We start from the raw sequence: 72,089 nt of genomic DNA, 5'->3' as shown, positions 1-72,089 counted from the left end.
CTGGACTGACTTTGTGCTGTTGGAAGTTGAGGAGGAGTGTGTTAGAGTTCCACAATTATCTTACGTGATAAAAGGCTGGATCCTGTGTCATCATAGTAAAGCCTCACCAATCTCCGTCTGTTGTAAACACTGTATTCATGTATCTGTGTCTCCCTCCTCTGTGCCAGCAGCAGTAGTGAGTGCCCAAGATTTGGCAGTCTCTGACTCAAAACAGCTCCCCACAGCATAAGAGCAGCTCACCACAGCAGAAACAACAGGTCCTGACACCATGAAGACTCCCTGAACTCTCACAAGTTTAGACTAGACAAAAAGAATTGCATAAAAAACTTCTGTCTCAGAAGATATATACTTCTCCTCTTGCTGTGATCCTTCCACATCAGCTCAAGAACTGAAGGCACAGATGCCTGCATGCTTCCAAGAGGAAAATGAGAGTGTTGCAGACACTAGGGAATTATGCTCCTGCCCAGCCAACCCCCAGGTACAAGGGAAACTCAAGTATGATATTCGCTGAGAGACAGCAAAGACAGCAACCCTTTGTGCCTATTGCAGGTGGAAGAGGAAAAAGCCAAGTACCTCAAGGTGGAACTTCTATGCCATCTGCTTTGCCAGAGGCCCTTCCTTCCCAGATGCAGATACAGGTGATCAATGGGCCTGATTGTAAGCAGGAAACATTTGTTTACCCATATCCAAAACTGTCCCTCGAAAAACTGTCCTCCTAATGAAGATCTTGCATGAATCACAACACCAAAACCCCTTTGCTGGCGGCCTCAAATGACATCAGATCACTTCTAGACCAAGGAAAAATGATGGCCCTGATCCTACTTGATCTGCTAGCAGCATTCAACACAGTGGGCCTCATTATGACCCTGGCGGTAGAGAACCGCCAGGGCCAACGGGGGCGGGAGCACCGCCGACAGGCCAGTGGTGCTCCCTTGGGCATTCTGACCGCGGCGCTTTGGCCGCGGTCAGAAAGGGAAAACCGGCGGTCTCCCGCCGGTTTTCCACTGCCCCTAAGAATCCTCCAAGGCGGCGCAGCTCGCTGCGCCGCCGAGGGGATTCTGACAATCCTTACCGCCATCCTGTTCCTGGCGGCTCGCCCGCCAGGAACAGGATGGCGGTAAGGATTGTCGTGGGGCCCCTGGGGGCCCCTGCAGTGCCCATGCCAATGGCATGGGCACTGCAGGGGCCCCCGTAAGAGGGCCCCGCTAGTATTTCACTGTCTGCATAGCAGACAGTGAAATACGCGACGGGTGCAGTAGCACCCGTCGAACCTTCCCACTCCGCCGGCTCGATTACGAGCCGGCATCCTCGTGGGAAGGGAGTTTTTCCCTGGGCTGGCGGGCGGTCTTTTGGAGACCGCCCGCCAGCCCAGGGAAAAACTCATAATACCCTCCGCGGTCTTCTGACCGCGGAGCGGTATTATGGAGGGCGGCATCCTGGCGGGCAGCCTCCGCCGCCCGCCAGGGTCATAATGAGGCCCAGTATCACACAACATCGTGATCAAAAGACTACACAACATCGGAATCAAAGGAAACGCCCTCAAGTGGATCACCTCCTTCCTCCCAGGGAGAGCCCAGAGAATATGCCTCCTGCCCTTCACCTCGGAACCTAAAAACGTGATCTGTGGCATCCCTCAAGGTTTATCCCTTAGCTCCACATTGTTCGACACCTACATGACTCCCTTGGCCAATGTCATAAGATCACCCAGCTCATCCTCTCACTATCCGAAGATCCTGACACCACGCTAACAAACTTCCACAACTGCATGATGAACATCGCCGTGGATGAGAATCAACTGCATCTGACTCAACACCGACAAGACGGAATTACTAATCTTTGGGAACACCTCCTGATGGAGTGACGCATGGTGGCACCCCGAACTAGGACACCCACGAACCACAACCTGCCATGCCTGCAACCTTGGCATCATCTTGGTCATCAAGCTAACCATGATAATAACAGATAAATACAGTACCTTCCTTCTGCTTCCTCACCCGGTGCATGCTCAAAAAGATCTTCAAGTGTCTCATCCTTGACAACAATGCAGAGCCTTCTGAACTCTGACCTCCAGAGCAGGCATTGCATCTCAGCAGCAAGAGCTAAAATGGCTTCCATCTTCTTCAGATGTCTCATTTTATCGGGTGGCCCAGCACACATAGAAGAGCTGGACTGCCCACACTTAAATATAGTGAACATAACTTACTGTGGGGCTACCTAAACATTGCCACTATAGTACTGCATCTTCTATTGTCATCATTTTGCAGTTGCAACACTGCCTGGGCTTTATGTATTAATGAATGCATTTGAGTGCTGAATTTTGATGGCTAGTCTTTGCTACAACTGACAGCCAAACACTGAAAATGATGCTCCTGTGAGCTTGTATAAGTACCTACTGTCTGCGGTCCTAGGCACATACCAGGTCATTCTTGCAACCATGAGGGCCTAATTGCTGCTGATTCCCCCACGCCCTGGACAGCGCTGTCAACTTTCCCAGGTCTATGTGTGATGTGCTTCTCAAGGCCAGGTTTTTCTTTGAATTCTGGGACTTGTAGTCTTGTTTATTCCACTATAAAACAGGATAGCATGTCCCAGAATTCAAAGGAAAAAAAATCGGGCCTGGAGCAGCACATCATGCATGGATCTGGGAAACTTGGGAACTATGCCTGGAGAACTATCTTAATAACATTTTGAATGTGACAACTTGTGCAAGTCCTGGCTTTTTAACCAACAGTACTTTGTCTTCTGCAAATTACTGTTTTGCTTCTAAAGTTTTAATTACGGGCTCAAAAATATCAAAAATATCGGCATTCAAAGTGTTTGTGGTTAAAAACTCAGGATTGTCATAAACGGTCACACGCCTCACATGGATGGCACTACTGGGCAGCTATGGTCTCATAAGGACTGGAATGAGGATGTCATGCTGCTTCCAATGCCCTTTGAGATGTGGACCTGCAGTATAAATTGAAAACACGTACCTATGCTGTGTGTTTACAGGACTCTCAAATATCCGAGGCCCAAGCATGAGCAGCTAACCAGCATTCAAGTTGGCATTCTGGGACTTGTAGTCCTGTTTGTTCCATTGCAGGATTATGACTACGCACACGGCAAAATCTTGGACTGTACGTGCTAATCACAGGTGGACCTGAGAAACTTGAGAGTTTTGTTATTCATTTCATTCTATTTCAGCCTCACTTCTGGAACCAGATTCTCACGGCACAGTGATTCTTTACGACATCTTTCAATGATCCTCACTGGGTGGCATGTGCCAATCTGTTTCAACTCTCCCACGTGCACCCATCGGCAATTATGGACATTACTAAACGCTAGCTAGGTGCAGCAGCTGGTACCCCTGGTTTATACTTTAGTACCTACACCCTGGAGCGCCCTTACTGCCACTAGCCACATGGCTGTGAAGACATTGGCAGGCAGACGGAGTAAGTAACAGATCTACAACTGTATTTACATGCAGACGCATCCACTCTGTTCCTTCGCCTACACTTTCTGCAATAGGAAAGAGTAGCTGAGTTAAGGGGACCAGATGAGTCCATGTAACCATGGACACCCTTCTCCAGGACAAGGGATTATTGTTAACATCCTAGTTCATTCTGGGATTTGTAGTCCTGGTTAATTTCAACTGAACTGATTCGACTAACACAAGCGAAAAAAGGATTTCTAAAAGGTAAGCCAAAAACTGGAACATCGTGTCCCTGGTGCCATGGAGTCATCCGGTAACTTTATGCTGATGGGCTAAGGGTAGAAAAGGGATAGCCCTGTGATGTCACTGCCGTCCAATGCTGTGTGATGTCACATCTGCTAGGGTGACATTTCTATTAAGTCATTGTCTATGTCAAGAATTGATGTTATCGCGTGCCACGCCAGATGATAACAGCATTATCTGCATTGTAAGGGGATATTAATGTCCCGGCATTGTTTCAGCTACCATCAGCATACTCCCAGGGCTCATTTATAATTTAGCTACTCATGAGCACAGAGAAGGGTGCCACTCCACACTCATTCCGTGCTTGTCCGTGCTCTGTCAATTGACTTGTTTTGCAAACATCTCCAACTGGGCACTTGCAGACTCTCCCTTACTCAACAACATAGGCCCAGCAACAGCAGCACGGGGCCGTCACTTGAGATTCAGCTGGGTATACCCTTATATCTGCAAGCATGACAGCCATCTTTCGAAGTTTTTTTAAAATTATACTTTGTAAAAAAAAAAACACTCCTACATGGCCACCATGCTTCCATACACGGGAACAGAGGCGGTGGCCTACTTGGAGTAGTTTTCGTGATGACGTGTACCAAAAATCCTTTAAATATGGCCACGGTACATGCACACAAATGGCCATATATGGGCAGCCATCTTTATGTTACTGTTTCATGATGGCAGGTGCCCATTATGAACAGCAAATAAACAATAAACTATGGATAGGGTGCATTCCAGTTACTCATTTTCAACAGCCGGGTAGTACTGTAAAGTTACCTCACCCTCAGTAACATTTTTGTACAACAAAAAAAAGCTACGCAGTGAGGGCAGGAGCGGAGGGCGAGGGGCAGGCACAGCGCTGCGAAGAGGGGGTTTTGAAACCCATAGCTCTCAAGTTTTACCGTTTCATGTGTAAGCACCACATACAGTCCAGATTTTGTCAATGCCTTCTGGGACATGTAGTAAAGTAGTGTTTATCCAAATCAGGCCTTAACCTAGGGAACCTGAGAGCTCCGGAGAATGCATATTGTGATGTTGTCATTCCAGTGCAGTGCTGGCTTGTCTTGGAAATGGGGAATAACTAGGCAGGGAAATGCACTTGCTTACAAGCCACACTGCCGTTTTTGCCTCGCACCACAAAACAAGGCACACAAAAGTGGTACCCCAAGGTCGCACAAATTAACATTATTTTCACAAGGGCAGCAGCTGCCCAGGGCCCAGCATGGACAGCATTTATGGGTCACCAGGGGTTGCAGCTGCAACCCCTGGCTTGCCCTTTGCGACCCCTGGTACCGCCCTGGCTACCCCTGGCGTGAGAGGTGGCAAATTAAGTGCCAGGAATATAAAAGCAGCTCTCTTGATGGACGTCAGCTGGGGCTCCATGCTCTTTGTTTTCCGTCAATTTTTATTACACTAATAAAAAATAAATATGTATTGATTATTAGTGTAATAGAGTGGTCTTCAAACTTTTTAATGCTGCGCCCCCCAGTGGGAAAAAACATCTTCAGGCCCCCTCCGAATTTTTCACCCAAAAACTATTAAATGGTCAATTTTTAAATATGTCTACACTTATTTAAACATTGCAGTTACGTTATGCTACTGTTTTAAACATTTAATGAAATACATGATGGCAACCATGCTATTGGGGTCAGACAGGTCTTGCTAAGGTGTAAAAGTATCCACAGTCTGATTATTAGAAGTTAGGGTGACACATACCCCCAGCTTGGATATAAATAACAAAACATGTTAGTGTTGGCCCATTACTGAACGGTTCGCTGCTGCTCATTTTTTCAGATTAACACCAAGCCTTCATATCAGAAAATGCTTTTTTGGCCAGAGCTTGGCACTCCCCTCTGGGATCTCTTCAGGCCCCCCTAGGGGGGCCCGCCCCCCAGTTTGAAGACCCCTGGTGTAATACAATGGAATATAATTAGAGTGAATATGCCAGTCTATGGCAGCTGAGGTACATCGAAAATGCTTTTAAATCTACGTTGTGTGCATGCTTGCGGGTGAGAGTTTATATGACAGAGAGTGGATGTAAGTGTGAATTTGTGTGTATGTGAGTGAAAGTGGAGGTCAAAGTGCATGTGATGTCACTTCCGCTACCCCAGGCATTTCCGTGAATTTATTTCCACGGGCCCCACACTTGAAAAAGGACATGTATTCTGCCATCACCAGTGCAGAGAAGCAGTCCCTGCTACTTGAACTTGAAGGAAGGGGTCTAGGAAGCTGTCCTACTCGTGGTTGATTCTTCTTCTGCTTTTTGTGTCACAGTTTGTTACTAACCTAACACTGAAATAATCGGTTGAGGCTGTGGCACAGGGGTCACTACTGACACCAAGACCCTTGCTGCTATAGTGTAAGTGGGTGTACTAGAGAGCACTCACTTGTGGTACACCTGCGTAGGTTCATCGATTGTGCATTTTACACACACACAAAATACATGTATGCATGCAAAACTGACGCAAAGTTTAGTTGTGTCACAGCTGTGCTGCCCTGATGTGATGAAAATCCTGGCCTCTAATCCTGTTCATTGTCTCATGAATTAGAACACAGCTATAGTACACAAGCAGGCTTATACAATAAATCCCTGGACTCCATAACATCCTCAGGCATGCAACAGGGAAACAGAGAAGCCCAGGAAGATTGGTCAGAAAAGTTCAGGACTGGGGTTGAGTTGTACAAAGCGGCATTCACAATCCCTGTGATTCACAAAGTCATATGGTTTGGGACCAAGGGATTTTTGTCGGCCTCCTCAGATGCATATTTATATTTTTTAAAGTAGCGTTTCCCATTTGGGAATGCAAATACAGAGACTCTGTCTCTTGTCCCTTGCAGGCCACCATCCCAGTGTTTGTAGCCAATCACAAAGGATTACAAAAACCTGTGCCCCTAGTTAATATTGATAAGGCTGGTCCTTTTGTGACACCTTGTGGTTCGACATTTTGCATCTCAACCTATTAGTACATCGGTTGTCTCACAAATTAAAAGGCAGGATGCAAAATGTCAGTGCACCATCTGCACCCATTTTTTGTGACCTGCCTTTTCGAAAATCATCCTCCAGATGAGGCAATTGAGCATGGACTCAAGCAAATTTAGAGTTCTATCATGTGTGCAGTTATGTGCTCTAATTGGAAGAAGAAAAATGGTGCCTCCTAGATGTGTAGCGTCAGATCACTTTAAGTAGACTGAGGCACCCAAAAAGAATAATCTGGCAAAAAACATAGGAATGAGCTCACTGTGACATGGAGCTAAGTGGTCACCCTGGATCATAGCTGCCAAGTGAACCTATGTTATGTGTGTCAGCTGTAGCCGGTGTAGGCTTTTGCTGCCACAGTACTTTGCATCCTGGGGTTATGGCTTTAACTAGACCATTTATTAGGTCAAACATAGCAGCGCGCACGCACTGCTTTTTGGACTTGTTGGTATGTATGTGGAATTTTAACCACACCCACCTCACGCCCATCACTCTGTGGGCTTGCCTGTCAAAAATCCTGTGATGACATTGGTAAATGCTTTACGTTTCTCCCTCCTTGGGGCGGTTTTGTTACCACCCTGGGGACCGACCCTGTTACGTTTGCCGATTTTCTTTTTCCTTTTGTGTCTCTCCTTCACACTCATGTTCATGGCGGCCACGGCGCTTTGAATTGTCTCACTTATGTCAACTGTTTTACTTTACATTTTCAATTTATGTGGCAAGTAAAGTCCAGTTAGGAATTTGCAACGCTAATAGCTGTAACTCAAGCAACTCGAGACCCATTGCATTGCAAATGCTTGTTTATTTATGGAATGCACGATCACCGAGGGTATATCAAAGCACTAGAACAGTCCTAAAACTGATAGCAAAACAAGACTCAACAAGTACAAGCTTGGAATTGTAAACCCCAGCAGGCGCTTTGATTTTGGAAAGACTTTTCACATTTCAGCCAAGCCTCCGCCTCATTAATAGTGATAAATGAGTAAAACCATATTTAAATAGAATTGTATTTATCCTTCTGAATGTGCCAGGGCTTCATACCAGTGCACACGCTGCTCTTAACTGGACACTTATAATGTCATTTTTTATTACTCCAAAATGTTTTCATTTTCACTAGAAAGGGGAGCTCGGAGCAGTAAAGGAATCCAGAGACCACACCCTCGCGTGGATTTAATGATTTAATGAGCATTTTGTGGCGAGCTCCCTGCCGAGGTGGCTTCAGCCCTCCCCACCCTCTCCCTTCACTCAACGGCCTGGGGTAATGTGTGGTGCGTGCCGTCCTAAAGGGTCTCCCGCCCTGCGCCCTCACCTGAAATAGCATCTTAAATCAAGCCCCCGGCCGTGTCCTCCCCACCTGATGCACTCGCCACCCGTTTAACTTATTTCGCCTTAAAATAGCCCTTTCTTGTCCGCGGCGGCCCAGGAGCCGCCGGAGCGCAGACTAATTCGGTGGCTGGTCCCGGACAATGGCCACATTCAGCCGAGAGCCGGAAACGGCCTCTCCCAGGCAGGCTCCTTGACAGGGCTCCCAAACCGGAGACACGGAAGAGCCGCGACCACGAGACCGCGAACTGAAGCCCTTTTTCATGTGCCACCCTGACAACTTGTTTTCATTTGGTTATTTATGTGAATGAAAACAACTGTTCGGGGCAGACACAAGAGGGTGGAGGGTCTGCCCTCTTCTGCTCGCAGGAGGGAGCTTTACCATACGAGTAGCCATCCCTCCGAATGAAAAGACGCCCGGGTTTACTCTGTGTCAGGGACGGCTTAAGGATTTTGGGGACCTTGGGCCAAACTTATTTTGGAAGCACCTGCTTGGAACAGACTTGAATTTATGATCCAATTTGAGCTCGTTCAGCACTCTTTGATCAGATCACTGACAGTGCACAGGCGCATTCATTCTAAATGTGTTTGCATCTAATATTCTTGGATAATAAGGTGTATTTTTAATATTGTAACACAGCAGCGGCTCACTAATTTATCTGTGACACCCTCCAATTTCTTATAGGTAAGGTCCTGTTTTCATCTAAAATAAACTTTTTTATTGCTGTTGCATGAAACAAAAACAACGTTTCTCTGCAAAATGTCTGTAATAGACACACATCATTCAAATAAAAATACAAATAAAGAAAAACAGTATTTAAAACAATCTATCCTAGAATTATTCACGTTAATAAGGATAGGACTCTGCAGAACAGAGCTGGCTCTGTCAGGGAGGGCCCTGAAAGGCTAGGGTCCTGGCCCCAGCCACTTCACCCATGTCTTAAATCGTCTCTGGTCTCTGTCTCCAGATACAGACACATATGCATTGTCTTTGTGCAAGATACCAAGTTCTAGGTATTCTGGGGGTCTCCAGGCGAACAGTGCATAAAACACTCAGGATACCGCCTGGAGAGCAAAATTATGTCTTGGCAATGCAGTCTATCTTCAAAGATTTTATTCACTGATTCAGGGTTCATATTGTCAGAAGGTCCTCACAATGAGTGCAGTCAACTCAAATGTCTACTACTCTTTATGTTGCATGTTTTCTATTCTGCAATTGACGGTATTAATAGAAAACAAGAATTAATTCAAGTTGTAGCGCAACTTGGATTGATGACTGCTATTGCCAGCAGTCGACAGGAGCTCTGCAGACACAGGTGCTCTCAGCTCGAATGGTGTCTACTGTCCTGCCACTGGATACTTCTGCCTGCCTCCTTCCACCTTCGCGCCTCTGCCTGAGCACAGGGGATTTATTAAGCCACAACCTGGAAACAATGCGCAGGCTGGGCGGGTCTTGGACACTGCCTCCTCCAGACCTTGGATTCAGTCCTAACAGTGGTAAGTTTCTCAGCTGATCTCACCTGTTGGCATGGATGTGTAGATGGAATGGCAGGTAAAGAATGATAAAGGAACTGGTAAAGAAAAATAGGGAGTTGAGAAAGATGGGGACAAGATACCAAAGGAACAGAATCGGGATGAAGGGCGCTCTGAGAATTTAGCTTATTATTTGTCAACAAGTCACCTATACTGATGTCAGCCTGACATGCATGTCCCGGGAATGTCATCGGACTCTGTAATTTTCTCTAAATCTCACTTTTTTCCAGATGAACGCACTTTATAAGGCTCGCCTTGAAACACTTAAAAGTAAGAGGTGGTTCTCTTGATGACATGACCCTGTTTCAAGGACATGACCATTGTCCTTCCTATGTTGGTTAAGACATATGGCTGTTCATCTTTGTAATTGCGATGGCCACTCACCAAGACCATGTCACCCTGATGCAGATGGGAAGATTCTGTTGGTCGAAGCCCATCAGCTTAGACTCTCATTGTGTTCTCATCATACCATCACGTGACTAAGGGGGTCATTATGTCAGGGATAATGTGGCGGTATGACTGCCAACAGGCTGGCGCTACATACCGCCACATTATGAGATTGGCAGGGTGGCTGCAGCCAACCTGCCACTTCTCCACTCATACCGCTATGGTGGTATAAGCCACCGGGCCGGAGATGTCTATCTCCAGCCCGGCAGCCGACATAGTACCCTCCTTGGCATTATAAACCGGTCTACCACAATGGTTTTTGTGACGTTAGCAACGCCATGAAAACCATGGCAGTAGTCCCTACTAGTGACAGGGAATTCATTCCTGTCACCGTTGGCGGCTCCCCCAGCCCCCTCAACACTCACCTGACGCCCCCCTCCTTCCAAACGTACCCTCCACCCACCTGATACACATACTAACCCCTCCACCCCCTTCTATCCACTCACTTACCCCCAAACACGCGCACACCATACAACTGACCCCACCCCCATAGCCACACATGCAACCACCACCCCCACCCCCACTACAGTCACAGCGCCCCTCACCCCACCCCCCCCACTCCCCCCATACACGCACACAGACACCCACATGCAGAAGGCATGCACCCATTCACTTACACTGACATACATGCATACTTCTAGATATGCTCACACATATTCTTACACACAATCATACTGACATGCAGACACGCACTCACTTCACCATTCTTACATGCATTCACTCACACGCATACACCCACGCAAACAACACACACAGATGCATTCACACACACACTCAGACATTCATGCACACACCCAGACACACACACCACACCACCCACCCCCTCCCCTGTCGGAAACTCGACTTACCTTGGGCGAGGAGGTCTTCCGTCAGGGAACGGGAAGGGGCACTGCTACCGCCAGCAGTGCCCGCCAGAAGACCACCGTCAGGCCGTACTACTGGTCATAATTCGGCTGGCAGCATTCTACTGGCATGGCGGTGCTGGTGGTAGCAGCACCAGCTTACCACCGTCCACCACCATGAGCACTGCCGGATTTCCGTCCTTATTGTGGCGGAAGTCAGGCTGTGCTCATAATATGGCAGACGGATGGTAGCCACGGTGGCGGCATGTTGGCGGCCATCATCACAGCGGTAGCCGGTGTGTACCGCCGATGTTATACTGAGGGCCCAAGTCTCTTGAGTCACCTTGTTATCAGTCTCCTAATGATGATGAGATCTCCTTATCTTTATCTTTCTACCAACCATCAGTTCAGCAAGTGAGACACCGTTAGCGCTTTGAGGCATGTCCCTGTCATCATTCAGGATTTGACATACCAACTCAGAAGTAGACACTTTTGTAAACGTTGCAATCTGTCAGGCTATATTCAAGGTAGCCGTATAACACTCCACATTGCCATTTGCTTGTGTCCATAAAGAGTTTATTATCTGATGCTCAAAATCAAGGAAGGTTGCAAAATCTTTGAATTCTCCCCCATTAAACAACGAGCCATTGTTAGACTTGCCAACATCAGCAATGCTAAATGTACAGAACACTTTGTTTAGTGCAGCTATAACAACTTCAGTTGCAATGCTAGTCACCACCATCACCATAGGGAATTCTGACCACTCATCCATCACAGCAGGTGCTGGCCTGTAAAAATATACTTGAAGAAATATTTAGCCACATTGTTCCATGCATATGTTGGTAACATCAGCTTTTGGATAGGCACTGGAATTTTACATAGTGCCTGAGTGGCTTGCAACTAACATAGGGTTTTCTCCATAAGATCATTTAGCACACAAAACCACTCTATTGTCATTATGGGCACTTGGTTCCCACCATCCCTGATGGCTTTCATGGGCTGAATGAATAGAATGTTGAATAAGAAGTAGGGGTGGGTGGAATAATTCACTTCGCTTGCAGAGTTTGCGGAATTCGGGAACCCTGCACTACATGAGTAATGTGCAATTCCATATTAATTTCACCATTGCACATAGTGGATTCTTTTTCATTCGCATCTGCAAAACTTGTTTTTTGCGCACCATAGTGAGTGGCATAATACTTGTAGTCAGTTTGTAAGCGCGCACAAGATTTCATGCCCATTAGCGTAGCTTCTGGCTGCCAAGGCACGTTTTTTGTACTGCTGGCGAGGACGAGCAACCACAACTGCACCTCAAGCAGATTCTCTACTCGAGAAGTAGCTAAACCTACTTGAAAATACATTTTCAAATGGATATTCTACACCAGCCGACCATTCAAGTTGTTTTTAAGTGCTACAATCTTTTTTTTTACCTTTCTTCTTCAACAAGAAGAAAGTACCCCAGAAACTCCAACTTCCTGTTCCTGTCCAGCAGGCAGCTCCCAGTTCTTTGACCATCTCCTGGTCACTTTTCACTTGGATTTCGAGATGGATCACTCTCTTTGTCTGCTGCATATATACCATTGCATTTAAGGACCTTGGGACATATTTACAAGCCCCTTGCACCTCTTAGCGCCACCATAGCTCCATTTTCTTTTGACACACAATGGCACTGACCAGTCCCCCACTCTGCGCCATATTTACAAAGTGGTGCAATGCTAGCATAGCTCCACTTTGTAAATCCTTGCACCACATTACACCTGTGCTAGGTATAATGTATGCAAGGGGGGTGTTCCCCTGCAGGGAGGCCCAAAAAAATAGCAGAGTAAAATTGACAATATTTCACTGTGCTATTCTAGCATAATTTTGTAACACCTGCCCACGGCAGGCGTTAAAGTGACACTAGGCTATTTTATATGGGCCGCCCTGAGATTCTGAATAGCGTGTTGAATATGAAGTAAGGGTGGGTGGAATAATTCACTTTGCTTGCGTAGTTTGTGGAATTTGGGAACTCAACGCTACATGAGTAACGTGGAGTATGATCCATTTGCCACACATGTTTGTCGAGGTAAGCCTCGTTCACACCATAGTACTGGAGGCTAAACAACCCATATGAAAAAACATCACACAATTCGGCTGGAGGAGCACTTTAAAAAAATGATTGCAAGTGCTGGTGTTGATGGTGAGGAGTGCGGGGAATCATCAGCTCCAATCACAGGGCGAGGTGATCAGGAAAAAGAGAGTGACATCTTTACACAAATCAGCCTCGTCCCCAGCAGTGCTCCAGTATCACCCGCCTCAGCGACCTTAAAATGGCAAAGGAGTCAGATGGAGACACCACAGCATTCAGTGACTGCCTCACGACGCACATTGAGTCTATCACCTCATACGTCTTGGAAATCGCCTGTGTCAGTGGCCCCAAAAGAGAAGAAAATACAGTCTACTATTACGTGATTGTTTAGGCAAGAGGAGCCCTACTACCACGACCCCACAATGGCACATTTGTACAATGGGAAGCTGGCTAAAATGGGAACCTCCTCTCTTCTTCTTTTGTGGAAGGGATGTGATTTTTAGAATTAATGGTAGCCATTTGCCCAAAATGAAAGGTTCCAATTCAGACCTATTTTGCCAGAGTTGCTATTCCAGCACTCCATCATGTTGTGTTGTAATGGGCTGGATAAGTTTTGCAGCAAAGTGCTGTTCCCACTATCCACCTGACGACAGACATCTGGACTAGTTGTCAAGCAACTGATTACATGTGTATCACTGCACACTGGATCTCTTTTGCAGTGGTTAGGCAACATCTAGCTACAGGTCTCAGCACTGAGATACTGTAAGGGCATTTTTGTGACATGCCACATTAGCCATGTTTGCCATGGAGAAATGCCATACAGCTGCAAACATCTTGGAAGACTTTAACAGCAAGATGTGTGAATGGCTGTGACTCAAAGGTCTCAGAATTGAATTTTTTGCCACAGGCAATGTCAGCAGTAAAGTCAAGGTCATTGCAGATGGTGGGTATTTCAGGGTCCTGTGTTTGGCAATTTGCATCAACCTGGTTGTGCAGGACCTTCTAAAAAAAGAAGGCATATTTAACAATATACTGACCACCTACAGAAAAATCTGTACTCATTACAGCCATTCTTTTGAAGCCCAAAATAATTTGAGGGATATTCAGCATGCTAACAGAGTACCAGTTAGTGCCCTCTTACAGGAGGTATTAACACGTTGAAACTCAACCTATTACATGTTGCAACATCTGTTTGAGCAGTACAGACAGATCGATGACTGTGTCATTCAAAGAGGAAGGGATGCAGTTGGGGAAAGCATGACCATGGATGAGGACAAATGTGGCCTAGTCAAATGCCTGATACGGATGCTACTTCCTTATGAGGTTTTCAAAGGGAAAGTCAGCAAGGAGGACAGTACGATGGGCCAAGCTATTCTATTGTTGCATCTGCACCAGGACCAAAAGGTGTCTGAAAGGTTCACACTCACAGGTGTTAATGAAACTACAGACACACATGCCTTATGTGAGAGTTTAATCCTTTGCTTGGGTGTTAATGCAAGGCTTCAAAAAGACATAATTTGTCCAAAGAGTACATCTGTACCACACTATTCGATCCATGGTACAAAACATGATGGCTACTTTCATACCTTTTTCTAAAGGGGATGTTTCAAAATACAAGAGGTGGATCGCTGAGCAAGCCAGGGACCTGTAAGAAGAACAACTTGAAATTACTAGAATCCCACTCCCAGGCAGATGTTCTGGGGTGCTGCCTTGAACTTCCAAAGAGAGCAGTCCTGTCTTTCAGCAGCCAACAACACCAGCAACAAGAACACCAGCAACAATCACAACTACGGGGGACGTGGCCTGGCCATCCCGCAAGATGGCTGCCACATTGTGAGGCTCTGCCCGGCATGATTCTCCTCCAGAACAAGCCTTATTGGAAGCTGCGAGGGAAGGCTCGAGGAGGCTGCTGGACACGGGGGGAGGCCGAGTTGGTGAGTGCCGCGGGGGGCGGCTCCTTCTTATTTTTCACATCTCACCCCAGCAGTCGGGGCCGGAGACCTGAGGGCGGCCTCCCCGGCCTATTCGGCCGATGTCTTGTCATCCTGCTCTTGCAGGGCCTGGTCGGTGGCTGGATCCGGCTGCGGGCTCCCACGGGAGCACTGGTGCGTGTTGGATTTGAGAGCCAGCTGTCTCCCTCCCCCGTGTTTTGGAGGCCTGTGGGGGGCTGCTGGCACCCTGTGACGGTGGGGGCATCCCCTGTTGCATCTGGGGTGTGGCTTTACCCACCCCTTTTTTTATCATTTCCTTGTGGTGGCCGGCCGGCGAACCTGGCCTGGCCCTTCTGGTTCAGCTGGGGCTCCACTATTAGCGACCTGCAGGCCTGTTCGGCGGTGGGACTCAAGCCGTGCTGCCAGTGGATGGGAGTGCTCCTGCTTTGGGCTGATGTAATTGGCTTCTGTGACTGCGGCCAGTCGTGCGGTGACGGACATGGGCCTGGCTCTGGTACCTGGCACCCCCCTCCTCCCTCCTGCTTTGCTGTGACGAGCGGGAGTGAGGGCCCGCGTGGAGCTTCTGTCTTTGGGTGGCCCTACTTATCAGGTGATTTCTGCTGGTGTGGTGCGGTGGTGTCTCGCTGGACACTGGCCTGGTCGGCTGTGTAGAGGATGGGGAAGGCGGACCAGAAGCAGCCTAAGCTCACCTTTGGTGTTGGGAAAAAGAAAAGTGGCCCTGCTGGCCGGTCGGCGAATGACCTGCCACTAGAGGAGGAGACTTCTGCGTCCTCTGTGAAGGCTATGGGGGTCATTACAACCCTGGCGGACGGTGTTAAAGCTGCGGAAATACTGCAAACAGGCCGGCGGACAAAAAAAGGGAATTATGACCCTGGCGGAAACCGCCAACAAAGACAGCCACTTTAACACTTCGCCCGCCACGGCGGTACAGACAAGCAGCGCGGCGGTCACCGCCATCAGACAGGCGGGAGACAATGTACCGCCCACAGTATTACAACCCGCAAATCCGCCACCTTTTCCGGGGCGGATTCACCGTGGATAAAAACATGGCGGAAACAGCTTTTGCTATGAGAAAACGCTCACCTGAACACATCCCACGAGGAACGACGACTCCATGGACCCGGAACTCCAAATACTCCCTGCCCTTGTGTTTCTGCTCCTCTATGACCAACAGCTACGTAGGCGCCAAAGACAACGGTGAGTACTGCACCTACGACATAGGGGAGGGGGGAGGCAAAAGTTAGAGGGACACCCACCAAACACCCCCACCCCCACCCTCCATATTACAACATACACACCAATGCATTCACAAAAAATCACATTAACAATCCACAATCCCCCCGGAAGAATGAAAACACAAAGCGAAAATCGGTCAAACAACGTAATGTGCCAATATACATGTCATACAAAAATATACAGATATATATATGAAAATCAGTCATAATTATATACAATACGAGAAGTAGTGCAGATATGTACATAACAATGTCCGTGCACCATCAGTCCAAAAATGCATGGGCGAGGCCCACAAACGATACCTGACCACAATCGGAGAGAACACTGCCGGGGCATCAGATAGAAATACTACAGGAACCTCAGGGGGAAGGAAAAGGGGGGCACCTCAGCCGGATGACTACGAAGCCAGATCCACGATGGGGCTCCATGCCCATTTATGCCATCCTGGGGAGTGCAAAGCCACAGTCTCTCAAGTCTCTACAGTGGGTGGGTTGCCCACTGTGCCATCCTGGGGAGTGCAAAGCCACAGTCTCTCAGGTCTCTACAGTGGGTGGCTTGCCCACTGTGCCATCCTGGGGAGTGCAAAGCCACAGTCTCTCAAGTCTCTACAGTGAGTGGCTTGCCCACTGTGCCATCCTGGGGAGTGCAAAGCCACAGTCTCTCAAGTCTCTACAGTGGGTGGCTTGCCCACTGTGCCATCCTGGGGAGTGCAAAGCCACAGTCTCTCAAGTTGATGCAGGTCTCTACTGGTACTGGGGGGGACTGGTGCCCAGACTAGATGAGTCTCCCCGTGAAAGGTCGTGTCCTGTCACTGTCCCAGCTGCACATGGGATAAGGATGCCTGATGTGGGAGTCCATTCATTCCTACCCGGTGCTTGCCCTGTTCAGCGGTGCTTTGCCATGGCGGTTCAGGACTGTTCAGTGGTGCTTTGCCATGGCGGTCTTTGGCCTGTTCAGCGGTGCTTTGCCATGGCGGTCTTTGCCCTGTTTAGCGGTGCTTTGCCATGGCGGTTCAGGACTGTTCAGCGGTGCTTTGCCAGGATGGTCTTTGCCCTGTTCAGCGGTGCTTTGCCATGGCGGTTCAGGACTGTTCAGCGGTGCTTTGCCATGGCGGTCTTTGCCCTGTTCAGCGGTGCTTTGACATGGCGGTCTTTGCCCTGTTCAGCGGTGCTTTTTTTACATGGCGGTCTTTGCCCTGTTCAGCGGTGCTTTGCCATGGCGGTCTTTGCCCTGTTAAGCGGTGCTTTGCCATGGCGGTTCAGGACTGTTCAGCGGTGCTTTGCCATGGCGGTCTTTGCCCTGTTCAGCGGTGCTTTGCCATGGCGGTTCAGGACTCTTCAGCGGTGCTTTGCCATGGCGGTCTTTGCCCTGTTCAGCGGTGCTTTGACATGGCGGTCTTTGCCCTGTTCAGCGGTGCTTTGACATGTCGGTCTTTGCCCTGTTCAGCGGTGCTTTGACATGGCGGTCTTTGCCCTGTTCAGCGGTGCTTTGCCATGGCGGTTCAGGACTCTTCAGCGGTGCTTTGCCATGGCGGTCTTTGCCCTGTTCAGTGGTGCTTTGCCATGGCGGTTCAGGACTGTTCAGCGGTGCTTTGCCATGGCGGTCTTTGCCCTGTTCAGCGGTGCTTTGACATGGCGGTCTTTGCCCTGTTCAGCGGTGCTTTGACATGGCGGTCTTTGCCCTGTTCAGCGGTGCTTTGACATGGTGGTCTTTGCCCTGTTCAGCGGTGCTTTGACATGGCGGTCCTTGCCCTGTTCAGCGGTGCTTTGACATGGCGGTCTTTGCCCTGTTCAGCGGTGCTTTGACATGGCGGTTCAGGACTGTTCAGCAGTGCTTTGCCATGGCGGTCTTTGCCCTGTTCAGCGGTGCTTTGCCATGGCGGTTCAGGACTGTTCAGCGGTGCTTTGCCATGGCGGTCTTTGCCCTGTTCAGCGGTGCTTTGACATGGCGGTCTTTGCCCTGTTCAGCGGTGCTTTGACATGGCGGTTCTGATAAGGACATTGGTGTGTGGCATGACGTTCTCTACACTGGACATTGGTGTGTGGCATGACGTTTCAGCATTGCCCAGCGGGGCTGTGGCAGCTGGGGCCCTCCAGGGCACTGACTCCGGCAGTGGTGGTGGTCTCCTGACCAGTGACGATACTTGGGCCCTCCTGGGCAATGACTCCAGCGGTGGCGGTGGTCTCCTGACCAGTGACGATACTTGGGCCCTCCTGGGCAATGACTCCAGCGGTGGTCTCCTGACCAGCGATGATACTTGGGCCCTCCTGGGCACTGACTCCGGCGGTGGCGGTGGTCTCCTGACCAGTGACGATACTTGGGTTCTCCTGGGCAATGACTCTGGCGGTGGTCTCCTGACCAGTGACGATACTTGGGCCCTCCTGGGCAATGAGTCCGGCGGTGGCGGTGGTCTCCTGACCAGTGACAATACTTGGGCCCTCCTGGGCAATGACTCCGGCGGTGGTCTCCTTACCAGTGACGATACTTGGGCCCTCCTGGGCAATGACTCTGGCGGTGGCGGTGGTCTCCTGACCAGTGACGATACTTGGGCCCTCCTGGGCAATGGCGGTGGCGGTGGTCTCCTGACCAGTGACGATACTTGGGCCCTCCTGGGCTGTGACTCTGGCGGTGGTCTCTGGACCAGTGACGATACTTGGGCCCTCCTGGGCTATGACTCTGGTGGTGGTCTCCTGACCAGTGACAATACTTGGGCCCTCCTGGGCTGTGACTCTGGCGGTGGTCTCCTGACCAGTGACGATACTTGGGCCCTCCTGGGCTGTGACTCGGGCTGTGACTCTGGTGGTGGTCTCTGGACCAGTGACGATACTTGGGCCCTCCTGGGCTGTGACTCTGGCGGTGGTCTCTGGACCAGTGACGATACTTGGGCCCTCCTGGGCTGTGACTCTGGCGGTGGTCTCTGGACCAGTGACGACGGTGCTGGCGGTTGTGTCTCGACCGCCGGAAATGATGGCGCATTTCTCCGCCGTGACACCCACAACAGCCTGGGCAGACTTCCTCTGGCCCTTCCCCACCTTTGGTGGAGTCACAGCTGACTCTCCAATCCCCTTGGAACCCATGTCAGTTGTTTTACCACCAGGAGTCTTAACACGGTCCCGTCGTCCACTCTCCAATTTTGGAGCCTTTACAGGGGGTGGGCTGCCAGTGCCTTGGCTCCGGGTCCTACTGCCTGCCCTGGTGGCCGGTGCACTCCACAAACCTTGAACAGGCACCACTGGTATTGGAGGCTTTTTGGCTGAGGCGCTACGATGGGACTGATGAATTGGAGGGGGGGGCAAAAAGGTCAACTTTACAGAGGGACAGTTTCTGACGAACACTGGGATGGGTAGCTGGAGGGGGTCTGGGAGTGGAGGAAGAGGAGGTGGTTGTCGGAGATGTCACTTTAGCTGTTTTGGGTGCAGGTGCAGGTACTGGAGGCTGTGAGGGGTGGATGGATGTTGTGTGAGTGATTGCCGGCGTTTGTGTACTTTGGGAGGGGGCGTCACAGACACACTGGGAGAGGACACAGGGGACGTGTAAATGGCAGTGGAGGTGGTGAGTGCAGGTGAGCGGCTTGTGGTGCTGGGTGTCCTGGTGCGATTCATGGTGCCTGTGGATGTGGTGCATGCAGGTGTGTGTGTAGACGAGACTGGGAGGGAGGAGGGAGAAGAGGAGGAGAGGGACACAGTGGAGGCAGTGGATGTTGCTGTGTCTGTATGTGGGTGAGGCTTGCGTGAGTGCCTGTGGTGTGTGTGGTGCCTATGTTTGCTTGAGCTACTTGTGTGTGTTGACTTGTGTGCATGCTGGTCTGTAGGTGTGCTTGGGATGGGCTGGGGTACAGGGGATTGGGTCTGGGTGGAGGAAGTTGGAGGGGGGAGGCTAGACACAGGGACAATGGCTGCCATCAGTGCTGAGGCCAGAGATTGCAGGGTTCGCTGAAGGACAGCCTGACCAGAATGAATGCCCTCCAGGAATGCATTACCGTGTTGCAACTCTCGTTCTACACCCTGGATGACATTCACAATGGTAGACTGCCCAACAGTGAGTGACCTGAGGAGGTCAATGGCCTCCTCACTGAGGGCAGCAGGGGTGACTGGGGCAGGGCCTGAGGTGCCTGGGGCGAAGGTGATGCCCACCCTCCTGGGTGAGCGAGCATGGGGCGAACGCTGAGGGGCTGCTGGGAGGGCGGTGCTGGTAGGGGAGGCAGCGGCTGTACCTGTAGAGGTGGGGGGCACAGATGGTGCCGCCACCACAAGGGAGCCCACATCGTCGAACGAGTCCGTGTCGCTGCTTGGTGATCCGGTTGCCGACGTGAAGCTCCCCTCGCCCTCCGTCCCACTGGTGCATTCAGGGTCTGTGGTGTGGCCCTCCGTGGCCATGTGGGATGCAGCTCCCTCGTGTTCCGGTGCCACTGTATCTCCGCCTGTTGATGCTGATGTACAAAAGGACAGGGAGAGCAGAAAAAGGGGGGGGAGACAGAAGAAAGAGAGTTTTAGTGCATGGCATACCGCTACCGTTGGCGGACAAGACATACGCAGCAGCCCCCTGCATTACGCCGTGCTCCTGCCCTCTGCACATGCAATTTCTGGGATATGGCCTATATGGCAATGGTGGACATCTGCGCACATGGATGCCACAGGGGCAACTATACCTCGACTTGGCCCTCTGCTGAGGTGGGGTAGAGTGCCACATGGCCTACATTACGGAGGGGCCTTGCCACCCTAACTCGCCCTGGCCTAGGGACACCCACAGCCCACCTCCCCCACCAAGAGACCTCCACTGCACGCAAAGTCCGCAGAATGAGTTTGTACTCACCCCCTTGTGTCTGCTGTGATGCCCTCAAGTGCCCATCCAACTCCGGGTAGGCCACCGCCAGGATCTGGAACATCAGGGGGGTCATGGTGCGACGGGCACCCCTCCCACGTTGGGAGGCCATCCCCAGCTGAGCCTCCGCCGTCTTCTTGCTGCAGCGGCAAATGTCCTTCCATCTCTTACGGCAGTGGGTGCCCCGTCTCTGGTGGGCCCCCAGGGTCCGGACCTCCTTGGCGATGGCACGCCAGATGTCCCTCTTCTGGTGGGCGCTGACCTACATGACATGCACAAGGGAAGAGGTACAGTCATTACCAACTGCACCGTCGTTGTGAGTGGCCCCCTCCCTACTCTGGCCATTTGGCCCATTCATTGACATGCATTAATGTTCTATGAACCATGCCCCCTTCCCTCTTCCAACCAGCCCTCTCCACCCAGGCCTAGCCCATACAACGTGCTCCCTGTGTACTAACCTGTTGGTCTGGAGGACCGTAGAGTAGCGTGTACTGGGGGAGGACCCCGTCTACCAGTTTCTCTAACTCCTGTGCAGTGAAGGCAGGGGCCCTTTCCCCAGACGCAGCAACCATCGTCGCTTCCAGACCGAGGTCACAGCAGCACTTGCAGTGTAGGTCCTCTCCTGTCGAAGGTCAGGTATCTAGTGATTGAACAGATAGAAAATGGCGGTGACGTCCGCGGCGGTGCGCATCATCACCGCCAGCGCACCTGTTCATTGGCTCCTGGGACCCATAGGGTCCAATGTTAACCAATGCAGCATTGCGCCGCGGTCTACGACTGCCTACCGCGACGGTGTGCAACGCCAGCGCAGTTACCCCACAATCCCATTGTCCCAGTTTAGAGGTCAGGCAGCCGCCATTTCAGGAGCCCACGTGGCTTCATTTACTACTGCGTCACACATAGCTAGGCCTACACTCAACACACATACAGGACGGGTTTTGTGAGTGGTGTAGTCTTGTGTGTAACTGTGGGTACATACCTGGAGGAATAATGACTGGTTCTTCGCTGTTGTCCTTCGTAGGCACCGTCAGCTGGGACATATGAGAAGATGGCGGAATCCTCCGGTGTACCGACCGCTGGTGGACCTGTTGACAATGGAAGAGAGACATGTCATCGTAACCTACCGGTTTGACCGTGCCACAATCCAGGAACTATGTACCCAGTTGGAGCCAGACTTGATATCACCAATCCGCCATCCCACTGGAATCCCCCCTGATGTGCAGGTGCTGTCAGTGCTGCATTTCCTTGCAAGTGTCTCTTTTCAGACAACTGTGGCCATGGCATCAGGGATGTCCCAGCCTATGTTTTCCAACGTGTTGTCCAGAGTGTTGTCTGCCCTGCTGAAACACGTAAGGAGATGCATCATTTTTCCTCAGGTGGAGGATTTGCCTACAGTGAAAGGTGACTTCTATGCCCTTGGACATATTCCTAACATCATAGGTGCCATTGATGGGACCCATGTAGCTCTGGTCCCCCCCCCCCACCACAGGAGTGAACAGGTGTACAGGAACCGGAAGAGTTACCATTCCATGAATGTACAGATGGTCTGTTTGGCAGACCAGTACATCTTGCAGGTAAATGCAATGTTCCCTGGCTCAGTGCATGACGCCTACATCCTGCTGAATAGCAGCATCCCTGATATGATGGGTCAACTCCAGAGGCACCGTGTATGGCTATTGGGGGACTCTGGTTACCCCAACCTGTCCTGGCTATTGACCCCAGTGAGGAATCCCAGGACCAGGGCAGAGGAACGCTACAAAGAGGCCCATGGGTGGACTAGGAGGGTGATCGAATGCACCTTCGGCCTCCTGAAGGCCAGGTTCAGGTGCCTCCATATGACAGGTGGTTCCCTATTCTACTCACAGAAGAAGGTGTGCGACATCATCATCGCCTGCTCCATGCTCCATAATTTGGCGTTGCGACGCCAGGTGCCTTTTCTGCAGGAGGATGATCCAGATGACGGTGTTGTAGCAGCTGTGGAGTCTGTGGAGCCTGTGGACAGTGATGAGGATGAAGCTGAGGAAGAAGACAACGACAACAGGGAGTCAGTCATACAGCAATATTTCCAGTGAGACACAGGTGAGAACATTTTCATTTTTAGCATTACATTAACTTTCACACGTCTACCTCTATCCTGTTTCTCGATTTAAATCACTATTTGGTAACTGAGTTGTACCCTTCCATTACGGTTTCACAGGTGTGGTTACCTACGTGTCAACTGCTTGCATCCTTCAAGGGCTTGTGATGTGTGACATAGGTATGTTAGCTTTACAATGCTAAACCCATTATGACACTGTCATTGATAATACATTTTTACTAAATCACAGACTGACTCCAGTTTGTTTTGTGTTTCAAGGGTGTTTATTGAAGTGCTCAGAAATGGGAGGGGGTTGTAAAATGAGGATGGGTGATGGCGGAGGAATGTCCATGGCAGAGTCCAGTCTATTAGTCTCACAGGTGCACTGCCCATCTGGGCATAGGAAGTGGAGCTGGGGCAGTTTAAGTATGGACAGGGTAACAAAGTGGGACAGTGGGAGGACAATCAGGGTGGTCTCATTTCCTGGCGGGGGTCTTGCCATCTTGCTCTGTCCTGTTCCTGGATCTCAGGGACCGCTTGCGTGGTGGTTGTCCGTCTGCAGGGGGTGGGGTGCTGGTGTGGTGGTCCTATGGCGGGGTGTCCTGTCCACTAGCGCCGGCGGAGGTGGTGGGCAGTTCATCGTCCTGGCTAGTATCAGGGGCCCCTTGGAGTGCCACGGTGTCCCTCAAGGTCTGCTGTTTGTCCTTCAGCACCCCTACGATGGTGCCCAGGGCGGAGCTGATGGTCCTGAGCTCCTCCCTGAACCCCAAATACAGTTCGTCCTGCAGGCGCAGGGTCTCCTGCAACTTGTCCAGGACCGTGGCCATTGTCTCCTGGGAGTGGTGGTATGCTCCCATGATGGAGGATAGGGCCTAGTGGAGAGTGGGTTCCCTTGGCCTGTCCGACCCCTGTCGCACAGAAGCCCTCCCAGTTCCCCTGTGTTCCAGTGCCTCCGTCCCCTGGACCGTGTGCCCACCACCACTGCCCCCAGGTCCCTGTTGTTGTTGGGGTGGTGGGTTACCCTGGGTGCCCTGTAGTGGTGGACACACCGCTGATTGACCTGTCCTGGGTAGGGAGGTTTGGGCCTGCTGGGTGGGTGCTGTGCTGGTGTTACCAGAGGGTGGAAGGTCGGTGTTGGGCTGTGCCTGTGCAAGGGGAACCGACTGTCCCGAGGCCCACGATGGTCCGGGCTGGTCATCAGGATCTAGTAGGGCAGAGCTGCAGTCGTCACTGTGGGCCTCTTCTGGGGGTGGAGTGGTGTTGTCTGGACCCTCTGGTGTGGTGACGGTCCTTCGGGTTCCTGCAGGGGCATAAGAGCATGATTATTGCATGTGTGTGTGTAATGGTGTGCAATGGGTGGGTGTTTGTGTACCCCAGTGCAAGCATTCCTGTGGGTGGGGTTGTGTGGTGATGGTTGGGGGGGTGTACTGGGTATGTGCAGTGGGCATGCTTCAGTGAGGGGTGTCCATGCTTAGTTGTGTCATGCAGGGCTTGGTGTTGGGATGGGTGGTTTGTGTCATGGGTACATTAGTGAGGAGTTGTAGTGATAGGGGAGGGGGTGAGGGAGGGGGTGTGTGGGAGCATGCAGGTAGGGTGGGGGAATATGATAGTTAAGATTTGACTTACCAGTTTCCCATCCTCCACTGACTCCTGCGAGGCCCTCAGGATGCAAGATGGTCAAGACTTGCTCCTCCCATGTTGTTAGTTGTGGGGGAGGAGGTGGGGGTCCGCCGCCAGTCCGCTGTACCGCGATGTTGTGCCTGGAGACCGTTGAACGCACCTTCCCCCGTAGGTCGTTCCACCTCTTCCTGATGTCCTCCCTATTTCTTGGGTGCTGTCCCACTGCGTTGACCCTGTCCACTATTCTGCGCCATAACTCCATCTTCCTGGCTATGGATGTGTGCTGTACCTGTGAGCCAAATAGCTGTGGCTCTACCCTGACGATTTCCTCAACCATGACCCTGAGCTCCTCCTCGGAGAAGCAGGAGTGTCTTTGGCATGACATGGGGTGGTGTGGGTGATGTGTGGGGTGGTGTATGTGGTGATGGTTGTGGTGAGTGTAGTGGTGTGTGGTGTTTTGTGCGTGGATGTTGTGTGGGTGATGGTGTTGTGTGCCTCTGTGTAGTGGGGTTGTCTATTCTGTGCTCTCTCTCTCTGTCGCCTTCATCTCTAATTTCTGGTCGTAGGGGTTTGTGGGTGATGTGGGTGTTCGTTTTATATTGTATTGGGAGTGTGGGTGTGTTGTTTGTATGTGTATCAGGTGTGTGTATTTGTAATTGTCCAATATGGCGGTGTTTTGGAGATGTGTGTGTATTTTGAGCGCGGCGGTGTGCACCGCCAATGGAATACCGCGGTTGAAAGACCGCCGCGTGGATTCGTGGGTCGTAATAGCATGGGCGTGTTTCTGTTGGCGTGGAGGTGGAGGATTTGTTTCCTCCAGTTTATCACTGACCTTTGGTGTGGCGGTGTTGTGTGGGTGTCTGAATTTCGGCGGATTCCAAGATGTGTGTCATAATAGCTGTGGCGGAATGCCGCCGCGGTGTATTGGCGGTCTTCTGCACGGCGGTAAGCGCCTTTTACTGCCAATGTTGTAATGACCCCCTATGTTCCTAGACCTCATGCATGGCCTGGCTAGCATTGACACCAAGCTTGACCATTTAACTGAGCAAATGGATCGTCTAAAGGAACGGGTAGCTGGTCATGAAGCCCACTTTGAGCAGCTGGAATCTCGCACCTCGGATTTGGAGGATGGTCACCGTGGAGACAGAGAACAGTTGTTGTGCATGGAGCGAGTGCTGGATGTGATCCGGAATAAGAATGAGGACCTTGAGGCCCAGTCCCGCTGTAACAGCATCCGCATACTGGGCCTCCGGGAGTAGATGGCCATGGGACGCATGGAGGACTCTGTCGAAACCATGCTTTTTGCGTTATTCACCGGCGAGCTCTCCTGTGTGCTGGGGGTGGAGAGGGTCCACAGATCCTTGGGGCCACAAACTCCGCAGGGAGCTCTGGCGCACCCTATTATTGTACACTTACTGAACTACAGAGATAGGGACACAATACTTAGACTGGCCGGAGAGCGTAGACCTGTGATTTATAACAACACTGAACTGAGTATCTTCCCTCACTACACTCCTGGGGTGCAGGCGGCCCGTAAGGCTTTCTTGACGGCCAAACGCGCCCTGAGCCAAACCAGTGCCAAATACTCCCTCATTTACCCAGCCAAACTGCAAGTGCAGCATAAGGTCAAACTGCACTTCTTCACTGACCCAAAACTGGCTGCTTAATACGCTAAATCTATCCCTAAAAAGGCACCTTTGGAGGACCCGCGGGCCGCTGGTGGAGAGGGAGACGCTCTAAGTGACAATGAATAAATACATTCTACTGTTTGGGGCCTTTTGGGCTTGCCGGGTGCCTCGTGGCCTGAAAATTTGTTGTTGTTGATTTAAATGCTAGTGTGGGCTGTTCTGTTATATACCCTACATTTTGAGTCACCTCGCCCATCCATCCCGTTTGGGATGGTTTTTTAATGGCCTCGCTGACGCCCAATTGGATGAGTCCATTACAATTGTTTATTATTATGTTGTGGGATATGTATTCGGGGTTGGGAGGGATTGTAGTACTGACCCATTTGGGGGGCACAGCGTGGGTGAGGGTTGGTAATGTTCTGTACTTGGTTTAATCCCCCTGCTTTTTTTCTTTCACTCCTGCTCCTTCCCCTGCATTCCGCTGATGCCTCTACTGTGATGGTATGGGGAGATGTATGTTTGGATAGGTTGCTGAGATGGCGCGCAAAAACGTGACACCTGTGCACTGCCTCACTTGGAATATTCATCGGCTCAATGATTGGTGTAAGATGAGATTGCTCTCTGCCTATATGCAGCGACATGCGAATGACATTTGTATGCTGCAGGAGACGCACCTGGTGGAAGCCACAAAACACCCTATAAAAGCTGGTTGGATTGGTGAGTGTCATGCTGCGATGTATTTGTGATATGCACAAGGTGTGGAGATTTTGATTCGGAAGGGGTTCAGAGGCGCACTGAAAAGGTACTTGTGGATCCGAACAGTAGGTATTTATGCTGCAAGGTACACTGCTAGATAGACCATGCAGATTGATGTTGATTTACAGCCCAAATACTGATGACCCTGACTTATTTTGGGAAGTGTAACGGCTGATTGGCTCACTGGGTCCCGGGTCCCTGCTGTTGGGGGGGGGGGACTTCAATGTGGTACTGGACTCGTGGCAGATCGTGAAAAGCCAGGCCAGACCACTGCATGTGGCAGTGGCCAAGGCCTTTTCTCTCGTGATGGCTGAGGGAGCTTTTGTGGACCTATGGAAGGCAAAGCTTGGAAGGTACCTGTGTCAATTATGTGCATGGTAGTTGGTCCCATATAGACAGATGGCTCGGCACCAGGGCTTTTGAGCTCTGGACGCAGTCAATTGAGCATAGGGCCTGTACCTTGCCGGATCATTCACTGGTCATGTTGGAGTTGGCTGTTCCTGGAGTCCCCAGTCGTACTTTTATGTGGAGACTTCCCCATGGTGTGCTTAGGGATCAGGTATTTAGGGATGAGATTCATGACGCCATTGTACACTACTTTGTTGCGAATCAGGGGTCTGTGACCTCTGCTGGCACCGTGTGGGAGGCTTTCAAGGTAGTAATCTGTGGGATCTGCCTCTCTAAACAGCACGGAGTGCTGAAGGTGTTAAGGCAGGATTTGGCAGATCTGTGGCCCAGCTTGTTAATCTTGAAAAATGCTTGGCCTCAGACTGGTCGAGGGACCTTCTGGCTGCACTGAGAGGAAAGATGACACAGTATGAGGAGGCCACCCTTCACGAAGTTTGCTTTCTGGGGAAGAATGCTACGGCGAGGAGATATGGCGAGGGTGAGAGGTCTGTCCAAACACTGGCAGCAATGCTCCATAAACCGTGGGCAAGTAATTATATTGTAGAGCTGGCTTATTCGACTGGTGAGCGGCATAGCGGCACTGAGGAGATTAGGCATGTCCTCACTGACTTTTATTCAGGCCTGTATACTGAACTCTCAGGGCTGAGCTCACTGGCCGCAACTGACTTCTTTGCAGATATCAGCCTGTTTTGGTTTGCAAATTTGCATATGTTATATCTAGACACTCCCTTTTCGGTGGAAGTTGTGCTCCAGGCTATACGCAGTTTACCAGATGAAAAGGCGCTGGGACTGGATGGCCTGACGCCATCCTCCTACTAGGAATATGCAGATATATTAGCACCACACCTCCTGGAGGTATATACGGAGGCTCTTAGATTAGTGTTCTACTGGCCTCATTGCAAGAAGCTCTTATTGTGACTATTTTAAAGCCCGGGAAAGACCTGTGCTGTTGCAATTCTTATCGGCCCCTCTCATTAATCAATATAGACAATAAGATTCTGGCGAAGCTCATTGCGGCACGACTGCAGCCTCTGCTCCCTTCCCTGGTGCTGCTGGATCAGTCCGGCTTTGTGCTGGGACGTTCCACTTTATATAATCTCTGCACCGATTTTGCAATATCTAGCATGATTGATCCTAATGACCGTGCGATGGCGGTGTCCTTGATGCCACTTAGGTCTTTGACTCTCTTGCATGGCCATATATGTTTGCTCTGCTGGATCGGGTGGGGTTGACTTCTAGGTTTATTCAGCTGATTCGCGTACTGTACTCGCAGCCGTCCACTCGGCTGAGAGTAAATGGGACTATTTCTGACCCCTTTCTGATTGCCAGAGGCACTCACCAAGGATGCCCACTCTCTCCGCTGCTTTTTGCAATCGCAATGGAACCGCTTATGGCCCACCTGAAACAACACCACAATCACAGGGGCTTGGTATTTCGTCAGTGTCTAATATTAATTTCCATGTATGCGGACAATGTCGCCCTATATGTCTGCGACACGCACCTGCACCTTGACGCTCTGTTGAATAAGATTGTTTGCTTTGGCCAGATTTCTGGGATCACCATCAATTGGTCCAAGTCGGTGGTGTTGCCTCTATCCGAGGCTACGGTGCAGTTTCCCTCTAGATATCCACTCAGCTGGGCTGACGGACCGGTGCGGTATTTAGGTATCTGGCTGAGTAGGGACTTTAATACGCTTTGGTTAGCAAATTACGACAAAGCTATTATGTGGTTGGAAGACAAGTTGGAGGTGTGGCATTCATTGCCGCTCTCGCTGACGGGTCGCATAGCGATAGCGAAGATGGTTATTCTGCCCACATTTCTGTATTTAATTATCAATCTACCTCTTGTCCTTACAGCGAGTTTTCTGAAGCAGCTTAAGTCCGCGCTTGTGGCTCTGACCTGGGCTGGTCAACAGCCCAGAATTTCATGGGAAAAACGGACACTTCCATTTGAATTGGGAGGTTTGGCGGGCTCGAATCTAGCATTTTTGGCTACACCCTGTACGATACCTGCCACATTTGGCATCTCAAAGCGACACGTGTGGCCTGATAGACTACTGCTGGTGCTTGGTGGCTCGATCAGACCCAGACCACGTGGGGTCGATACTGTGGCGTGTACGGCGAGGGCCTGGACTGCACTGTTGCGATGCGCTGGTGTACGAGAGCCTTTCATGCCTTCGATGTGTGCTCCTGTGGTAAATTGCTGAGGTGTCAGGTGTTCTCTAATTTAACGCCGTGCATTATGGTTCAGGGGGTGTAAGGTATTTTTGGCTTCGGTTCAGGCCAAGTAAGTGTCCCAGTGCCAGCGTCTCACTTCTATCACGCCCCTTTCGCTGAGTGAGCGAAGCACCTGTGCTTGGGCTCCAGCCCACTGCAATACATATCTCAGCCATTTTTTTACATCAGGGGTAGTTGGTGCTTTCCATTGCATTGCTGTTCCACGTTTAAATTGGACAAAGGCTAGGTCTATGAACCTATGTAATTGTTTGTCAGCCTTTTTTTTGGTGCAAATGCCTAATAGGCAGGATTCCGGAGTGGGGTGCAACTGGTGGCACTTCAGTTTCCCTGTTAGTGTAATTTCGTGCCAAGCCCTTTGTATGGGCAGGCACGTCCATACCATATGGTAGAAGGTGGCTTCCTGTTCCCCACAGCTTGGGCATGTGTGGGCCAATTGTGGAAACATGCGGCTGAGTCGATGGGGGTACAGACATGTTTGATGTGAATAATTAAATTGAGTGAGCGGAATCTGGGGTTGCGGGATACACTTTTTACTTGTTGGAGTGCTTTGGTCCAATCAGGATGAGACAGTGAATGGTATATAGCCCCCTCCCATCTGGCTCTGGCTCCCATCTGGCCTGTGCCACTGCTTCCCAGGAGGATACCACCTTTGCCTGTCCTGGATTAGACAATAGTAAATGAAGTATGGGAGATGTTAGGGGGTATGTGTTGCTGTTTTGCCATGTGTTGTGTATGAGCTGTCTCATAGCGCAGTATGTTAGGAACTAGCCTGGGCCTATGTTATGAGTGTTTTCTATTTCCGCATATGTCATGAGTGTGCCATCTCTGAAAAAGTCCTGAATCATGTGTAGACCGGCCGCATACCATGGCCCCAGTGTGTGGCATGTATTCAAGGCCCTAGCACCCTGTAGCTGGATCTGGGGAGAGTAGGGTGCTGTTGGGGTTTTCTTCCATGTAAATCTGCGCCAGCATGCTCGGACAGTGTCCATCATGTTGTTGCTGTGCAGGAGAGGGCAGTTGTAGTCCGTCAGCCATGCTGACACGTCCTTCCTACCTAGTCTGCCCTGTACCATTGTTTTCTCCGCTGTAGGAGTTGCACAAAGTTAGAGTAGCGGCCATTGTAGCTGCATCCCTGCATAATATAACTCATACTTGGGCATGCTAGTGCCCCCTCCTCAAGCGGTTTATGTGTGGTAGTTAGTGCGACCCAACATCGTGTGTTCCCCCATAGTAATTCAAGCATCAGGCCATTGAGTCGGAAGAATGAGCGGAGCAGCGCTAGTGGGAGCACTGGGAAGAAATATAACACAGGGGAGTATTACCATCTTTGCGATTGCCACTAGCTCTAAGGGTGATAGTGGTAATGATCCCCAGAAAGACATTGATCCCTAAATTGAGCGTATCGCCCGTTCGAGGTTGCCTTCCCTGAGATCATCTGTGGTGTGATATATTTGAATGCCTAGGTACTTAAAGGTGACATAGCACCATGACATTTGGTACTCCAGGAGAGCTGCCCTCCATTGCTCTGCAAAGGGGGCCAGTGGGAACAGACATGACTATGCCCAGTTCACCTTTATACTGGATAGATCCCCCCAAAAATCCAGTATTTGCAAGACTTCCGGTAGTGTGAATGTACTCACAGGTATATCAATGTGTCATTGTCATAAAGGGAAATATTGTGTGGCATACCTAGATCCAGGATACCCCACTGCTGTGCGCATATCCGAAGGTGGGCTGCCAGGAGTTCAATTGCTATCGCCAATAAGAGTGGCGATAATGGACATCCCTGTCATGTACCGCAGCAGATTGGGAAACTCTCAGAAATTACTCTGCCTATTTTCACTTGGGCTGTGGGTTTAGAGTACGTAATACTGATCTAGTCTATGAAGTTGTCGCCAAAACCCATGTATCGCAGTCTCTCCTTCAAGAAGTGTCACCCTAAAGTGTCAAAGGCTTTTTCACTGTCAAGTGACACCGTCACTCTGTTGTGTTCCTCGTAACGGGTTCTGTTCAGTAGGTGCATTAGCGTTCTGATATTTAGGAAGGTGTTCCATTCCGGGATGAAGCCTGACTGGTCTTCATGAATCAAGTGGCCAATCATGGGGAGTAAGCGATTGGCCAGCACTTTGCCAAGTAAATTACAGTCTAAGTTAAGCAGTGATAGGGGTCTATATGAGCACACATCTTGCGGATCTAGGCCTGGTTTAGGCAGAACCACTATGAGCGCCTCGCGTTGAGAGTGTGTGAGACTACTCTGCTGTTTCGCTTCTCGCAACACTTCTAAGAGTGGTCCAGCTAGGTGAGCAGTGAAGGCGTAGTAGTACTCAGCTGGCAGTCCATCAGTTCCAGGCGCTTTATTGTGAGCTCAATCTTTTGTTACAGGGGTAAGCTGGGTCAAAGGGAGATTAGTAAAGAAGCACTTTAATTGAGCCGAGGTGGGCGCAGGCCCCTCTGCGTATACTGTATGGTAATAGTCCCGGAAGGCATCATTTATAGATGCCTGGGAGTTGACCGTTATTCCTGCCTCCAGTCTGAGGGCCCCTATTGGGGTGTAGTTTTGGTCGCTGTGAGTCAGCCATGCTAACAGCCTACTAGACCGATCTACCTCCAAATGTAGTCTAGTGATATTAGCCCTCATTACGACCCTAGCAGTCAGTGATAAAGTGGTGGTAATACCGCCAACCCAACAGGCTGGCGGTAACTACCGGCAAATTATGACCATGGTTGGAAAGATCTCTGAAATACAGCCAATGTACCACACCGACCACCAGGACGGAAACAACAGCCACCATGGCAGTAGCCGCCTACAGCCAGGCGGAAGTCAAAGTTCCGCCCACCATATCATGACACCACAATCCGCCACCTTTTCCGGGGTGGTACAAACAACATCAAAAGCCTGGTGGAAACAGACCTTAGAAGTGGAAGGACTCACCATTGGAGACACAGAGAAGAACCATGCTATCATGGAACTAGAACTGCATGTTTTTCCGATGATATTCTATGTTCTGCTCCACCACGAACACTAACGCTGGCAAAGACGACGATGGTGAGCACAGCCGCCTAGCACACAAGGAAGGGGAGAGGAAAAAGAGAGTGACACACACACGCACAACACACACCCCATACATACACACCATACACACAACCAGCTGCACAAGAAAACAAGTTAGTCCCCCTAAATTGGCTGAAAAATGCAAGGACAAAACAATTTTGTCAAAGTGTTTGTAATAAGATCAACACAGTAGAAATAATAAGTTAGGCAAATAACAGATATATACAAATTTACAGAAAAAGGGACACAGCCCAGTCCTCAATTTGCGTGGCCCACACAGCCACAGGCCAAAGTCCAAGGCCCCTCTTGTCACCTGCTTCAACACGGAGAGAACACTGCAAGGGCATCAGTTGGTAAATAGGCAGGCACCTCAGAGGGCTTGGGGGGGCACCTCAGCCGGGAGATGAAACAAGACCACTGGTTCTAGAGGGGGCAACATGCCCTGTGCTTGGTCCTGGGGAGTGCAAGACCACAGTCTCTCGAGTGGCTGTCTTGCCCACTGGTTCTGGAGAGGGCAACATGCCCTGTGCTTGATCCTGGGGAGTGCCAGACCACAGTCTCTCGAGTGGGTGTCTTGCCCACTGGTCCTGGAGGGGGAAACATGTCCTGTGCTTGATCTTGGTGGAGTGATGGGCCACAATCTCTCGACTGGGTGTCTTGCCCACTGGTTCTGGAGGGGGCAACATTCCCTGTACTTGGTCCTGGGGAGTGATGGGCCACAGTCTCTCGAGTGGGTGTCGTGGCCATTGGTCCTGGAGGGGACATCCCCCACAGCAGCCCATGGAGGCCGGATTACATTGAGTCTGCCAGTGGTGACGGCTGCACTGTGGTGGTGCTGCTGGTGGGGGGAGGCTCTTGCACATCCCTTGCACCCTTGGACAGCTGCACTGTGGTGGTGCTGCTGGTGGGGGGAGGCTCCTGCACATCCCCTGCACCCTCCGACGGATGCAGTGTGGTGGTGGTGCTGGCGGGGGGAGGCTCCTGCACATACCCTGCACCCTTGGACGGATGCACTGTGGTGGTGCTGCTAGTGGGAGTGGCTCCTGCACATCCCCTGCACCCTTGGATGGATGCACAACCAGGGTTGGTTGTGGGGGCTCCATCACAGCTGCTGCTCCAGGCTCCTTGTCCTTCCTGCCTTCTAGTGCAGTCTCCTTGGCCTTTCGGGTAGCAGGTGCAGGCTCCTTGGCCTTTCAGGTGGCAGGTGCTGGCTCCTCGCCCTTGTTGCCTGCTGGGGCAGGCTCCTTGGCCTTCTTGCCTGCTCCGGCAGGCTTGTTCCCCTTTAGGCTGGCCGGTGCAGGCTCCTTCCCCTTTAGGCTGGCTGGTGCAGGCTCCTTCCCCTTCAGTACATGTGGCCTGGATACCTTTCCACCATGAGTGGGTGCGTTTAGGACTAGGCCCATGGACTGTGTGGCTGAGGTGCTTGTCTGGGTTTGTGATACCCTGGCCATACGTGCAGGATGGGAGGTAGCGGTAGGGAAGAGGTCAATGGTGGATAGGAATAGTTTTTTAGGGACATTTGAGCGGGAAGCGGGTGAAGGAATAGGAGTGGAAGATGAGGGCGTGGTTGTTGGAGGTGCCTGTCTGCTGGATTTTGGTGCAGGTGCATGGGCTGTATGCTGTTGTGAGGTGGATAGCTGTTGGGTGTCTGAGTGCTTGCGTTTGTGTACTTTATGAGGGGGGGACAGACACAGTGGGAGAGGACACAGGGGACGTGTGCATGGATGTTATGGAGGTGTCGGCCAGTGAGGTGTGTGTTCTGCTTGGTGTGGTGATGATGCTGGTAGTGGATGATGATGTCGTGCATGCAGGTGTGAGTATGGACGTGGTTGGGAGGGATGTGGTGGAGGGGGAGGAGGGGGGATGGTGGAAATAGTGGATGTTGTTGTGTCTGCAACTGGATGGTGTTTGTGTGAGTGCCTGTTGGATGAAGTGTGGTGCTTGTGTTTGCCTGTGACACTCTTGGGTGTTGTCTTGTATGCATGCTCATCTGTATGTGTGCCTGGGATTGGTTGGGGTTGTGGAGAATGGGACTGGGCAGTGGAAGTTGGAGGGGGGAACGGTAGAAACAGGGAAAATGGCTGCCTTCAGAGAGGAGGCCAGAGCCTGAATCGATCTCTGTTTGGCCACCAATCCAGTGTGAATGCCCTCCAGGAATGCATTAGATTGTTGCATCTGGGCTGCCAGCCCTTGGATGGAATTCACAATGGTTGACTGCCCTACAGAGATGGATCTTAGGAGGTCAATAGCCTCCTCACTCAGGGCAGCAAGGCTCACTCGGGCAGGGCCTGAGGTGCCTGGGGCAAAGGAGATGCCCACCCTCATGGGTGAGTGGGCATGGGCAACTCGATGAGGGGCTGCTGGGACGGCGGTTCTGGTACGGGGTGGCGGCTGTACCTGTAGCTGGGGTGGCCACAGAAGTGTCTGCCACCACCAGGGAGCTTCCATCGGAGGAGGTATCTATGTCTGAACTGTCCCCTCGCCCTCCGTCCCACTGGTGCCCTCAGCGTCAGTGGACTCTGCCTTCTGGGTCCTGTGGGATGCAGCTGCTTCCGTCGCTGGTGCCTCTGCTCCTCCACCACATGATGCCAATGCACATAAGGACAGGATGACAAAACAAGAAAGAGGGGAAGAGACAAAGGATACACTGGGTTAATGGCTGAACCAACACCACCGTTGGCGTACACAGCACACTCACACACAGGGAACAGGCCTACGCACTATGTATAGCACTTCCAGAGAAATTGGTAGCCACCAAGGCATGGGGAGGGGCACACACCGGCAAATGCAGCACATCTGTGACCCATGCAGCCCTTACCAGTAGTGGATGCCTACGAGCTAGGTAGCTGGATTATCCCTTCAGGACCCTAGCCACCAGGGGACCTATGCTGCAATGTCAGGCCTGGCCTGGGGCACCCACTGACACATCCACCACCCGGATACCACCCTACCATGCGTAAGTTATTATGATGGGCACTGTACTCACCCCCTTGTAGCTGCTGTGAGGGCCCTTGAGCGCCCATCCAGCTCTGGATAGGCTACTGCTAGTATGCTGGCCATCAGGGGGGTCAGGGTTCGACGGGCACCCTTTCCTCGTTGGGAGGCCATCGCCAGCTGGGCCTCCGCCGTCTTCCGTACCCAGCGCCTCAGGTCCTCCCACAGTTTGCGACAATGGGTGCTCCGCCTGCCATAAACCCCCAGGGTCCACACCTCCTTGGCGATGGCACGCCATATACCCTTCTTTTGATGGGCGATGACCTGCAGAGGCAATACACACAGGAAAATAACATTAGACAAGCAATCCTGCCTGTTACACATATGGCCCACCATACCCGTTCTCATCACCATTGCTACGCACATGGCCCAGCACACAACCTGTACGCCGCCAACTCCATGCATTCATGCCAAATGCGCTGTGCCCACAGTGTACAGTCCGTACTGGGGTAGGACCCCATCCACCAGCCTCTCCAACTCCTCCGAAGTGAAGGCTAGGGACCTTTTCCCGGTCACACGGGCCATGGTAGGTTCCAGACACAGGTCACAGCAGCACATGCAGTGTAGATCCTCTCCTATGGAAGGTTAGTTAACAAGTGAGGAATATGATAGAAAATGGCGGTCACATCCGCGGCAGTGCATATGGTCACCGCCGGCATTGATCACCTTTGGCCACCGTACCCCATAGGGCCCAATGTTAACCAATGAGGAGTTGCACGGTGCTCCCGACCGCCTCCCGCAACAGCGCACAACATCAGCGGAATTACCTCACTTCCACCTGTCCCTCCACACAGGACAGGTAGATGCCATTTCGGGGGGGGGGGCAGGCCTCTGGAATAATGCTGCGTCACAAGAGATACTAGCACATACTGGACAAATCACACTGGCCCATTACATGTTTACAGAATGCAAAGTACTATTGTATCTCCATTGTTCAGTTTGTGACAGGCTCCTCACTCTTTTATCGCTTAGATTCCTACCTCTGCGGATGAATAGGAAATGACATACCTCCGTGTACAGACCCCTGGTGGACTTGGCAACACTGGAGGACAGGCACATTATCCTCACCACTAGACTTGACAGGGCCACAATCACAGAGCTGTGTGCCCAGTTGGAACCTGACCTGATATCTGCTATCTGTCACCCCACTGGGATACCCCTCTTGTGCAAGTGCTACCATTTCCTGGCAACTGGTTCTTTCCAAGTGACAGTGGGCTTGGCAGCAGGAATGTCAAAGCCAATGTTCTCAAACGTGCTGACAAGAGTGTTGTCTGCCCTGATAAAACACATGTGCAGCTACATTGTTTTCCCCCTGGTTGAGGATTTTGCCACAGGGAAGCCTGAGTTCTATGCAAGGGGACATATCCCCAACATAATTGGGGTGATTGATGGAACACATATTGCATTTCCCCCCCCAGCAGAATGAGCAGGTGTTCAGGAATCGTAAGGGTTTCAACTCCATGAATGTTCAGATGGTGTGCTTGGTGGACCAGTACATCTCCCACATCAATTCTAAGTATCCAGGGTCGGTGCATGATGCCTTTGTCACTAGGAATAGCAGCATCCCAAATGTGATGGCCCAACTACAGAGGCACAGGGTGTGGCTAATAGGTGAGACCTGGTTCCCACCCAGTATATGTTGGTGTATGGGTATGATGTGGGCCATATAGGATAGTGTGTGGCTAAATGTTGTCCCTCAATATTTGCAGGTGACTCTGGTTACCCAACCCTATCATGGCTGCTGACCCCTGTGAGGAATACCAGGACAAGGGTAGAAGAACGTTCTAATGAGGCACATGGGCGAACCAGAAGAATCATTGAAAGGACCTTTGGCCTCCTGAAGGCCATGTTCTCGTGCCTCCATCTAACAGGTGGATCCCTGTGCTACTCACCCAAGAAGGTCTGCCAGATAGGGGTGGCATGTTGCATGTTGCATAACCTGGCCCTCAGACGCCATGTCCCATTCCTGCAGGAGGAGGAGGCTGGATATGCCTGTGTGCCAGCAGTAGACCCTGTGACAGTGAGGATGAGGAGGCAGAGGATGAGGACAACAGAACATATGTGATCTGACAATACTTCCAGTGACACACAGTTAGGACAGTGTTACTTTACATTTCAATGATTTTGGTTGCAATCTGTGTGGCAATGGTATGCTAATATTTCCAATTTCTTTGCCCACTTACTGTTCCCTCTGGCAGTTCATTTTGCAGATGTTGATGACCTGACATCTACTCCTGGTGTGATCACTACAGCCTGCTACTGGTCATTGATCTATGCTCATTCTCCGTACAGTTAATTTGCAATGTTTGTACCTGTTTCAATGAATACATATTTGATATACATGATATACTCCAAATGTTTTTTTTCAAAGGGTGTTTATTGAAGTTCTAAGGTATAGGGTGAAAGTGAAATGGGATAGGGTGATGTTAAAGGAAAGTCCAGGGTATTGTTCCAGTCTGTTCGTAGCACAGGTGCATTGTCAAGGGGACATAGGAAGGGGAGCAATGGCAGTTCAAGGTAAAAGGGTGACTGAGTGGGACACAAGGGTGACAATCAGGAGAGTCTCATTTCCTAGTGGGGGTCTTGGCAAGTGTCTCTGGTTTCTGTCTGGATCGCAGGGAACATTTCCGGGATGGTTCACCTTCTGCAGGGGGAGGGGTGCTGGTTGCCTTTTGGTCCTCTAGCGGGGCATCCTGGCCACCAGCGGCAGTGGAAGTGGAAGGCTGTTCAGATGTCTGGCTAATGGCAGGGGCCCGCTGGTGTGAGACTGCCTCCCTGATAATGTTGGCCATGTCTGCCAGCAACCCTGCTATGGAGATCAGAGTGTTGTTAATGTCCTGCAAGACCTCCCTGATCCCCTGGCACTGTCGCTCCTGCGGCCGCCTGTTCTCCTGCACATTATCCAGGATCTGGCCCAACATGTCCTGGGAATGTTGATAGGCTCCCAGGATCTCAGCGAGTGCCTCCTGGAGAGTCGGTTCCCTGGGCCTGTCCTCCCTCTGACGCACAGCAGTCCTCCCCGTGTCCCTGGTGGCTTGTGCCTCTGTCCCCTGAACCGTGTGCCAACTGCCACTGACCCCAGGTCCCTGATTGTCTTGGGTATGATGTGTGGCCTGGGGTCCCTGTAGAGGTAGACACACTGCTGATTGACGTATCCTAGAGACAGAGGTATGGGTACGCTGGATGGGTGCTGTGGTGGTGTTTCCAGATGGGGGAGGCTCTGAGGTGGTGTGTGACTGGGCCTGGGTAACTGGCTGTCCAGTGGTTCCTGATCGGCAGGTAGGTCATCCAGATCCTGAAGACCAGAGTTACTGTCATCACTGTGGGCTTCTTCAGTTGGGGGACTGGATAGTGCTGGCACCTCCTGTCTGCTTACATTGGCTGGGGTACCTATGGGGATGTAAATGATGTGTTATGGTTTCTGTGTCTGACATATTGTACAGCTGTGGCTTCCCCTCTATGGTTGGATTTGCCCAGTCAGCTTTCACTTGTGTATGGTGGGATAGTTATTTCTCTATGGTGTGCATGTTTTAGAGATGAATGTCCATGCAGGGCTGTGAGGGGTATCCATGCATTGGTACAACATGCATGGGTTGGCATTGGGATGAGTGGGTTGTGATGGTGGGGTGTGTGGGATGTTGTGGAGTGATGGGAGTGAGGTTGAGGGTGAGGGTATGTGATTGCATGCAGGTAGGGGGGTGATAGTAGTAGAGAGTTGACTTACCAGAGTCCAGTTCTCCTCCGACTCCAGCCAGACCCTCAGGATGCAGTATTGCATCCTGTAAGTTGTAGGGGAGGAGGTGGGGGTCCAGCACCAGTCCTCTGGATAGCGAGCTGGTGTCTTGCTGCTATGGAACGTACCTTCCCCCGTAGGTCGTTCCACCTTTTCCTGATGTCATCCCTAGTTCTTGGGTGCTGTCCCATGGTGTTGACCCTGTACACGATTCTCCGCCATAGCTCCATCTTCCTGGCTATTGATATCTGCTGCACCTGTGCTCTAAATAGTTGTGGCTCTACCCTGACAATTTCCTTCACCATGACCCTTAGCTCCTCCTCTGTGAAACAGGGGTGTCTTTGTGGTGCCATGGGTGTTCTGTGAGGTGTGTTGGTGAGGGTGTGTTGGGTAATGTGTTGGGGTATGTGATGTGGAGTGTGTGAGTGGTGTAAAGGTGTGAATAGTGTGTGGCTCTAGTTGTGTCAATGGTCTTGGTGTCTCTCTGCTGGCAATGGTTTGTAATCGTAAAGGGTTGTGGGTAATGTGGGTGTGTGTTTGATAGTGGTGTGGGTGTGTGGGTATGGTGTGTGTATGGGTGTCAGGTGCGTGTTGTTTGAATTGTCCAATGTGGAGCTGTTTGGTTTGTAGGTGTCCATTTTGAGCGCGGCGGTATGTATCGCCAATGGTTTACCGCCGTTGAATGTCCACCGTGGTGATTCGTGGGACATAATGTGGTAGGCGTTGTTCTATTGGCGTAATGGTGTGGGTTTTGATACCCCCAGTTTATCACTGGCCTTTGGGCTGGCGGATTTGTGTGTGTGGCTGAATTCTGTCGGATTGGTGTGTGTGTGTCATAATATGGTGAACGGATATCCGTGGCGGCAGCGGTACGTTGGCCTGCCGTCAGTGAGGCGGTAAGTGGGATTTACCGCCAATGTCATAATGAGGGCCATAGTGTTGGTAGTCATGCCGTCGCAGCTGCGAGTCCACATCCTTGTGCCGCGCTCCTAGTGTGTCGGGTCTGAAGTGCCTTGCGCCACCTTGCATTCTAGGGCATGCAGGTCAGTCTCTAATGTGGTCAATTCACGATTCAAGACATGCCGGACCCCCCCTGTGGCTAAGAGGCAGTGTCCTCGCACCACCACCTTGTGCGTGTCCCATTCCACAGCTCGCTATGAAGCTGTTTCCTTGTTATGCTCGAAGTATCTAACAATACAGTCATCCAGCTCCTGGCGGAATAGTGGATCAGTAAGGATAGCAGGCTGCATTCCCTACACTGTATGCTCGTACACGGTCTTCCCCATTGTAGTCCAACCCTTAATGGACAAGGATCAGATAATGTCCTGGCTAAATATTCCACCTGTGAGGTGTCCTGCGCCAAGCGTGTCGAACCTAGGATTAAATCTATCCTAGGGTGCAGTCTGTATACTGGGGAGCAGAAGAAGTATTCCCGCTCCTGTGGGTGTTGTAACCACCATAGATCATGTAGTCCTCTGTTTGATACCCAGGAGTTAAGTCCCTGTGCCAGGGTTCTGCTGGGTGTGCCAGCAGGGGGGATTGGACCTGTCCATTCCCACATCCTGGACACAATTAAAATCACCACCCCACACACAAGGGGCAGAGGGGTCCTGAAAGAGTGTGGGTGTTATGGACATCAGACATTCTTTGTGTTTCGAGTTGGGGGCATATATACCAGCTAGTGCCAGGTGCGCTCCATCTAGTAAGCCTTCAGCCAGCACAATCTGGCCACTTTATCTATGGTGATGCGCTCTGTAGTGTAAGGGACCTCCGGGGCCACCCAGACCAGTACCCCTCTATCGAACGTCAACACTATCGTGCCATAGACCTGGTCTCTCCATTTAGTTTTGAGGTTGAGTAGTTCCACAGTTGTGAGGTGTGTTTCCTGGAGTATCGCTATTTGTATTTTGTGTCGCTTTAGGAAGGTGAGTACCCGTTGTCGCTTATTAGGTGCTGCCATACCACTCACATTCCACATTAATATGTTGTTCTGTGCAGCTCCCATGTGTATGTGGGTGTGTATGTTGCATTATGTGCCTGAGATTCATGTCTAGAGTCCAGCTCCGGATGGCAGTTTAGTGCCCCAGGTAATTCCACTCCCCTGTCCCCGTGCCCCCCTCTCTCAGCGTGCCCTCGTGTCTGCATCAAGAACTTTGTCTGAACATGCAGTTTCCCAACAGCATCAATCCCTTTGGGCTGATGGCCAATGGACCTACAGCCACCTCCCCCCCTGTGAAAATAATAGAAAACTGAACAATTGTAGGGAGGTTCTATGTCCATTCGGAAAGTCATGGTGGGGTGCGGGTGTTTGGATGGTGTTTTTGGTGTTGCTCTGGCCCGCTCCTAGTGTTGGCCTTTTTCCCATGCTCCACGTCCCCATCCATCTGTGGGTTCTGTGTGCGCCCGCCGACCGCTGGGACCCATCGTTACGGTTTTCCTAGAGATCTGTAAGTGGGGATTTATGCCACTGTGGCCGTTTGGATTCTTTAAGTCAATAGGGGCAATCGTCCATCTTCAGTGAAGTTGTTCACCAGTGCCTGTGGCGTACATGAGTCTACCCCCCACATCCATGGAGTGGGTTCTCCGTTTAAGTTTCCATTGGTGCCAGCCATGACGGTGGGGTAATATCTGATCCCTGTTTAGAGCTGGTCATCGTAATGCTGGCGTGGCACTCTGATGAATCAGTATCGGATGTGGGACCCTCACACAGGGTTGTGAATTGGTTGGATATGAGCTGCGTGGCTTCTAGTAATGCTTGAGCTTGGCTTTCCGCCGATTGAGCTTTCGCCAGCCACACCTTGGCCCCCGGTCTCCTCTTGCACTGGGGCTGGAGGGGGGCCAGCCTTCCCTCAGATTGAGGTCCCGCTTGGGCCAGTTGCGCCAGGCCTTTGGTGAGCAGTCACATCCAGGCATCTTCTGGAGTTGGGAAGATGTGATTTTTCTCTCCATCTGTCACTCTTAGTTTCGCTGAAAATAACAGTGCATATTTAATGCCATGTTCATGTAGGAGTTGTTTGACCTTTGTGTATGAGCTTTTCTTGTGCTGTACCTCAAGCTTATAGTCAGGGTAGGCTGTGATGGTGGCATTTTCAGACCGCCATAGACCCTTCTTCCGGAAGCTCTGTAGGATGAGATCCTGATATTTGTAATTGAGGTGGCAGGCTATTGGTGGCTTGGGTGAGGCACCAAGCGGCGGTGGTCTGCCGGGGATCCTGTATGCACGCTCGATGGAGAAGAGAGCCAGCACTTTCTTCTCCAGCACTGTGGACGTCAGCCACTGCTCTAGGAAGAGTTCAGCATAAGGTTCCTCTGCTTGCTCCGGGAACCTCTGGAATTGGATGTTATTCCTCAGTGTCTCCAGGGATGACTCTGTGTCATCCACTCTATCAGCCAGTTTACGTTGGTCCACTCGAAGTAAGCGTAGCAGAGTTGCTACAACTACACTTCAGACTGTTCCCCCGGGGCCTGCCAAATAGTTCCCCGGGGGGCACCTTCCTACACCCGGAAGTCCCATCCTCTGACGTGGATCCAGGTGTTGGATTTGAAACGCCGGAAGATGAGGAGGTGTTGCCGCGAACACCAAGAGAGGAAGAGGAGCCGGTGCGCACGCAAGGAGGAGGAAAAGAACGGATGGAGACGCTAGAGAAGGAGGAAGAAGCTGAACTCAGAGACGAGGTTGTGAGAACCCCGAGAAGACAAAAACCACCAGAGGATATCTTTTCCCGCAGCAGTGCCAGCCACGTCCCAGGAGGGATGTGGCTCTCGCAGGTACGTACCTGCATCCTAAAGCCTGCGAAGTACTACTGGAGGAAGGGGCTCTTTTAGCTCCTTACCATCCGTTTCATTTTTTTTTTCTCTTTTCTGTTTGTCTTTAATAATTTGAGGGGGAAACAGTGCTGAATGATAACTAGACACACAGTTAGTTTCTAATGGTGGGATAACTCTCTATCGTCATCCTGACAACAACCAGAGACAAGGGAGAGAGAGAGAGAGAGAGAGAGAGACAGACAGACAGACAGACAGACAGACAGACAAACACCACCCCTAAATTCACTTACTCAAACTTTAAAGACTCTAATTTTCTTTAGGGAAGTCCCCTTTCTTCCTCGCCAAGAACCTAAAGGAAGAGTTGTTCTTATTTTTTTTTTGTGCATGATTGTACCATCCCTGGGGCTTTACATTTTGGGTTGTTTCTTTTCTTTTATTTGGTGAAAATCCCTCACTCCTGCCCCAAAAGATAAAAAGGTCTAAAGACAAGACCCTTACCTATTTTTCTTTCCCTTTTCCTTCCTTTCATCAGGTGGAATGCCTCCAACACCATACCCCTCAAATCTGGACCACACCTGAGAAATACCAAAGAAGAGAAATTAAGAAGACAAGCCAGGAGAATAAAGAAGAGCTGGGAAAAGGAAAACAGGCAATTAAAACAAAGACCCAACAAGGAAATAATAATTAATAAAAAAGTTTCAAATCCAACTCCCGTTGTCTGAAAGAGTCATATACTTACCTTGCAAGAACCCACTACAGTAAGTTAACTTCCTGAGACATGGATTCAATTTTAATCTCTAAGGCAGCCTTAGTGTCTAGTACTGCTTGCAGGAGCTTCTCGAATAGTGCAGAATGGGTATGAAGGGTAGTGTTCATCTGCTGGAGAATGGCATCATCTTCCCCCATGACTGCGAGCATCGCTGGCATGGTCCCCTCAGAGGGCAGGGAGAGCTTTGCCGTTTTGGGTTTCACCATGTTTTGTGCCGACTGCCCCTTGTCTTCAGTTCTCAAGCCTCTGCCGCTCCACCCTGGCAGCCTGCTCAGTATTGCAGCGTTCAGATTTAGTAGGCCAAGTGCCCCAAATGCCCCAGTTCGCCACTGTAGTTAACTCCAGGGGCCCAACCCCACTTCGCAGCACCTGGTTCTCCCGGCGCCACCAACAACAGGCCCTACTGTTCCCGGATCCAGTGCATTCACAGTCACTGTTAGTGCTGTGTTCGCCCAGTGCCTCTATGCTCCGTGAGCTAAATGGTGCCTGGCGACTTTGGGTTCCTGCCACCTCTGGTGTTACTGACTTCCGCCCGCCTTTTGGTCTCTGGTGTGCTTGGCTTGATGTCTGTATTGGGGGCCAGGAGCTACAATTGTGGCTCCAGTGAAGTTTGTGCCCTCCGTTGGGACCCCTGGAGCTGTATTTTTTAGTTAGGGCCTGGCCGGCTGACGCACCCACTCCCGATAATGGCCCAGTGCTGCAGGGCACCGGGGCAGGTCAATCTTGTGCAGCTCTGTCCCCGTTTTTAGGGTGATGGCAACCAGGGGACCCCCTTAAGACAACCGCCTTAAGGGGGTCCCCTTCCTCCGGTGGTCGACCCTATGCAATGTGCCGGGCACAGGATGTGCCCACAATCCAGCACTGGGAGCATGCCGCCACCGTCAGCCTGGTTAGGGTGTCTCTGGTGCGATGGCCCGCCAGCTCCCTCGGTGTTCCTCCCCACTCACCGTCTTATCTTGTGCTGCTCCGTCTTGTACCATCGATTCTGCCAGGGACTCCTACGCTGTCACTGCGGTGCATGGTGGTGCCTCCGCGTCGTCATCTGCGCAGCCACCCACCGCAGTCCCTGACTCAGCAGTATTGCTTGCAGAGGCCTCTCCTTTGGTGCCCGTGTCTGCTGCACCTCGTCCTCGAAGCCTGCGTCCAGGCCCCTCTGCTCCGCTACCTGCAGCGACTGCCAGGAGATGGCCACACGCTGTGCTCCTGCGATGGCCATACTACCTCACCTCCTAGCGCACCCGAGCTCAGGCCCGTGTCTTCCCTAGTCCATCCAGCAATTGCCGGACCCAATCGGCTTCAGGTTTGAACAGCTGGGGTTCCGGGTGGGGTTATTTCAGTTGGATATTGATCAGGCCTGGAGCAGAGCTCAGTGTTAAGCGTCCGCACCAGTCACCATCTTGGCCACACCCCACCAGTCACTTTAGTTAACAAATACAAATCTACACAAAATACTCCAATTATGTTTCAATACTTCTTCTTCAACAGCAGTGCACTACAAGTCTATCTAGCTCAGGTTGGGAGTGGGATGGAGCAACTCAGAGTAAGGAGGAGGATGGAAGGACTCAGGGTTGGACTACCTCAACAGCCTTCAAATTGAAACCATGATGATGATGACTTATCAGGCCTAGTACTCAGCTCTATAGACTGGAGAGAGGTGCGTTGATTTAGGAAATGCTGCTAAGTGTGTGTGATGCACTGCTGGCTCGGACGTGAAACTCCTAATATGTTCTTGCTCTGCTTCTGAGTCTTCTTGGTATACTACTCAAGAAGCTTACCTTCTTTCTGTTCTTCTCCTTGACTCTACAATACAATTTCTGTTTTACAATCAACAGGCTTTCTCCGCTCCTCCACAAACAAGAGGTGAAAGGTCAACACTCCAGCTTACGAACCGGTTTAGCCAGGAACCCAAGTTAGCGCACTTCCACCATCATTAAAAAGGCACCTTGGGAAACTCTTCAGTAAGGAAGAGAGAGAGGTAGCAGCTATCACTTCATCTATTTAGGTAAGAGAAATATGGAGTGAAATTAACATGTTTTGTTAGTAAGTAGCTGACTTCTACTGCAAATAATTAGCAATATAGCCAATGGCAGCATACCTTCCAATGGTAAATATAGTTACAGAGAGTAGTAGGAAAAAGGTATAACTAACGGTAACTAACTGGTATAAACTTTGATAATCTGAAACAGTCTGTAGCAGCACTGCAAATCAAAAGTAAAACACAAAAAAATATTCCAGGCATAAGGTATTTGAATAACCCTTTATCGACAGTTTCAAAAAAGTAAAAATCCCACCCCCTCTACTCACAACAGGCCCACCCCTTTCCCCAAACAAATCACCTCCGTGCCCAACCACTGTTAACAAAAAAAAAGGTCAAGTCCAAAGAGTCTAAAAAGTCCCTTCCCAATTCCCACTCTCTCCACCTACAACAAAAGTCCCTCTCAGCAAAACCAAAAATGTAAAAAGGGCTTACAAGAGGGCATTCTCTATGATGGTCCACAGTTCTCATTACTGAATCTTGAGGTGTCCCATCCTGCGGCTCAAGTGTGCCAGTTCACGAAGCATGCGGCATTGGAACAATCGGTCTGAGGGGGGGCATCAGTGGTGGTATGGGTGTTGACGACTGTCAGTGCTGGCATTGACATGGTCTGGAGGATAGAGACATAGGTAGCTGGCTGGAGGAACTGGGGTCCACGGCAGGGGCAAGTGCATCACCCTCCTTCTCCAGCCATTGGTATGCCACCCAGGTGGCTTCCAACCTCTGCTGCCGCAGCCTGGCTGCTATCTCCTGTTGTGTCGGTGGTGGTGGTGGCCCAGTAAGAGTGGCTATATCAAGAAAGAAAAAAGACAAATTGTAAACAATGCTCTGGGCAAACAATTGTTAAAAATGATATAGTGGCACAGTAGCAGTACATTGGTCCCCTAGACCCACTGGAACTTTTGATGAGTCACAAGGACATGATTTTACCCACACGTGCCTCACATAGTAGAACTGACAGGCTGAAAGCAATTAAGGCAAAATAACACCACGTTAAAGAAACAGTGATTTTTTTATCTTGTAAAGGATTTCCTAAAAAACTAAACAGACACTTTGTGTAGAAAAAGAGAAATTAACTCTCATTAATTAATAAGGCATAATCTACTATGGGGTAGAAGTATTCTTGTTGTGCTAAATTAATTAAGGCATGCTAGCTAGCCCATCGGGTACTACTTTGCTACTCTCTTCAGTCTGCAGCTGGGGCAACTGCAATGGACAGTTATCTTACTTCAGTTCGAAAGGTCCTGCTCTTCTCCAAATGCCTTTCAATTGTACCCTGATTGCAAAGAGGCATATTAATAATACACGTCACACATGTCATGTGTAACACATGCAATAATAAATATCCTGTCTGCCTTAAAAGGACAGTGGGACAAATGATGCACTGCAGTACAGGGAAAGGAGCAGATTATTGGACACTTTGGGGGTCATTCTGACCCTGGCGGTCCAAGACCGCCAGGGCCACGAATGACAGAAGCACCGGCAACAGGCTGGCGGTGCTTCCAAGCCCATTCTGACCGCGGTGGTAAAGCCGCGGTCAGAAAACCGGGGCCGGCGGTTTCCCGCCGTTTTTGCCCCGGCTGGGCGAATCCACCAGGGCAGCGCTGCAAGCAGCGCTGCCCTGGGAATTCTGACCCCCTTACCGCCAGCCTGTTTCTGGCGGTTTTCACCGCCAGGAAGAGGCTGGCGGTAAGGGGTGTCCTGGGGCCCCCTAACAGGGCCCCATGAAGCTTTTCACTGTCTGCCTAGCAGACAGTGACAAGCGCGACGGGTGCAACTGCACCCGTCGCACCGCCGCAACACCGCCGGCTCCATTCGGAGCTGGCTCCTGTGTTGCGGCCCCCATTCCCGCTGGGCCGGCCGGCGCTAACTTGGTTAGCGCCCGCCGGCCCAGCGGGAATGTCGGAATGAGGGAAGCGGTATTTTGGCCGCTGTAGGAGGCTGGACTGGCTTGTAGTGAGTACCAAGGGGTACTTGCACCTTGCACCAGGCCCAGTTATCCCTTATTAGTGTATAGGGTGTCTAGCAGCTTAGGCTGATAGATAATGGTAGCTTAGCAGAGCAGCTTAGGCTGAACTAGGAGACGTGTGAAGCTACTACAGTACCACTTAGTGTCATATGCACAATATCATAAGAAAACACAATACACAGTTATACTAAAAATAAAGGTACTTTATTTTTATGACAATATGCCAAAGTATCTTAGAGTGTACCCTCAGTGAGAGGATAGGAAATATACACAAGATATATATACACAATAGCAAAAATATGCAGTATAGTCTTAGAGAACAGTGCAAACAATGTATAGTTACAATAGGATGCAATGGGGAAACATAGGGATAGGGGCAACACAAACCATATACTCCAAAAGTGGAATGCGAACCACGAATGGACCCCAAACCTATGTGACCTTGTAGAGGGTCGCTGGGACTATTAGAAAATAGTGAGAGTTAGAAAAATAACCCTCCCCAAGACCCTGAAAAGTGAGTGCAAAGTGCACTAAAGTTCCCCTAAGGACAAAGACGTCGTGTTAGAGGAATAATGCAGGAAAGACACAAACCAGCAATGCAACAACTGTGGATTTCCAATCTAGGGTACCTGTGGAACAAGGGGACCAAGTCCAAAAGTCACAAGCAAGTCGGAGATGGGCAGATGCCCAGGAAATGCCAGCTGCGGGAGCAAAGAAGCTTCTACTGGACAGAAGAAGCTGAGGTTTCTGCAGGAACGAAAAGGGCTAGAGACTTCCCCTTTGGTGGACGGATCCCTCTCGCCGTGGAGAGTCGTGCAGAAGTGTTTTCCCGCCGGAAGAATGCCAACAAGCCTTGCTAGCTGCAAATCGTGCGGTTAGTGTTTTTGGACGCTGCTGAGGCCCAGGAGGGACCAGGAGGTCGCAAATTGGACCAGCAGAGAGAGGGGATGTCGAGCAAGACAGGGATCCCTCTCTGAAGCCGGTAGCACCCGGAGAAGTGCCAGAAACAGGCACTACGAGGATGCTTGAAACAGTGCTTGCCGAAGTTGCACAAAGGAGTCGCCGGAGACCAACTTAGAAAGTCGTGCAATGCAGGTTAGAGTGCCGTGGACCCAGGCTTGGCTGTGCACAAAGGATTTCCGCCGGAAGTGCACAGGGGGCGGAGTAGCTGCAAAAGTCGCGGTTCCCAGCAATGCAGCCCAGCGAGGTGAGGCAAGGACTTACCTACACCAAACTTGGACTGAAGAGTCACTGGACTGTGGGGGTCACTTGGACAGAGTCGCTGGATTCGAGGGACCTCGCTCGTCGTGCTGAGAGGAGACCCAAGGGACCGGTAATGCAGCTTTTTGGTGCCTGCGGTTGCAGGGGGAAGATTCCGTCGACCCACGGGAGATTTCTTCGGAGCTTCTGGTGCAGAGAGGAGGCAGACTACCCCCACAGCATGCACAAGCAGGAAAACAGTCGAGAAGGCGGCAGGATCAGCGTTACAGAGTTGCAGTAGTCGTCTTTGCTACTATGTTGCAGGTTTGCAGGCTTCCAGCGCGGTCAGCAGTCGATTCCTTATCAGAAGGTGAAGAGAGAGATGCAGAGGAACTCGGCTGAGCTCATGCATTCGTTATCTAAAGTTTCCCCAGAGACAGAGACCCTAAATAGCCAGAAAAGAGGGTTTGGCTACCTAGGAGAGAGGATAGGCTACTAACACCTGAAGGAGCCTATCAGCAGGAGTCTCTGACGTCACCTGGTGGCACTGGCCACTCAGAGCAGTCCAGTGTGCCAGCAGCACCTCTGTTTCCAAGATGGCAGAGGTCTGGAGCACACTGGAGGAGCTCTGGACACCTCCCAGGGGAGGTGCAGGTCAGGGGAGTGGTCACTCCCCTTTCCTTTGTCCAGTTTCGCGCCAGAGCAGGGCTAAGGGGTCCCCTGAACCGGTGTAGACTGGCTTATGCAGAATTGGGCACATCTGTGCCCAACAAAGCATTTCCAGAGGCTGGGGGAGGCTACTCCTCCCCTGCCTTCACACCATTTTCCAAAGGGAGAGGGTGTCACACCCTCTCTCAGAGGAAGTTCTTTGTTCTGCCATCCTGGGCCAGGCCTGGCTGGACCCCAGGAGGGCAGATGCCTGTCTGAGGGGTTGGCAGCAGCAGCAGCTGCAGTGAAACCCCAGGAAGGGCAGTTTGGCAGTACCAGGGTCTGTGCTACAGACCACTGGGATCATGGGATTGTGCCAACTATGCCAGGATGGCATAGAGGGGGCAATTCCATGATCATAGACATGTTACATGGCCATATTCGGAGTTACCATTGTGAAGCTACATATAGGTAGTGACCTATATGTAGTGCACGCGTGTAATGGTGTCCCCGCACTCACAAAGTTCAGGGAATTGGCTCTGAACGATGTGGGGGCACTTTGGCTAGTGCCCTCACACTAAGTAACTTTGCACCTAACCTTTACCAGGTAAAGGTTAGACATATAGGTGACTTATAAGTTACTTAAGTGCAGTGTAAAATGGCTGTGAAATAACGTGGACGTTATTTCACTCAGGCTGCAGTGGCAGGCCTGTGTAAGAATTGTCAGAGCTCCCTATGGGTGGCAAAAGAAATGCTGCAGCCCATAGGGATCTCCTGGAACCCCAATACCCTGGGTACCTCAGTACCATATACTAGGGAATTATAAGGGTGTTCCAGTAAGCCAATGTAAATTGGTAAAAATGGTCACTAGCCTGTTAGTGACAATTTTGAAAGAAATGAGAGAGCATAACCACTGAGGTTCTGGTTAGCAGAGCCTCAGTGAGACAGTTAGGCACTACACAGGGAACACACCCATATAGGCCACAAACTTATGAGCACTGGGGTCCTGACTAGCAGGGTCCCAGTGACACATAACAAACATACTGAAAACATAGGGTTTTCACTATGAGCACTGGGCCCTGGCTGGCAGGATCCCAGTGAGACAGTGAAAACACCCTGACATACACTCACAAACAGGCCAAAAGTGGGGGTAACAAGGCTAGAAAGAGGCTACTTTCACACAGCCGCATGGCGGCCAAATGCCGGATCCCGCCTGGCGGGCGGCTACTGCCGCCCGCCTGGGTTGGAATCAGGCCCTTTGTCACAGAGTATCCCAACCTCAAAATATGAAATCACAGGCACCTAATCCCACTTTACTCCTTGGTCTAACCCTCAAACAAAAATTATTTCAAACACACAAATTTACTTGGCAGTAAGGAAATGAATCTTTACTTACTATCTTGCATGGTAAGTTAGAGGGAAAAGGTCAGATAGGTAGAGGTATTGCTATAGAATAGTGGTGTGTCACTTATCATCGTGTGCCTAAGCTTTGGCTTAGTCAGTCACTGTAGTTAAAAGTTGATGAATGTCAAAAGGGAAAAAATTCAGCAGGCATGAATCCATTATGGAAGCCATTAAATATATGAAGCACTTGGCCAGAAAAATGTGACACATGCCAAGAATAAATTTTTCAATATTTTTGGAAGGCTGGGACAGAACTTAGTAAAGAATAAAGGAGTGAGGTACAAATAGGTTACTGAGTAGGCACTGGGAGGAAATATAAACACACCTTATTTTTATTTGGGTTTGCAGTGCATTGAAAGCTTTGTAAATCCTGCATTAACTTAAGCAGACACACATTGCACAGCTAACACTACAGTGTCAAATTCAACCATGCTGCAGTTAGGTCATGGGTCGCAAATTCCATGAGTGTGGAGGTCATGAGTGATGATGGGTGGGATCTGCCTCACTTGACAAATACAGCGAGTATACTAGTAATTGTCAATAACCAAGAAATGTGGCTTACCACCACCCCTTCCTACTGCCGCTGGGACTCCCCCTACAACTGCCTCCACGTTTGTCACACTGGTGGTCTGTGCAGCTAGAATTTTTTTTTACACATTTTAGATGCCAGATACGTCTCCATTTGTTTTAACAATAATGCAACCGCAATACATCACTGCTGTTCGGTTAGAGGTATTTTCTTTTCTTTCAAAAATATCACTTAGGGCATTTTGTTGGTTGACAATATTAGAAATGCCAGGTAGTCAAGCCAACGAAAAACTTTTCAGAATGGAGGGTCAGAGATATGATGAATGTTAGTCATTTGAACTGCAATGAAGGGGTAGAATAAATTGGTCAATGAAGGCGATATGGTTTTTGTTGGCAAATGCAACGGTACCATCCTCAAACTACTTTCCTGCCATTCTGCACTGCCATCGAAACTGCTGGTATACTGCTGGGAACTCCTTGTATACTGAATAATAAATACAATACAACATAGGGGGATCACGTGACAATGGCCAGCCTCTCTTTTTTACTGTTTGAGCATGAGAAAGAAAAAGAAAGCCTTTTCAACAAACATGTGTAGGATAGCTTGTTTGGGTCTACAATCTTAACAGTAGAGTACCTAAAATCTATTGTCTTAGTATAGTACCAGTCCACAGGATATATAAGGTAGGGGAGAGGGAAAGCTTAATGTAGGAAGCTGGCTCTCTACATAGTGCACTAAAATGAAGTACACAGTGCAGAGACTCCAGTGCCTTGCATAGGCAGAAATAGATAGGCCCAGTGCTCTTTTTGTGGTAGTTTGGGGTGAGTAGTTAGGCTTATCAAGGAGTCGTGTTAAACATTTGTTGTACTCACAGAGGCAATAAGTGAGACACATACACATAGAATAAATCCGAGACCAATTTAGAAAAGAAACAGTTGTTTTTGTATATGCTTTGAACCACAGAATTTCATTATAAGGTAAGCAGTTTTTACATTTGTTTTTTCAAAAATCAACAGTGCAATTTTAAGCGTCCTCAATGTTAACTAATGGGACGAAAACAAGAATGCAGTTTCACAGGTAAGTACATGGCTCACAATCCCGGGCTTCAGGGGTTTAGATTAGCACCAGACAAGGTTCAGGTTCGTATCAGGAGTGCATCCACAACAGCACAGGGGAGGCTGGCTGCAGAGTGCCAAAACAGCCTCTGGCGCCCAATTTTATTCAATGGAGGAGATCAGTTTCAGAAACAGGCTGCAGGCTCTGGCCAGGAGACTGAGTGAGGTCAACCCACAGCTGCCCAGGTAAGTAGAGATGCCAGGGGTCATAGGGACACCAACTGTCCAGCTCCCCAACGCCCAGGAGCTCTGGGTGCAGGGGTGTCTTTTGACATCTGTAACAGCTTACTGGGCAGATCGTAGTCAGGGAGAGTCCTCAGATTTAGCCTGCAGGTGTTGCTGTTGAGTCCAGCAGGGGCGGGGCGTCGTGAGGCAAACTTGGCCGCGGCAAGGCGTGTCCACCGCCAAATACCGCAGTAATCCATTTCCTCTTTCAGTATTACCCAACCTTATGGAAGGTTTCAGCCCTGAAGAAGTTCATTTAGACGAAATGCGTTGGCTATGGATTCTGTGATTTTTCTAATGGATCAATAAAGCATAATGAATTTACCCAATGGATCATGAATTATTTATTTGGATGGACTTTGAAGATACGAATGAAATGATCTCCACATACTAAACATATGGTTGTGCTGGGTCTTCTATTTTTGAATATTTAAAACCTATGGTTTTTCTGAGGCCTATGGGGTTGGCCCTCTTGACCTGAGCACCTATATTGTTTTCTTTATCTGGGATTAATATTGAAAGTGCGGCATTCACCACCTCAACCCTTATTCCATTTTTAAACTATGGTGGATTCTTGTTCAGGAGCACTGGGGAACATTCAAAGGACTGGTGGGGCACTTGGACTCGGGCTGAAGTCATCGGATGCAGAGGTGGTTCCAGCAGCGGTTTTGCGTTTCCCCAGGCAGACTTCTTCTTTGAAGTTGGTTTCTTTTGGACAGGTGCGCTGTCCATAGGAGTTATTGGTCTTTATCAAAGGCAGGCAGTTCTCCCAAGGCTTTGGAGGTTACTGGGCTGCAGGACAAGTTGTCTTTTTGGTGCAGGTTCTTTGAGGGCTGCAGACAGGCCAGTAGGGCTGGGGCCAAGTCAGTTGGTGTCTTCAGTCTGCTCTGCTGGTGCGACTTCTGTGTTGTCCGGCTCGTCTTAGGCCTACAGGAATCTGATTCTAGGGTTCAGTGATGTCACCTAAAAACTGAATTTAGGAGCATTACAGGGAGTGCCAGGAGGTAGCCAGTTGGCTACTCACCTTAAGGGTGACTACATCCTTCCTATGACGACTTCCTTTGGGAAGTGGGCATTACCCTAACCTATTAGCCTAACTCCTTCCATACAAGATGGAGAATTGAAAAAGTAGTGCCCATTTCAGCTCGTTCATCCTAGGGGTGGGACTGGCATGAAGTGGGCACACTCCTAATTTACTTAATTTTCCCGCCAAAAGTGGGGTCAGGAACTGAGTGTCGACCTGCTCTACCATTTGGAGAGGCCTGGATTACATTTCAAAGGCAGCAAGGCCTTTGAAGCTCCCCACCCTGGAATGTCCATCCTACCTGAGAGAGGAGGTCACACCTCTGCCCAGAGCAGGCTTTTGTTCTGAGCCCTCAAGAGCATTGGCTGTCACCTCAGGGAGCCTGAACTTTGTCTAAGGTGGCTGCACTGGTTTTGACCAGTCAGTGCATTTGCTAGGAGTTGGTAGGTTTTCAGAGGGAACCTATAAGGTACCCTCTGAGTGCATGCACTGGATGTAGTGCGGGTTTGTTAATACAAGATGTTTGATACCAAATAACACTATTGTCAGTGAAGCCATCATGTGGGTGGGGAACTCATAATGACCAGTGTCCAGCACATGTACTTAAAATGGCTTCACTGTTCAGTTACTATGGGCCTCATTATGAGTTTGGCGGTCACAGGACCTCCATGTTTGAAGGGGCGGTCGTACCGCCGACAGCCCGGCGGTGAAGACCACCAAATTATGCCCATGGCAGTCTTCCCAACAGAACACAGCCAATCTACCGCCAGTACCTCCAGCTCATACAGGCTGCCACGGATGGCGGTAGGCGCCTTCAGACCGGCAGGGAGCATGTTACCGCCGGACACATTACAAGGCTGCACACCACCAGGCTTTCCACCGCGGTCGCACCGCCACCAAAAGCCTGGCAGAAACCAACTCTACAAAAGGAAACACTCACCTTCGGGAACACATACCTGCCCGGAGCCCCCATGAAGCGTGAACTCAAAGTCCTCCCACTGCTCCTGCTGGCACAACGACTCCAGAACCAGTGACAGCGATGAAGACAACAACCGTAAGCACACACACCTAGCACACACTGGAGAGAAAGGCATTAGTACAGACGCACACACAACACACACATTCAGGACAACTTGCGATGAACACACACACGTAACCACATACACCTACATGCACACACATACTACACACATGCACACTCAAACTACACACACCACGGCCAACACACACATGCCATACACACACCAACCCGCACACACAGAACTGCCACTATCTAACACAATCATATACAACACCACCAGCTCACACAGCGTCATCACAACGCAACTACACAATTCACCAAGCACTCATTTCATACCTCCACATGACAACACATACATACAACACGTAACACCACACAGCCAATCAACACTTTCACGCTGCCATACACCGAACCATATGTCACACCACACCCACACCACACATAACTCATAGGACATAGCCAACACCACACACACAGACGCACACACAACAACCACACAAGGGCACACCACCATTACACATGCCAAAATAAACTGTACACAATTTGGCTACACACATGCATGTACCAAACACAAACATATCCAACACACAATACACAGCAATGACAGCGGGACTAATGGCAGGGTCACACACACACATGCAGCCCAGGCACAACAGCTAACACAACCCATACACATACCTCACACACACACAAACCAAAGCCCACAAACAGTCATGTAAAAAGAAAGGCAAGACAGGTATGTTACTATCGAATCCAACAGCAGGTTGACCCAGATGTATCAAAATATTTAGAAATTAAATAATAACTATATACAAATGGAAGGCCATTGGCCAGTCCAAAGTCGTAGGTACCCAAGGCACAAATGGCACCTCACTGTGCCCCTTCTTGACTCCTGACTGCAAATTGACCTCTACAGGGTAGGGGCATCAAGGCCGAAGACAGGCACCTCAAGGATGAGGGGGTGCTGGAGGGGTGGGCTTGGGAGGAAGGTCCTTGGGCTTGGGCTTGGGAGGGGGTCCTTGGGATTGGGATGGGGGTCCTTGGGCCTAGGCTTGGGATGGGTAGACTTATTGGCAGGGGGAGGGGCATAGACACTATCGGGGGGAGGGGGAGGACTTGGAGGTGGAAAGGCTGGACTTGGGGAGTGACATAAAGAGCTTGGGGATCTCATTAACAGGGAACACTCTGAGATCAAATGCTTCTTAGACACACAGGGCAGTAATGGCAAAAGGGTTTGGGAGTGGAGGGAGAGGATGTGGTTGTCAGATGTGTAGGTGTGGATGTCTTGGGTGCAGGTGCATTCGTGGAATGATTGTGGGTGCGGGGTGTCTGTTGGGTGGGTGAGTACGGGCATTTAGGTGTTTTGGTAGGAGGGGGGAGGAGGTGCTGGGAGATGCCATGGTAGATGGGTGACTGTCTGTTGGGGTGGTGTCTGCAGGTATGGTACATGTGCTGCGTGTGGGGGTGTCAGTGGTTGCGGTGGGTGCGGATGTGGTGACTGGGTTGGATGTCTGTGTGATATTGTGCTGACTATGGGTAAGATGGGACTGGTGGCTGGATCTGTGCATGATGGTGTGGTGGCTGCAGTTGTGTCTGGTGTAGTGTCTGTGAGGGAGGGGGTGGCAGGGGGTTCAGTGCAGGGAGTGGATGTTGGTGTGTCTGCAGGTGGGTGATGCTTGTGTGCATGCCAGTGGTGGGTCTTGTGGTGCTTGTGTTTGTCTGAGCTACCCTTGTCTGTTGAGGTGGATGCATGGCTGTGTGTACATGTGCTTTGGATGGGTATGGGGAGAGGGGTCTGGGATTGGGAAGAGGTAGTTGGAGTGGGGACAGTAGACAAAGGGACACTGGCTGCCATCAGAGTAGAGGCCAGAGCCTGAAAGGATCTCTGTAGCCCAGCCATGGCACTGTGAATTCCCTCCAGAAACGCATTGTTCTGTTAGACTTGAGCTGGCACTCCCTGGATGGCATTCACGAAGGTCAATGGCCTCCTCACTGAGGGCAGCAGGGCTGACTGGGACAGGGGCAGAGGTGCCTACGGCAAAGGAGAAGCTCACCCTCCTGGATGTACTTATAAACAACAGAGGCAGCGACCCTTGACCCAAGGGTAGGTCGCTCCCCCTGCCGCTGCAGCTCCTCCAGCTCCTCCAGGTTCCTGAGTTCCTGAGACCCACCTCACAGTAAGTACCCCCCACCTCCCAGCCCCTCGCTCTGCCCCGCGCTACTCACCCTCTCTCCTGCTCCTGCTTCTTTTCTTCTTTTCTTCTTCTCTGTTCTTCCTCCTCGCTCCTCGTCTGTAATCTTCTTCTGTACTCTTCTTTTCCCCGTCTTCTCTCTTCTTCTCTTCTTCCTCATCTTCTTCTGTGGTCTTCTGCCCTCTGTTCTTCGTTTTCTGTATCTTCTTCTGTGCTCTTCTGTGCTCTTCTGTGTTCTTCTGTGTTCTTCTGTGTTTCTTCTGTTCTTCCGGTCTTCCGGTCTTCCGTTCTTCTGTTCTTCTGTTCTTCTGGTCTTCTGGTCTTCTGGTCTTCTGGTCTTCCGGTCTTCTGGTCTTCTGTCTTCTATCTTCTGCCTTCGGCTCTTCTGCCTCCTCCGTCTTCTTCTCCCCGCGCCTGCCCTCCTGCTCCTGCCTCATCCCCCTCCCTCACTCGCATCCCCCCTCTATCTCCCCTATCTAACCCGTTCACTATCTACCTCCCTCACTCCTCCTATCTACCTATCTCTCTATCCCACTATCTAACTCCCTCACTCTCCACCTCCTCCTATCTTCCTATCTCTCTATCTATTTCTCTATCTATCGATTTCTCTATCAACCTATTTTCTCTATCTATTTCTCTATCTCTCCCCCCCTCCCGCCACCCCCTCTATTACCTATCTTCCTATCCTCTCACTCTACCTCTCACCCTCACCCACCTCTACAACCCCCCCTCCCCTATCTTCACAACCCTACTCCTATCTTTCTCCCTAATCTCCTAAACCTCCTAACACTCACCCCCCTCCACCCTTAAACCCCCCTCCCCCAGCTCTTCTCACTCTACCTGTCCCCCCTCCCTCGCGCTTTCCCGCCGCGACCTCCTGCACGCCCCGCCCCCAGCTCCCATTCGCCCCCAGCTGACCCCTCCCCCCCTCCTACCTCATATGGCGGCCGCTGCGCAACTGCGCAGCGACCCTTGACCCAAGGGTAGGTTGCTCCCCCTGCCGCTGCAGCTCCTCCAGCTCCTCCAGGTTCCTGAGTTCCTGAGACCCACCTCACAGTAAGTACCCCCCACCTCCCAGCCCCTCGCTCTGCCCCGCGCTACTCACCCTCTCTCCTGCTCCTGCTTCTTTTCTTCTTTTCTTCTTCTCTGTTCTTCCTCCTCGCTCCTCGTCTGTAATCTTCTTCTGTACTCTTCTTTTCCCCGTCTTCTCTCTTCTTCTCTTCTTCCTCATCTTCTTCTGTGGTCTTCTGCCCTCTGTTCTTCGTTTTCTGTATCTTCTTCTGTGCTCTTCTGTATTCTTCTGTGTTCTTCTGTATTCTTCTGTGTTCTTCTGTGTTCTTCTGTGTTCTTCTCTGTTCTTCTGTGTTTTTCTGTGTTTTTTCTGTTCTTCCGGTCTTCCGGTCTTCCTTTCTTCTGTTCTTCTGTTCTTCTGTTCTTCCGGTCTTCTGGTCTTCTGTCTTCTATCTTCTGCCTTCGGCTCTTCTGCCTCCTCCGTCTTCTTCTCCCCGCGCCTGCCCTCTGCGCCCGTCCGCGCCTGGCCCGCGCCCAGCGCCACAACCCCTGGTCCCCAGCTCTCCCAAGCCCCGCTGATCCGCTACGATCCCACCACCCTCCATGCCCTCAACCCAGGAGGCTCCAACACCTGCTTCGAAGCTCACCCCAAACGCACCCATGGACCCTTCGCCTGCAACTCCTGCAAACGCATCTTCCACCACGCAACTACCTCGACCACAAGCCCACGCGCCATCAACCACCTCAAGTGCATCCTAGTCAACGCTCGCTCCGTCCACAAACACGCCGTTGAACTCTGGGACCTCCTGGACTCCACAGCACCGGACGTCGCCTTCATCACGGAGACCTGGATGAACGCCTCCTCTGCTCGAGACATCGCCACCGCCATCCCCGAAGGCTACAAGATCTCCAGGAAAGACCGCACTAACCAAGCAGGAGGAGGTATCGCCATCGTCTTCAAAGACTCCATCAGCGTCACCACCTCCACCGAAGACACCCCTCTCGCCGCTGAACACCTGCATTTTCAGATTCGCACCGACCCGAGGACCACCCTCAGAGGATCCCTCGTCTACCGTCCTCCCGGACCACGCGCCCCTTTCAGCGACGCCATCGCCGACTTCATCTCCCCGCACGCCCTCGCCTCACCGGACTACATCCTCCTAGGTGACCTCAACTTCCATCTGGAACAAAACAACGACCCCAACACCACCACCCTGCTCGACAACCTCGCCAACCTCGGCCTCAAACAACTGGTGAACACCGCCACCCACATCGCCGGACACACGCTCGACCCTATCTTCTCCGCCAGCAAACACGTCTTCTTCAGCCACGCCTCCGCCCTACACTGGACCGACCACAGCTGCGTCCACTTCACATTCCGACGCGAGACCCGCCACCTCCGCACTCAACCCATCCCTCGTCGACAGTGGAACAAGATCCCTGAAGAGCAACTCTTCTCCGCACTCGCCGCCAACCAACCCACCCTCACCACCGACCCCAGCGACGCAGCCCTCAACCTCACAAACTGGATCTCCAACTGCGCAGACAACCTTGCTCCCCTCAAACGCACACATCGACAGACCAACACCAAAAAACCTCTCTGGTTCTCTGACACCCTCAAAGAATCAAAGAAAACTTGTCGCGCCCTTGAGAAAGCCTGGAGCAAGGACCACACCGCTGACAACATGACCGCCCTCAAGAACGCTACCCGCGAACACCACCACCTGATCCGCGCTGCCAAAAGGAACTTTTTCACCGACAGACTGGACAAAAACAGCCACAACAGCAGAGAACTCTTCAGCATCGTCAAGGAGTTCTCCAACCCCAGTGCCAACGCCAACGCCGTCACGCCCTCACAGGATTTGTGCGAATCCCTCGCCACTTTCTTCCATCGCAAGATCAGCGACCTCCACGACAGCTTCGGACACCAGACCCAACCAAACACCACCGAACCCGCATCCCCGGCCATCACCCTCAACAACTGGACCCACATCAACACGGAAGAAACCAAATCCATCATGAACTCTATCCACTCCGGCGCCCCTTCGGACCCCTGCCCGCACTTCATCTTTAACAAAGCCGACGACATAATCGCCCCGCACCTCCAGACCGTCATCAACTCTTCTTTTTCTTCTGCTACCTTCCCCGAATGCTGGAAACACGCCAAAGTCAACGCCCTACTAAAGAAACCTACGGCTGACCCGAGCGACCTGAAAAACTTCCGCCCCATCTCTCTTCTGCCTTTCCCAGCCAAAGTAATAGAGAAGACCGTCAACAAACAGCTGACCACCTTCCTGGAAGACAACAACCTGCTCGACCCCTCACAAACCGGATTCCGAACCAACCACAGCACTGAAACCGCCCTCATCTCAGTCACAGACGACATCAGAACCCTGATGGACAACGGTGAAACAGTCGCCCTCATTCTTCTCGACCTCTCGGCTGCCTTTGACACCGTCTGTCACCGCACCCTAATCACCCGCCTCCGCTCCACCGGGATCCAAGGCCAGGCCCTGGACTGGATCGCCTCCTTCCTCGCAAACCGCTCCCAAAGAGTTTACCGCCCTCCGTTTCGCTCAGAACCCACCGAGATCATCTGCGGCGTACCTGAAGGCTCATCACTCAGCCCGACACTCTTCAATGTCTACATGAGCCCCCTCGCCAACATCGTACGCAAGCACGACATCATCATCACCTCCTACGCCGACGACACCCAACTTATACTCTCCCTCACCAAGGACCCCGCCAGCGCCAAGACCAACCTACAAGAGGGTATGAAGGACGTCGCAGATTGGATGAGGCTCAGCCGCCTAAAGCTGAACTCTTAAAAAACGGAAGTCCTCATCCTCGGCAACACCCCGTCCGCCTGGGACGACTCCTGGTGGCCCACGGCCCTCGGCACCGCACCCACCCCCACAGACCACGCCCGCAACCTCGGCTTCATCTTGGACCCTCTTCTCACCATGACCAAGCAAGTCAACGCCGTGTCCTCCGCCTGCTTCCTCACCCTCCGCATGCTCCGCAAGATCTTCCGCTGGATCCCCGCCGACACCAGAAAAACCGTGACCCACACCCTCGTCACGAGCCGCCTGGACTACGGCAACACCCTCTACGCCGGGACCACAGCCAAACTCCAAAATCGCCTGCAACGCATTCAAAACGCCTCGGCCCGCCTCATCCTCGACGTACCCCGCAGCAGCCACATCTCCGCACACCTGAGACACCTGCATTGGCTCCCAGTCAGCAAAAGGATCACCTTCCGACTTCTCACCCACGCACACAAAGCCCTCCACGACAAGGGACCGGAATACCTCAACAGACGCCTCAACTTCTACGTCCCCACCCGCCTCCTCCGCTCCTCTGGCCTCGCACTCGCTGCTGTCCCTCGCATCCGGCGCTCCACGGCGGGTGGGAGATCTTTCTCCTTTCTGGCGGCCAAGACCTGGAACTCCCTCCCCACCAGCCTCAGGACCACCCAGGACCACTCCGCTTTCCGGAGACTCCTAAAGACCTGGCTGTTCGAGCAGCGATAACCCCCCCTTTTCCCCTAGCGCCTTGAGACCCGCACGGGTGAGTAGCGCGCTTTATAAATGTTAATGATTTGATTTGAGAGGGTAACCCATAAACCCAAAGGGCTGGGTGGAGAATAAACAATACATACAACAGTGCCCTTAAAAGGAAAGGCCAACAGAGTTATCTATACAACATAGAGAAACATAGGTGAAAAATTATTTATTCATATAAATATATATTCTCATTCATGTACTTATATATCTAATAAACATCTTAAGAGATTCATCCTTTACGGACAACCCATCTAATAAACAGCACACCGAAAAGCAAGCAGTGTGAAAAAGAGTGCTGGTGATAAATAGAAAGAAAATGAATACATATTCAAATAGATCAAAACCCTATACAGAAAACATAAAAAACAGTCGGTTGGTTCTTTCTTTGCTGCATTGACTCCATTCCAAATCCCCAAGGAGTCCAAATCACTTCCTTCAGTCCTCCAAAGATCCTATGCAGAAACCAATCCGAACTATGACATACATGTTGACGTTTCGACCCCTCAATATCTTGGGCCAATTTACAGCTCCACACTGGGTCTTCTTCAGGAATAAACTGTTGGGAGTCCTAAATATATCCTCTGGCTCCGTCACTTTTTATTTCTCTACTTATCAGTAGATTGAATCTGATTCTAAACTACAGTTCCTCCGCATAAGACGTGTCTCTGATCACTTCCATACATTCTTCATTGGTTTTCAGAGCCCTCAAAAATCGAGCGTTATTCAGCAAAAAAAAAAAAAAGGCTCCTGGATGAGCGGGCACGGGCAACTGGGTGGGGAGCTACAGGGAGGGTGGTGCTAGTAAAGGGGGTGGTGGACAGAGATGGAGCTGGGGTGGTCCCAGATGGGACTGCCAGGGAGTGTTCACTGGAGGAGGATTCCAAGGATGAGGTGTTCGATCCGGTCTCCCCCGTGGCACTACCCTCACCCTCTGTCCCACTGGGTCCCTCGGTGTCGCTAGTGCCACCTTCCTGGGTCCTGTGGGCTGCTGATTCCCCTCTCGCCTGTGCCCCCTCTCCTTCACCAGATGATGCTGATGCACACAATGAGAGAGAGAGGGAGGGAGGGAGAAAGAGAGGGAGAGAGAGACATATCATGGCTAGGCCATCACATTTACCAATTCACATTACCTACATCGTGTCATGATATGTGACTACTACCCACACCTATATGCCAACCCTCACACCAACAGCAATACCTAAATAGGACTGCACTACTGGACTCATCCCCATGATGCCATGCCTTAGATACAGTAGTAATAGTATGCCTGAAAACACATCTTACCTCTCCATACCCCTTTCGCCCATTGGAAGTGCAGCTGACTAGACATGACACATCAGGCCTTTACATTCACAACACCTGAATAATCCATGTCCTCTGTAACATGTCCATTACAGTGACAACAACTCTACTCACAGACCACACAACACCTATCTGTCATTTTACATGGCTGCCCACTCAGTATACTGATGCCATTATGGAGGAGAACTCAGGTTTAGCCAACACTAGTCAGACACCCAAACAGTTCACATCTGATGTGTACTGTGTGAATCTGTGGTATAGCCATGTGAGTAGTCAGACCCTATCACAGAGCCAGAGCAGGTGACACACACCACATATATCACTACCCAGCATACTGCTAAGTGCATCTACAATGGGCCATGTACCACATGTAAATCCAAACACATCCACTGAGTGCACTGTCACAAACGATGTACCTCTGGAACACACATACCACATCATGGACCACTTCCAATGGCACCACACATTCAGGTTCACCAGTTGGACTACGCAGCATGACAACTCCACCCTCACACACCATTCCACAAATGGCAAAACCTGTCACTGAGCCCAGATAACACACATCTCAGAGGGTATATATTAGCATGCATTAGGCACACGTGGACAGACACCATTGCCAGTACACCAAATACACATCCCACTACCACATAAGCAACCTGAGGAGACTGAATACAAACTTCCCTTCACATCAACACGCCATGTTTCATGCAGTACCCAAACCACTCCTGTTCTACCACTACCTAATAGCCAAGGTGAGCTGTAATAATCAAACCCCATCAGATGTGCCCCCAACTATCCACAATGACATGATGTAGGTAGTCAGTCAGCAATGCAGCATAGGACTTGCTAGGACTATGTCCTACATGCCACGTATACACCATGGTGACAAATAAGGAATCTCCCAGGGCATTTACCGCCTCCAGTACCAACCCATAGGTTGGAAGGCCATATCCCTATAAGTATAGTTTCTAGGAATGCATTATCTGTGCTATCAGACCTCATCATTTCAACATGTAACAGTATCCCAGGTCGGCTACCTACACATACCTATAGTCAGCAGATCACCTATATATTTGCCTAGTCAGCTATCAGGCCAATACTCATGTCCCATGAAGGCCAGTACTGTGGCGGAAGTGCGATGGTAGCCCCACACTCTGTCAATACCATAACCAGTACCTGATTAACTGCTTCTGTGCCAAGGAAGTAATGGTTACGTCCCGCGGCACAGTGCTCCTCCAGGGCAGGGATGGAAGTGCTTCCCCTCCCAACCCAGAACACTCCCCCCATCTAATGACGTCAGAGCTCGATTGCGCGCTGACATAATCAGAGGCTGACGGTCGTGCCGGAAGCCATTTGCAGGTGAGTTTGTCCTCCCACTGGGGAGGGGTTCCTAAAAAAGAGGCATCAGGGGAAAGGAAAGGGTTTTCCTTTCCCTCAATGTCTCTTGTAGCATTCCTTGGTGCGATCAGGCAGCAGGAATGCCCACTACACACCAGGGAGTTATTTTTTTTCATAATAAACAATAAAGGGGAGCGACCCATTGGACAAAGGTCGCTCCCCTGAGGGGCATTTTTTTAAGGCCTTTTCTGCCCCCCTTTTTTACTTATTTACACATGGTGAGCGAACCTTAATGCACGGGTCGCTCCCCAGGAGGGGAACATTGTTTTAGGCCATTTCTGCCCCCCTTGGGGGCAGATCGGCCTATTTTTCTTAAAACAATCTGCTCCCAAGGGGGGCAGAAACCACTAGACACCAGGGATTTTTTTTAACTTCAGTTTCACGCAAGGGGAGCGTCCACTTAGACAAGGCTCACTTCCATGGGGGCAAATTTATTTTAGGCTATTTCTGCCCCCCTTGGGGCAGAACAGCCTATTTCTATTTGGCCGATCTGCCCCCAGAAACTACTTAGGCACCAGGGATTGCTATGTGTGTGTGTTTTGTTTCGGGGGTGCAGCCCCTTGGGCAAGGGCAGCTCCCCATGGGGGCAAATTACTGTTAGCCATTTCTGCCCCTCCTTGGGGGCAGATTGGCCTATCTTTGTAAGGCCCATCTGCCCCCAAAGGGGGCAGAAAGCCCACCAGAAACCAGGGAAGATTTTTTTTTTTGTTAAAGAGGGTGGGGGTATAGTCCCCTCCCCAAATATATGGGGGCAAAGATTCTCTGCCCACCGGTGGGCAGATGGGGAAATTACCCCTGATCCACTTCCTGGGGTGGGGGGGGCAGAAAGCCTCTTAGATGCAAGGGGTGGTGGCTACGAACCAGTATGAAGGGGGTAACAGTCGTTCAGCTCTGCCTCCGCACACTAAAAGATCGCATCCCAACGGCAAGCAAGAGGACATTTGTTTTTTTGGGGTTTTGATTTTACATTTGGGCCATGAGAGCGTGTCTAACTCTCAAAATCGTCCCACTTGTAATGGTTAGGGCTGCACTTTTTGGACTTTGGGACGCTGCCATGTACAAAAATCTATGAGACCTAGAAATCTGGGTGAGTCCAGGGTGGTGTGCTTCACATGCACCCGCACCATTTTCTTACCCACAATGTCCTGCAAACCTCCACTTTGCTTGAAATCACGCAGTTTCCCCACATTTTTGTGATGGAAGCTTCCGGAATCTGCAGGAATCCACAACATTTCTACCATCCAGCATTTTCACATCTATACCAATAAAAAGTCTGCCCCACTTGTTAGCCTAAAAACATTTTTTTTCAAACTGCCCTTTTGGACCTGCTTTGGTTCCCCTAAATTTCGACATGTTTTTGGCTCTTCCCTGTCACAGGCACTTGGCCCACCTATACAAGTGAGGTATCATTTTTATTGGGAGACTGAGGGAAACGTTGGGTGGTAGGAAATTTGTGCTGGTGCAGTGATCCCACACAGAAATGTGGGGAAAATATGATTTTTTAGCTAAATTTGAGGTTTGCTGAGGATTCAGGTTAAGAAAACACTGGGGGATCCATGCAATCCACACCTCCCTGGACTCCCTCGAGGTTTCCCTAGATGGCTGCTGAACCTAAGACCAAAAACGCAGGTTCCCCCACCCGCAAAAACAGGTAGTTTTGTATTTGACAATTTTGAAGTGTCCATAAAGTGTTTTGGGGCATTTCCTGTTGCGGGCACTAGACCTACCCACACAAGTGAGGTACCATTTTTATCGGGAGACCTGGGGGAACACTAGGTAGAAGGACGTTTATGGCTCCCCTTAGATTCCAGAACATTGCAGCACCGAAATGTGAGGAAAAAGTGTTTGTTTGGCCAACTTTTGAGGTTTCCTAAGGATTCTGGGTAACAGAACCTGGTGAGAGCGCCACAAGTTACCCCAGCCTGGGTTCCCCTAGGTGTCTGTTCTTCAGAAATGCCCAGATTTGCTAGGTTTTCCTAGGTGCTGGATGAGCTAGAGGCCTAAATCCACAGCTACGCACTTTGCATAAAACAGGTAAGTTTTCTTTGGGAAAATGTGATGTGTCCATGTTGTGTTTTAGGGCATTTCCTGTAGCGGGTACTAGGCCTACCCACACAAGTGAGGTGCGATTTTTATCGGGGGCCTTGGGGGAATGCTGGGTGGAAGGGAATTTGTGGCTCCTCTCAGATTCCAGAACTTTCTATCACTAAAATGTGAAGAAATGTTTTTGCCGAATCTTGAGGTTTGCAAAATATTCTGGGTAACAGTACCTTGTAAGAGCCCCACAGGTCACCCCACCCTGCATTCCCCTAGGTGTCTAGTTTTCAAAAATTCACAGGTTTGGTAGGTTTCTCTAGGTGCCAGCTGAGCTAGAGGCCAAAATTCACAGCTAGGCACTTTAAAAAAAAAAGTCAGATTTCAATATAAAAATGTGATGTGTGCATGTTGCGTTTCCTGTCACGAGCATTAGGCCTACCCTCACAAGTGAGGCATAATTTGTATCGGGAGACTTGGGGGAACACAGAATAGAAGAGCAAGTTTTATTGCCCCTTGTCTTTCTCTACATTTTTTCCTTCCAAATGGAAGACAGTGTGTAAAAAAGAAGTCTATTTGAAAAATGCCCTGTAATTCACATACTAGTATGGGGACCCCAGAATACAGAGATGTGCAAATAACCCCTGCTTCTCAACACCTTATCTTGTGCCCATTTTGGAAATACGAATTTTTTTTACTCTTTATATTTCACCAAATGAATTTGCTGTATACCCAGTATACAATGAAAACCCATTGCAAGGTGCAGCTCCTTTATTGGTTCTGTGTACCTAGGGTTCTTGATGAACCTACAAGCTCTGTATATCCCAGCAACCAAAAATGTCCACCAGACGTAATGGTATATTGCCTTTGATAATCTGACATTGCAGGAAAAAGTTACAGAGTAAAACATGGAGAGAAATTGCTGTTTTTTCACCTCAATTTCAATTTTCTTTTTTATTTCAGCTGTTATTTTCTGTAGTAAAACCTTGTAGGATCTACACCAATGACCCCTTGATGAACTCAGAATTCTGTATACTTTCAGAAATGTTTAGCTGTCTGGGATCCAGCATTGGTTTTACACCCATTTCTGTCACTAACTGGAAGGAGGCTAAGAGCACAAAAAATTGTAAAAATGGGTTACGTCCCAGTAAAATGCCAAAATTGTGTTAAAAAATGTGGTTTTCTGATTCAAGTCTGCCTGTTCCTGAAAGCTGGGAAGATGGTGATTGTAGCACAGCAAAGCCTTTGTTGATGCCATTTTCTGAGGGAAAAAACACATGCTTTCTTCTGCAGCACTTTTTTTCAGTTTTTGTGAAAAAACGAAATTGTAGCTGTATTTGGGCTGATTTCTTGGTCTCCTCCAGGGGAACCGCAAACTCTGGGTACCTTTAGAAACCCTAGGAGGTTGGAAAAAAGCTCGCAAATTTGGTGTGGGTAGCTTATGTGGGCAAAAAGTTATGACGGTCTAAGCGCGAACTGCCCCAAATAGCCAAAAAAAGGCCCGGCACAGAAGGGGAAAAGGCCTGGCAGCGAAGGGGTTAATATAGACACAGTGATATCAGGAGGGTGACACAGTCGCATTTACAGGTAGGCTACACATATGGGAGTGGACTGACACCTCAGAGCCACTAATGCAGTTGGCTGAAGCTAGTCATACACAATGCCTAGGGTGATACTAAAATTCACATCCATTGTATGGCAAGGATAGAGGTCACACATGTGCCCATTCACCTCAGGGTAGGCCACCCCAAAAATGCGGGCCATCAGGGGATTCAGGGTCCAACAGGCACCCCTCCCTTGTTGCGAGGACACCCCCAGTTGGGCTTCCACGGTCTTCCGGGCCGAGTGCCTCAGGTCCTCCCAACGCTTACAACAATGGGTGCTCTGCAGGCTGTGGACCCCCAGGGTCCACACTTGCTTGGCGATGGCACGCCAGATCCCCTTCTTCTGATGGGCGTTGCTCTGCATAGGTGACACAGACAGAAGGAGAAAGTTCTGTATACTGGCACCTTACCAACAGCAGTGGACTATAAACATCAGACCCACCAAATGCCCACACATACCCATGCTCACAGTTCACATTCCTAAACTCAATGCCCTTGCATGCATGTCCTCCCTGACCTGAACATGTGTGCCATTCACCCTCACACACATGCCTATCACACATGACGATGGTATTGGGCTGTCCATACGGGGGTAGGGCCCCTTCTACCAGCTTCTCCAGCTCTTCTTGGGTGAAGGCTGGGGCCCTATCACCTGCAGGACGTGGCATGATGCCTCCCAGAGACAGTACACAGCAGCTCAGCTTGTGGAGGTCTTGCTTGCAAGAGTGTCAGGAGACAAGTGAGCAAGGCTGCAGAAAATGGCGGTCATGGCCACCGCATACAGGACCGTCACCGCTGGCGGTGATCCCCATTGGCTCCAGTCCCCCATAGGCAGTAATGTTACCCAATAAGAAGTTGCACGGCGGTTGCCAATGCCTACCACCATGACGAGATACGCTTGCGGACTTAGGTCACTTCAATCTGTCCAGTGCTGCAGGACAGGCGCCTGCCATTTTATGCTCATATCATGCCTTGATGCATGAAAATAAATGCGCCATGCACTTTTTGCACCTGAATGTGGAGTAGGCCTATATTGTGGCATCATGATTTGGCCTATACGTGTGACATGCATGACACAGTGACCTCATATTGCTGGTTGTCATATGGCATGCATGTCCAGATACTTGTAGACTAAGAGGCGGTATAACCAGATAGGTAATTAGCATGACTGCATACATGCTTAGTGCAGGACAGCTCAGTGTACCACATATGGAACATGACACATGTGATGTATGTCAGAAACTATTGATCAGGGGCAGTAATGTGCAGCAAGGATGGAGTCCATGCCGCTTCAGCATGGCCAATATAGTTATAGTATGTGTCAACAGCATGCACCAAGTCTACAGTGTTAGGTGTGTGTGATTATGATCTACTAACATGTGTGGAATGCATATTAGATTGTACATTCTCTCCTCTCTATCCTAAATACCCTGTCATGAGGATATTGAGACATTCACCAGGGTACCGTCCGCTAGTGGACCTTGCAACCTTGGAGGAGAGGGATATCATTCAGACCTATCATCTGAATCGTCAGACCATCATGAATCTATGTACCCAGTTGAAGCCGGATCTGTTGCCTGCCATACGTAATCCCTATGCCATCCCTCCCACTGTTCAAGTTCTGTCAGTGCTACACTTTCTTGCCACAGGCTCCTTTCAGATTACAGTGGGCTTAGCAGCAGGGATGTCACAGCCCATGTTCAGTCATGTGTTGAAGGATGCACTGTGTGCTTTCTTGAAACACCTGGACAGCTACATCAGGTTCCCCCAACCAGGGCATTTGGTCCATGTGAAGGCAGACTTCTATAATGTGTGACACATCCCTCATGTGATAGGGGCCATAGATGGCACACATGTAGCCTTGGCCCCTCCCAGTGCCAATGAACAGGTGTATAGGAACCAGAAAAACTACCACTTCATCAATGTTTAGGTGGTGCGTGTAGCAGACCAATACATCTCCCAGGTGAAAGCCAAGTTTCCTGGATCTGTGCATAACTCCTACATTTTGAGGGAAAACATCACTTACAATGCAGTAAATGCAACAAGATGCAGTTACCACGATGCCTTTACAACGCATATGTGCTTACCACACATGCCTTTATCACGAATATACCTTTACCACACATGCCTTTATTTCATTGTAAAGGCATGAATGGTAAAGGTGTATGCGTTGTAAAGGTTTTAAAGGTAAGTACAGTAAGTAAGTAAGGTTGAGTGATATACATATATATATATATATATATATATATATATATATATATATGTATTATTTATATATATATATATTTGTGTGTGTATACATATATATGTGTGTGTGTGTGTATATATATATATATATATATATGTATATATATATATAGATAGATGTATCTCTCTCTCTATATATATATATATATATATATATATATATATATATATATATATATATATATATATATATATAGTTTTTAGGGTGGGTAATGGTTATTGGTGGTAAATGCATTTTTTAGGGTGGGTATGGGATTTGGGGTGGTAAGGGGATATTTAGGTTTTAGGGTGAGTGTGGGTTTTGGGTTGGTAAGGGCATTTTTTGTATTTGAAGGTGGGCATGGGTTTTTGGGTGGTAAGTAAATTTTTAGGTTTTAGGGTGGGTATGGGATTTGGGGTGGTAAGGGGCGTTTAGGTTTTAGGGTGGGTATGGGTTTTGGGGAGGTAAGGTAATTTTTAGGGTTTAGGGTAGGTAGGGTTTTTGGGTGGGAAGGTGCGTTTGTGTATATATACATATGTATACATATGTGTATATATATATATATATATATATACACATATATGGAAACATAGATGTATATTACATATATATGTATATACACACACACACACACATATATACATAAATAAATATTTATATATATATATATATATATATATATATATATATATATATATATATGTAAAATATATTTTATACTTACCTCTACTTTTTACCATGCATATGCCTTTACCAACTATGCCTTTACTATGAAATTTTCGAGGTAAAGACATTCATGATAAAAGCATATGTGTGGTAAAAACATTTTGTGGTAAGTGCATGTGTCGTAATGACTTTGCATTGCACTTACCGCGTTGTAAAGGCATGGATTGTAACTGCACATGTTGTTCCATCATACGTCCCATTCTGAGGAACAGCAATGTCCCCCACATGATGGCACGATTACAGAGGGAGAGGGCTTGGCTAACTGGTATCTATACATTTGGATGTGTGTCTCTGTTATGCACCTGTCATCATATACTTCCCTGTGGCTATACCTGTATTGTAACAGGTCCTACCTCTGTCCACATAGGTGACTCTGGCTATCCTAACCTTCCCTGGCTGTTGACACCTGTGAGGTACCCTGCCACTGAAGGGGAACTCCGTTTGAATGAGGTGTGTAATATAAAGGACATTTGGCCTTCTGAAGGCCAGATTCAGGTGCCTGCACGTATCTGGAGGTGCCCTCCTCTACACTCCCCAAAAGGTATGCCAGATCTTAGCTGCCTGCTGCATGCTCCACAATCTAGCCCTGAGACGCACAATACCCTTACTAGCTGATGAGGAGGAGGCAGCTGGACCAGTGGATGGTGATGCAAAAATGGAAATGGCTGAGGAGGCAGATGAGGAAGGAGCAGCTTACTCTAGGGCTGAGCACCTCAATCAGTACTTCCAGTAACAAGCAGGTATGCTGTGTGTGTATTTGCATGTGTACTAATTCAATATAGTTTGCTGTCAATGGTCCTCATGATTTGGATTATCATTGGTGGTGTAATGTGTTGCTATCTCTATGTGTGTTTTGTGAGAGGTGACTGAATGCATGTAAGATGCTGGCTGAAAATGTATCATCTTTAC

The sequence above is a fragment of the Pleurodeles waltl genome, chromosome 3_2 (genome assembly GCF_031143425.1).
Source record: "Pleurodeles waltl isolate 20211129_DDA chromosome 3_2, aPleWal1.hap1.20221129, whole genome shotgun sequence".
NCBI classification, from domain to species: Eukaryota; Metazoa; Chordata; class Amphibia; order Caudata; family Salamandridae; genus Pleurodeles; species Pleurodeles waltl.
The sequence above is the reverse complement of the archived record's forward strand: the minus strand, read 5'-3'. Positions refer to the sequence as shown.